Below are 56,889 nucleotides of genomic sequence, written 5' to 3'. Positions count from 1 at the left end.
GATATATGCAGTGAAAGGGTTTAATGTAAACATGAAATGTAGAGCAGAATGCTCGCCATGTTTGTTTCATCTCATCACTCATCACAGTCAAAACCTGCACGTGTCATTTATTGTTTTGGTATGTAAGCTTGTGATATGTCCTGTTTTCCCTGCGCAAATGACATTTACCCCCTTCTGAATAGTGATGTGTAACTTAGTCTTCACATCTACATCAGATACTGACCAAAATTTGCATGTGAGGTAAAATACAGTGGCTTTTTATATAATAAGATTTGAATGTATACCACATTCATTGACTGAGTCTGTTTGCTCTTTTCTTGCACTGCCTCGTTTCCTGTTACTTTGCTCAAGAGCACGCTGAAGGTTTCAGTGTGTTGGAAACAAACTACTCTGTATGATGTGTCCAACCACGTCTAAAGGCAAAAAAATCTTTGTACCTCCTCTGAATGGCCACACTTGAAGGCATGTTTTTAGCCTCCTCTGCGGACCACTCCCCGATCTTTGGAGAACTCTGCATATTTGTGTTTTTGTTGTCTCGAAGCCACGAATCGTTCAAATGGACACAACGGCGCACTCGCTGGCAGTCTCTCCCCAACTGTATTCACTGCGTTCACTCTTCAAGTAGCTGTTTGAAGAATGAAGAAAGCTTGACAGAGAAGGTCAAATCCTTCCTGCCCCATATGTTTAGGGATGGGTAGGCTTAATTCTGTGCAAGTGCCACCCATTTGAAAGCTTGATGAATTAATGCAAAGTATGAATGAAAGAACAAATGAGCTCTGAGGGTGGAAGCAGTCTCATAAAGTCAAACATATGCAGGGAAATTGATTGTTATTAAGGTTGCTAAGCTAACTGAAAAGGCAAAACCACTTTGTATGCCTGACAAAGAGGCCACGCCATGAAGAAATTGAGAAGTGATCTTGAAAGCAGGTCTAGGAGGTGCACCCCAATCTCTAAAACTGATGAGCCATTGCCTCTGAGGGAACCCAAGTGATAGTTACCCCGGTAAGTGATTTTTCAGCTGTAAAAAAGCTCAAACTAGTCATTACTTACCATGCAATTAGTAACTGATAAGTAAAAATATATATGTCTGTGTTTTGCAAACAGAGCCCTTACTGTACAATGTGCCAACTTTAGCTGATCGTTATTTGTGTAGCTTCTGTCCGTTTGCAGTTTTGACCACTGCTAATTCTGAGTTCCTGTTTATGAAACACATTGTTGACAGCTAATGTTGCCGTACTGTGGTGTTTCATGCATATGTCTATTTTCTGCCTTGTTGCAAAATGAAAATTGTGGTATTTGTGTCCACATTCAAATCAGACTCAGTTTAACTGGTCTAAAAAAATGTTGCATATTTTGGAAACTAAAGTAATTGCACAAAATTAACAAGATTGACTTTTTCTGTACTAAAGACGAAGAAAGATCTTGCCACAGATATAAAAAAAGGAAAAAGTTCAAATATATATACGATATATACATTAACTTGTTGATTGTTTCCAGCTATTGGGTCAGATGTGATCATGTTGACACAAAGGTGTTTGTGAACTCTCTAGATGTGTTTTTCCACTCTTTGCTTTGACCTCATGTGGCAGTTAAGTCTAACACACACACACACACACACACACACACACACACACACACACACACACACACACACACACACACACACACACACACACACACACACACACACACACACACACACACACACACACACACACACACAAGCACTGTAGAGACCATCTATTAGAGAAACCATGTCTATTTTTCCATTTCCTCTGTTCACACTGAGCTGTACAAGTACCTCACTAACCACAGTTTTCTTTTCCAATACCCAAATTGACTTTCTACTTGACAAACTCAGAGCTCAATGTATTTCTTTCCCACACCACACATTGTCAGTTTTAAGATGTGCATGTCTACTGTCTGCAGAATGAAAAACTGAATGCTGTTTTAATACACCATCTTTGATATGGAAACTTTACTTTAACATAAACCTAATTATCTAACTGAGATGGATCGTATCATCTTCATCAGCAAAGTTTGTCATGTAGATGTTCTGATATGTTTTTATCACTTCAAAGTTGCTATTTTTAAACAATTTATCAAATTACAATGCGTAGTGTGAGTGTTGCTTGTAGTGAATAATCTATAGAGAATTATCACTTGCTCTGCAGCTCTTTTCAGCTTTATGGAGCATTATAGAGAGTTTCATCTCATTGTTTAGCTGTCCAGCTGCAACTTTACTGCTTGAGTCCACTTTACTGCTCTCATAGGGTTGTGTTCAGCTAAAAAAAAAGCTCTAAAACAGCAAACAAGATACAGTTAGTGACAAGCTGGCGGACTAGTTGCCTTACAAAAATGGAGCATTTAGCAGCTAAAGAGCCAGATATTTCCCTCAGGAGTTGTTAGAAACCAAAAACAGAGCTAAAACATGACTCCAAATGAATGACAGCCCCATTCCCGAGGTGTAAATAAGCAACTCTTGCTAACATGTTTGCCATGTGAATATAAAAACTGATGTTATGTCATTACCTTGCGATACATTTGCATTCACGTGTGGTTCAGACCAGTCAGCGTCACAAATCCGACTGTCTCGCAAGGTAAGAAGGTGATAGACAGAAAAAGACAGATGGCTCATAGAGTCACTTGCCAAGTATGTTTTGAACTTGCCTGCTCTTTTCCAGTTTTCAAGGACGACTTCTCAGATGGTTCTGTGTAACAAACCATCTGGCGCGTCAGGTTAGTTATGTCAGTGTTGCATTCACAACTTGTTTCATTCTTGACTTTGAAGACTACACAATCTCACCATAACATTCCTGTAGTAGCTGTTTTGAAGCTTTTTATCATACAACATGATCTACATCAGCAGATAAAGTTTGATATATAAACATATAGAGCTATTTGAAGAAAAAGAGTAACAGAAAAAATGGAAATATGAACAGTGACAACTGAGCGAAATACATCTGCTGAGGAAGATATGATTGAAAGCTCCAGAACAGATAGTAAGTGGACCTTGTGGTGAGTTTGATTTTTCAACTACTGTATGAAATATAATATAAGTTATAACTAATGTACTTTATAAAATATTTTAAAGCTATTCTATGCTTATACGACAACAGCAGACATGTTCTCCATATCGAAATATATTGTTCAGGTTTGGTTACTTTTTGGCACTTTCAGACTATTTGAACAAAGTTGGCACATTAAGGTAGTTATCTAATTATCTGCACATGTGTGACAAGTAACCAAAAACAAAGCCTACATTTGAAAAAATTAACTGTGGGCTGCAGCAAACATGTTTTATTCAAAATGTCAGTCTGACCTGCTGCTTCGACACATGCATATTCATCAGTGTAGCTAGAAGCCCAGTAGGCACAGATTATTTTAGCATTAATAAGTCAATGTCACATCGGTTTTGAGACATTAATGTTGTGTACCAAAGAGTGCCACTGTTGTAAGTGCCAGTAGGGGTCAGTAAAGCTAGAGAAAGAAATTACTTCAAGAAATCATTTCACTTAAAAAAAAAACCAAACTGGCTTCTTTGATTGCCTGCATTTTTCCACATACATGTAATCAATTTAGCGAAACAGGGAAGCTTAGTATGTTATCTTGCTGTGATAGCAACTGAATAGGCTATTTAGGTGTTTAATGTTTGCCAGGTTATACTGTGTTAAGCTTGTTAGACCCTGTTGAGGTTTATCAGGACCCTAAGAATGGATTTCAGCCCAAATGTGACAACACTACAGTATAGTAGATAATTATCACACATAAGGTGTGAGTGTGTGCACAGTAGTGTGTCTGTCACTGTTGTTTGATCACAGGAAAGTGAGAACAACTGTACTATCAGACTGTTGGAGCTGATCTACAACCAGAGTAAACACACACACACACACACACACACACACACACACACACACACACACACACACACACACACACACACACACACACACACACACACACACACATTCATCCACACTATTTTTTAGTCAGAGCAGTTCATCCCAATTGACAGTACCGCATGGAAATAAGTCAGTGGAGTTTAGGCAGAGTTGTAAGATAAAGACTGAAAGACGAGCGAGATGGGGAGATAGGAAAAAAGATCGAGACAAAGAAAAAGGCAAACATAGAGATTAGTCGGGCTTTTAGATTTCAAATTGTCCCAACGGACATTGTGCCATGCAGTCAAATAAGCCTCACCCATTTCTGAGCAGAGAGCCCATTGCATAAAGTCAGTAAACAAAGCATTGTAGTGAAACAGAAAATTTTGAGGGTATTCAAATTTTTGGCACTGTCATAAAGCAAAGGATTGTAACTGTCAGCTCCTAATCGACTGCTCGAAATCTGCTTTGATCACAACACAACATTGATTTCATATTTTCCAGGTAACACTGCGGAAATTTATTTTATTGCTATGACAAGATATAGAGTATTAAAAGTAATTTAAATTTAACTAAATTAAATCAGTTTTCACCCCAAAACAAACAAATGTTTAAAAAGTTTAAAGACTGGTATTGCAATAAACATATATTTGAATATAAATATAGCCTAGAATGATTCTGTGATTAAACATCAAAAATTAAGAGCCAGTAGCATCTTAACACCTGTAGTATAATAAATGTATGCAGCAGCTAACAAGGTACACACAGGATGACAAGAGAAAGACAGATCTTGTTTCTCAGATGCTGCCCTTGAAGGCAGATAACAACTGTTTGGGCATCAAGCCCAAATTCATCACACCACAGTTGCTTCCTGAGGCCATTATATGCCCTTACAGCACTGCAAACACTCATTAAACTTCACAGCAACAAAACCACGTGTTTGCAAGATGGCTGCCTGGCATATCCTGCGTCCTTTGAAGTGTTGGTTTTGCACGTCGCCAGAAATTAACGCTAGGCGTCCACAAGATGCAATGTGCACATGGCCTGTAGGGGCAGTGTCGGGGCAGTATGAGGAAATGACAGGGTCAAGGGTCAGTGGGCACACCAGCAGCGAGCTAACTTGATGGAGCAAGTCATCAAACATCCCGGCGGACATTTGAAAATACTGGTGGTGTTTCTCATCATCAATTTCTTGTGTTGGAAGCATGAGAGAAATATAGTCACCATTGTCACAACGTGCTACATTTAGGGGCATTACATACTCTATGGTCGTTTCCACTGCAGGAACTTTGGGGTGATTTTAGGGGGGGCCCGATCGTTGGCGCATGTCTCCATAGCAGGAACCACCCCTGAAGGAGAATCTCCTGGAACTTTTACAGGGGCAAAACAAGTCCCTGCTTCGGGGTATATACTGCGTGCAGCCCCGAAAAATTCCTGAGTGGTGCTGATTGGTTATACTCTAAGCGGGCTGCAACGTCAACAGAAAGCGCCAAAATAAGTGCCTATAAAATGTTGCAGAATTATTACGTCGCCTCCAGAGTCCGGTGTGTCCTATGAAGGTCCTACTCGGCAATGGATACACAATGCCTGAGAGGACAGAGTGAGAGGACATTCCTGTAAAGTTCCCACCTCCCAAATTTTTCTCGGAACTTCTTAATGGAAACGAGACTTATGTATGATGGTGCCATCGTGGCTTTTTCTGCTATGATCTCAGAATAGTAATAATAATAATAGCAATAATAGTAACCTTCTTGAGTGTCGCCATGTTTAGTGTTCACATGGTGCAAATTTTTAAGTTCTGTCTATACCCTTAGCTCTCTGTTGTGCCCTCTAGTGGAGTACTCGCATAACACACAAAGTAGAAAGGCAAGTACGTGAAAAATTCGGTCCAGGACACAGATGGTTGTCTACACAGACGTGTGGTTAAAAAACAATTATACTTCCGGCTTTACACATACTGAGAGGCAATTTAAATTCCCCGCCTTAACTAATCTAGCCAAAGACCCCTCAAGAACGTTGCCCTACAACCCAGCTACTTATCCTCAGCTAACCAACATGCAAACAGCACCCACCCCCAGCAATGAGTGCCCTGCTAGGCTGGGTGGTCAGCACCAAGCGCCACGTTCAACTCTCTACCTGTCAGCACGTCCTAGTCCATCCTCCCAGTCCTCCTCAGGCATAGGTGCAGCAATTTATTGTAATTGGTGTCTGCAAGACATTCATAGTGTCCCAAAGTGGGTGCTGTGAAGAAGGACCAGGGATGGTGCGATATTATCTTATCATATCATATCATATCATATCATATCATATTGTGCTCTTGTGTGTTTTTAGTAACATTTTACCACATAAAAAGACTAAAACAATGAATCAATCTAAGCAGCGGTTGATGCTTGATCCATTGCCAGTCAAAAAGTGATTTATTCAATTGGCTACACTTGAAGGCGGAGTGAAAGGTCTGCCATCATACAGAGAGAAAAGTCGTGATAATGGCGCACATTTTCAGGCTGTTTCCCCTGGAGGACATTCATAGTGTCACATAGATCCATTCGTAAATTATGCATGTTAAAATCGACATAAATAGTTGCATAAAGAATGAAAAATAAATGCTAAAGAGATAGAAGTTATCTGGCTCGTTTCTCAACTCTGCAGAGCTGGGTGTCAATATATGATATTCGTTTTTTACCAAAAAAAAAGACCATAAACATTAATGCGCATTTGAAAATCCCTAAGAAATTTCCCCCAGTTTGAGAAGTTCCTGACTTGTTTTTATAGATTTACGTCTTTAGATGGGATAATTGGGCTTGAGGCTGAGAGCCACACACAGTGTAGTATAGGCGGAAAGCATTGAGGGATGAACTAAAGCATTGTTGGTTTCAGTGTCCTTTAAACTGGATCTGTTTTCCACTTCGATTTAAATGTTGAAAATTAAGTGTGTTAAACTTTGCCTTACATTTTTGGCAGCCATTATGCTTAATTAAGACAGAAACACAAAGGAATGAGATGTTGAATATTTTTAAAATGCTGTAGTGCTTTTTGAATTTACTTTTAAAAAAAACCTAAAATATTGTCTTGTCCAGTCTGGGATTTGTGGGACAAAATGTGAGTACAATAAATGTTATCTCATGTATACAAAACAAAAAACAAACACCAACTTTGAATACAACAAATAAAGAATAAATATGCTCTTTCCCCCTTTTGGTGCGCTCTGTTTGTTCAATTTTTAGTAATAATATTGACACACTGATGGGGATTAATACTTCAATGAGTACTTTTGTTTCTTTATTATGCTTTTCTGCATTCAGGCTTGCATGTGATGTCTTGGCTATGGTCTATGGCAGCCTTTCTGAAAGTCCAGCACAAACCAAATAATTGTTCATTTGTTCATAATCAACCTCTTATTGTTAAAACCATGTAAAATGGGAGTAATGGGCGTACATCTCTAATGTGCATGCATGAGATCCAGATCGGGACAAAAAAAAGTCTGAATCACATGTGAAGAAAAATCTTTCACAGTCCAGAAACTATCAGCTGCAGTGTAGAGCCAGGCTGATACAGAAGCAGAAACATCATTGTGTGTGTGTGTGTGTGTGTGTGTGTGTGTGTGTGTGTGTGTGTGTGTGTGTGTGTGTGTGTGTGTGTGTGTGTGTGCATGTGCGACACATAGCTGTGACCTCTCTCAGCATGGTGTTAGGTATTCAGAGTCACAGTGCTATTGTGTCCTGACCTCTCACATTACAACCAGTCAATATTATGATGGACACACACACACACTTGCTCACACACGTATACACACACCCTATTAGTCCAGGTGGCCAGTATTGTATTGTGGTGAGGGGGGGTAGGGGTGTAATTGGGGGTGTCATGGTTCACTGCATGGGAACCGATTGGCTTTCCATTAGCAGTGAATGACCATTTGTCAGTATCTGTTAAACACAAACACACGCACTCACACACTTACTTGCACTTTTAATTCAGTACATATTCATTTACTTAAAAAGAAAAAAATTGTACCTCAGTCCATATTTCTGAGCATATTATTATTGCATGATCTTGATTGGTGACTAAAAATCATATATGTGCACAGCAATTAATTAAGTATTCCCAATAACTGAAACTACTTTTTTGACTAATATTAACTGTATTAGTCATTCGTACATGTGGAAGGCGTCATGAACGAGTTGGTTCACACTGGGTCTCAGTAAGAGACCACCTGACTCACCCGATATGCTCTAATGAAACCTCTCCTCAGGCAACGTAAGCATGCTGATGATAGATTTACATTTACATTTAACAACAGAAAAACAAACCAGAAAGGAGTGAGGGCGTAGCTGTTAATATCTCATGATTCACAATAAAGAACTAATGATTTAGGGGGAGTGTAGTGCAGATTTGTCCATAAAAACTCAGATTTTTTATCGTCAAACTGGAAAATATTTGTCAGTTCCTCCGAATTTATCATCATCATCATCATGACATGACATGACTTAACTTATGGTTGTTTTTTTGTTCACTTTTACACAATTGTTTGCTCTGAATTCAAATTTACAGCTCTGTAAACTCTATTGTGTTTAATGGTGTTTACTGTAGTGAGTAATCTGTAATTACCCTTAAATACCCTCTGGGCTACTGAAAGATGTCATAAAACTCTGTTAGGTTTCAGTGTTGCAGAAATGGAATGATTTGCCCGTTTAAGCAAATTTGCAGAGGAGAACAGAGGCAACCACAAATGTCAATATGAAGGGGGAAACATTTAAATGCACCTGTATGAAATCAACCATGCAGAAATACCCCTCTCTATCTTATCTCACTCTTTCTGTAAACAGAAGTGGTAGTCGATTGAAGTGAAGGTTACATATTAGGAAGTTAGATCTACTGCAGTTAAAACTTTCTGAAGGTAATAGAGATAAAAGGCTTTGACCTTCAATCTGTTAGTGGAGTGTAATACTTGGTGGTTTATTGGTACTTTTTTTTACCATGTCTGTTTACATCTACTTTTTATTAGCATACACAGAGCAGAGTGAATGGAATAATTTGAGAGACGTGCCAAAGACCACAACTTCATGTCATCATTCATATATATCCTGGACCAGAAGTTCATATGCATAACTTAAATTCACTTGATGAGTGTTTTTATGACACATGTGCATGTTTTATTATGTTATGTTTTAATGTTTTTGTCTTTTTGCAGATGCTTTTATCCAAAGTGACTTACAAGCGAGGTTAGACAATTAAGCAGATGACAATGACTCAAAAGAGCCGTGGTACAAATCCTCAGATAGCTGACCAGGTACAGAGAGTGCTTTTTTGTTAATTTAAGTGAGAAATGACTGGAAAAAGTCAATCAATCAATCAATCTTTATTTATATAGCGCCAAATCACAACAAAAGTCTCAAAGCACTTTACACATAGGCCAGGTCTACACCGTAGCCTTTAATTTGATTTAAAGAGACCCAACATTCCCACATGAGCAAGCCAGAGATGGGAGTAAGTAACACATATGCAAGTCTCAAGCAAGTCTCAAGTCTTAACCTTCAAGTCACAAGCAAGTCCCAAGTCATTTTTGTGAGAGTCAAGTCAAGTCAAGTCATAGCTTAGGTCAAGCAAGTCACAAGTCAAGTCATAGAAATATAATAAGCTGGAAGACAACCGTCTTAAAACTTTAAGAGACTGCAGCCTAAGTTTTATGTAGCCCTCCTTTGCACAAAAGGGCTAACAAATAGAGGAAGGGGATATAAGGCTAAAGAATACTTATAAATACTCACTAGGACCAGCAGGATCAGAATTACTAGGAACGACTACAGGGCCAGGTGTACCAATCTGGCAATTTCAGATAGGCTACCGTATTTCAGTCAAATAGTCTGTTATTTGACACGCTGGATCAATGTGAAACTAAGTCAACATGATTAAAACTTGATGTGATGCAAACAGTAAGCTCTTGTCACATTTGACTTATGGAGATGGGATGTTAGCTGCCAGCTAACGTTAGATTAAAAATATCTAGAGACATTACTTACTTTTCTTTGTGTAGTCGGAAATGGCGGATGAAATTTGACGTGGTGCTGGATGTGTCGGATATTTTTGCGCTGCACACCTTGCACACAGCAAATCGTTTCTTTTGTTGAGTTGAATAGTCTTTAAATCCAAATTTAATAATTTTGGGAACACTGGCTGTGTCAGCAGCAGAACTGGTAGCACCTTCCATCTTTCAAACCCTGGCCACTCTACTGTAAAATGGGCGGGCGCATCACGTAGTAGAGAGATTACCGGTTGCCAGGTTCGCCCACATGCAACAGGAAACATCCAATCGAAAATATTTTTTATTATTATTATTCACCAATTAACCAAGACAGCAATGACTTGTCGAGTCATTTCATGCAAGTCTAAGTCAAGTCTCAAGTCATGGGTAGCAAGTCCAAGTCAAGTCAAGTCTTTTCTCACTGATGATCAAGCAAGTCACAAGTTCTCAATCTGGCGACTTAAGTCTGACTCGAGTCAAGTCACTAGACTCGAGTCCCCCATCTCTAGAGCAAGCACTTGGTGACAGCGGAAAGGGAAAACTCCCCTTTAATGGGAAGAAACCTCAAGCTGAACCGGGCCCTAAGTGGGTGACCATCTGCCTTGACCTGTTGCGGTTGAGGGAGAAGGAGAAGGCGGAGAAAGGATAAGTAAAGAGGAGACGGAGAGAGGAGAGAGAGGAACAGTGGCAAACAATCAATCAACATTGAAAATAATGGGAGCAAGACTGGAACCAGTCGACCAGACGTCCACATCCCCGGGCCCCCTGTGAGATGAGAGAGCACAGAGAACTCCAGGGAAGAAGTTTAAGTAAGTGAACTCAGTCAGTAGATTGTTACCCCTTTACATCAGCTGGAACCTAGTGCTGGTGCTGGGCTGGTGCTCACAGTTGGTTCAACTTGCGAATCAGCTAAGAACCAATTTGCTTTTCCACGCCTCAAGGTGGTTAGAGAGCCACTTTATTATGTCACTGTATACGTCATCAAAGCAACAACATTGGCGGACTATGTGTTTGTACAGCTGTTGCTCCTGGCTTTGCAAGGCTTCATTGACATCCAAACATGACTATAGTGTGTTGCTTCATAGCGTCCATAACTCTTCTCTTTGTACGTTTTTTAAGAATGTCAGTTTGCGCGGTCTTGTTGCTTTGATTGGTCACAATAATCCCGCCTCCAGCCTCTGACGTAAGCAGTTCTTTCTCCTAGTCCAGCAAAGACTTGGTACCACTGTTGAACCAGTTTTTCTAGCTGAGAGTCAGTTCTTTGTCTGTCGAAATAGGAAGACTGGTTCCAAATTAAACACCGGCCTGAACCAGTACTGGAACTGCTTTGGTCAAAAAGGGGTATGTATGGAGCTGGGTGGCTCATTCCACAATCACTTAACCGCAGAAGAGAACAGTCTGGACCATGATTTTGTACCAGGCAGTGGTGGTTTTACCAGATGTCCATTTGCAGACCGGAGTGTCCTGATGAGTGACTCAGTATTGAAGGGGGCATTTCCATCGGTCGCCCTGAAGCAGGTGTCAAGGCTCACCACTGTGAGCCCGTCGAGAGTCCTGAGGGGAACATGAATGTCTGTACTATGTTTTCATGGCAAACAATCCAACAGCTGTCATGACATTTCACTAAAAATCAAAAATGTTGATTTGTTTCCATCCGTACAGGAAGTCAATGGATCGCCAAAGTCAATTTGGATGTCCATGAGTATATGTACTGCATTGAGTAGTTGAGATATGTCAGTCTGGACCAACCAGCATTGACATGCCGAGAGCCATGCTGCTAGTAGGGCCAGAAAAGTACAGCATCATTCTCTTAAGTTTGATATAATTACTTTGATTTTTCATTAGTCTGTAATACGATGAGTTCATCGCTATCATCTCAAGAGCAAGTCCCTGCCTCCTACATGGGAATGATGGTTAACAATCGCACCTTCACAAGTCCAACTGATTAAGCTGTGGGACCTTAGTGAGTTCTGCGGGTTATCAGGTGGGCAACCCCTTTCACCTGGGTTTCGCCAATTTTAGCCCATGACACCTCTGGATGGCTTGACGGCACACCCCAGTGTCCTGGGGCAGCCCCCTCGGCCCCTCGGGCTCTACAACCACACTGCTCTTTGCCGTCTCCTCTCTGCTGAATGAGTCACTCCAGCGCTTGTTGCACTTCAGCCACAGCCACGTGGATGCTGCCTCTGCTTGCCCAGTGATGTTACCCACAAGCCTTTTTCTGATGGAACCTTTGATTCCGAGCCTGGACAGGGTGCTCCAAAGTGACTGCTTCATGCCCATTACAGTTTCATGCCCGCCATCCCACTTGTTGGCATTCGTGGATGAGAGCCTGGTACTTTCCGAGCTTCCTCTCATCGGCTTCCTCCATACTCTCTTCCCATGGCACAGTTAGCTCGATGAGCACTGCTTGTTTTGTTCCTTTGGACCATAGCACTATATCTGGTCTGAGATTTGAGGTGGTAATCTCCTCTGGAAACTTAAGTTGTTTCTGGAGGTCAACTCTCATGTCTGAGTCAGCAGCTGTTGACAGAATTCCTGTGCCAGTTGATGTCCTGCTCTCTCCTGCTTTAAAAAATCTGATTAAGCCGGGCCCTTCCGTCCTGATATTTTTACGGTTCTTCCTTCTCTCCTCCTCCAAACCTGCGGCCAGCTCAGCTAGAATCTGGTCATTTCTCCATCTGAACTTGCCGTCAGCAAGGCAGCTAGACACATGCTCTAAGCTTGCTGGTCTTATTCATTCATTATATTCTCCTGCATCAGCCCGTATTGATAAAGCTTTTGGTATTTATGAAAATTACATTGGTGGAGGTGGTTGTTGTTGTTACATGACCCCTTAATAAAGGATTAGAGAAAACTGAGAAGGTCTGGCAGAAGGCTGTGATGATTTTATGGTTTGTCAGGTGAGATTTTTAATTAATTTGTGCTCCTTTTAAAATATTAAGTAGCCAATGATCTGGGTAACCTTACAGTAGTTACACATCTTTGTCAATTGTCATCCTGAATTTCTATTTGCCACATTTACACTCCACAGCAATCCAACACACAGAATCATTCAATCATTTAAAATATTATCTCTATTTTCCCGTGTGTGTCAGCGTGGCCATCTTGTTAACATTTCACACTAAAAACAGAGCTACAAATTGACTATACAGAAAAACTCACACAGAAGCACTAACAGAACAGAGAACATGAGCCAAGGTAGACAATTACAGCCGTTCACACACATTTTCCCACACTCTGAGGAACTGATCTGTATTGATCACATGTAAATGGTATTGATTGTCTCATCCTTTTGTCTGTCTATATTGATTGTGTGTGTGTGTGTGTGTGTGTGTGTGTGTGTGTGTGTGTGTGTGTGTGTGTGTGTGTGTGTGTGTGTGTGTGTTCCCCTGCAGCTGTTGGAGTTGTGTAGATCGAACTCATGCTGCTTCCAGTCACCCGTCACTGTTCTACTCTCCGCCAGACACTTGGAGTTTCAAGGCAATAAGTGGAATATATCTTCATTTACACTCTTCAGCCTTTGAAATAAGTCTTTTTACAAAGTATAGTTAGTTTTGAATAATATTTTTACAGCACAGGTACTACTGAAGAGATGATGTGTTGTTATGGAAAATTAATTTACACCAGGCCTTTTTACAGGATGGGACATTTCTTTAGTGACATGAGTTGGAAATATATGAGCAGAGTTGTGGGAATAAGGCCCGGTTTCCTCTCACACATTGCCAACCGTGCTCTGACTGCTCACAGCTTTGTTAATCGAAGTGTTAGAGCTATTTTATTATGTATTTGTTTTGTAAGAATTTGGCAGCACTGTGAGTACCCATTATTGACAAAAATAGCCACCACATTAAGTTAATATATATAAACAGACAGAAATGAAACAAAAGGATGATTCAGTACGGTGGTATGGCAACTTTGAAAACACACACACAAATAGAGAAAACAAAATCAAATGAAAGAAAACATATTAACCAATTTGACAACACACAACACAAGTGCAGTGTTTAGAAAAATCCTGCAAAGTGACCAGAAAACGGGAAATATAACCAAATAGTACTTTCTGTTTTTGCAGCATGTTTTTGTATTTGGTTGCATTTTCTCACTTTGCAGTGCTTTCTTCTAAATGATTCACACATGTTAATAAATTGGTGAATATGTTTTCTTCTTTTGCTTTTTGTTTTGTCTATTTGTGCATGTTCTAAGTTGCAGTGCGTTGAGCTATCAGGGCTGCCGTACTTTAGGGGGTGACCACAAATATTCATTGTTCATCATGGTGCTAACCACTTGATTTTTTATTCATTACCTTGTAGAGTGAACTTTCTTCATTTATTTTTCCTTTCTCTTCTCAGATAGGCCTTTGACAGGCTCATATTATGATTAGCAACATTTGACAATCAATCAGTATTAAAATGCTATTCATGTGACCATGACAATATGTAATCTCATTGTAAGTCGTTTGTGCTAAAATGATGGCATGGTTAAAAGAGTCCTCTAAATGTACTGTACTGTCTATCGAGAGGCTCTGGAGTGTGTGATGTACTGGAGACTGATGAATTCAGTGTCTGTGTCATCCCCAAACAGGTAAACTCACCAATGGGACAATATGCAAAGATATTTATTCTCATGTGCACAAAATCTCAGTATGGCAAGTGCTGGGTATGAAGCTAAATGCTACGAAATATATAGAAATGAATGTGCACACTGGAATGTAAGTTGAAGTAGGCTTTCGATCAGTGATGTTCATGCTAAATGCACAGATTTCTGATTATCGGATTTAAAAAAAAAGTTGACAGAGAAAGAAATGAAAATAAATGATGACATGCCAGAAATGCAGGATTGATTTGAATACATTTGTCAGTACAAACATCGTGTTCACGAGGTGACGAACACCACAGCGTGAAGTGAAAATAACAGATTCAACCAAATCTGTTGGTTTTTTTTCTATCAGCACAACTCGGGTTCATTTCTCACAGTTGCACCATGGTCTGTTACCGTACCACAGACAAAAACAGATGCTGCTTTTAATTTCTTAATGTTTGTTAGTCAGTTGAACTAATGGATAGTTAACTGCTAATATAGCACAGATTAGTCAGTTACACCAGAACATAATCACACATCAAAAGTGGGCAAATTGACAAAATTTCCTCGTTTTTTTTTTCTCATGCGAGTCTGTCTTCAGAAATATGAATGTGGCATCAGCAGAGCTTTTTGTGTGATTCATAACTGTGATAGTAGCTCTTTCTGGGTTCTACTTTCATGCCAGCAGTCATAGTACAAGTGTAGGCGTCAGTTTCGTTGAAATAGTGAATGTCTCATGTGAGAATGAAACTAATCAAATGCACATTCAGCTTTGTCAGATTGAGCATGAAGGCAAAGACTGGTTAAAAGTTGTATTTTCTTTTAACTGGAAAAGGGAACTTGTTAGATTGACAAAGTTGGCATATTTCATTTCCTGGTTGAGTTTATGTTGTCATTTTGACAAATCTAGCATGTCCCCTTGATAACAAATAGGTGGATTTGAATACTGTGCTGATGTGATGCAGTCGAGAGCCATGGGAAAAGCTGATAAGCAGACCGCATTTTGTCAGACTACTATTACTATGACCAACAATGTAGTTTGATGCTTCATTTATATTCCAAAACAGACATGAAGTCCTAAAAGTGCTCTGGATGAAATCATCATCCATCTCCATGGAAAGTGAGCAAATTGCTGATGAAGACTATGTACTTTGGGTGAAAGCTCTGTCAAAAGCTGTGGGTGAGTAGACTTTTTTGAAATGATGGTGGTGGATGTGCTTTTTTGTATTTTGTATTTTGCTTTCATTTTGATAGTTAAGAGTGTAGAAATAAGTAGGAAAGGTGCATTTATTCTGTATGGTACGTGTGCTAAACATTAGGTTACTACAACATCCTATTAGTAAGTGGACCTTGAGTTGAGTTGAGTTTTATTCTCAAAATAAGAGATTCTTCATATATTAAATGGTACAGTACAACACTTAATTTTGCATTATCTGGCATCAGTTGAACTGTCAGGTATTCACTGTATTGTCTTTGCTCTCAAATCACTGTTCATGCAGCAAAAACTAGTGAAGAGAAACCATACAGCAGGCACTGTCAGTGATATCTTGGTCACAGTTTTATCAGGTTCATTTTGGCACCTTGTTTCTGAGTTTTAAAGATATCTGAGAGTCCTGAGACATCATTTATCCATTTTTGATCAAACTCAGGTGGATTTTGTAATTATTACACTGACTAGCCTGCTGGGGGCGCTATAAAGAAAGGTTATATTTTCAAACTTTTAAACAAGTGCACAGAATGATTTGTAATGGTTGTATTTTAGATGAGGCGCCTCTATTAAGGATCAGTATCTGTGGGTATAATCAGCCTACTCATTTTGTAGTTATATTCAACAACATATTTTATTTTTTTAATAGCTGCATACCTGAATCATCCCACACAGTGTCAAAAAGTCATTATTTAATCCCAGAATGTTCTTCTTTTCAGGTCGAAAAGCCTGCAGAATAGTTTTAAGATAATTAAATAAAGCTAAGACGGAGAATAACAATAATAATGCTGGGAAAAGGCAGGCAGTATGGTAAGGTGTGTATTAATCCACAGCTTAAAATAGTCCCTAATAAAATGTACTATTCACTTCTGCTTGAGAATGACTATAAACAACTACAGAGCACAGCTGTTTTAGGAAGTTACTTCACCTTTTTTGAAAAATTCCATATTATATGTATGTAGAAATATCAGCAAAAATGACCTTAAATATCAAAAGTAAAAAGTACTCTCTATTATGCAGAATGGCTACTTTCAGAGTGTTTTATTACTACATAGCTTTTATTGGATGCATCAACATGTAAACCTCATGTTAACATTGTAGCTGGTTGAAGTGGAGCCAATTTATTTTAACTATCTCAGGTGTTTAGTAGTTAGTCTCCTCTACACGGATGGATCATATCTTATAAGGTGACCATATGTTTTATATGTCAAATCCTAGTTTGCAAAGTAAACAATATCTTTAGCTGTTAGATAAATGTGCAGGACTAACAACTAGATTTTTTTTGTTTTTGATATGTTGTGGAGTAGAAGTATAAAGCAGCAGAACATTATACGTTTCCAGAAAAGTATCAGTACCTCAAAATGTACTGAAGTGCAGTACTTAAGTAAACCTACTTCATTATTTATCACCACTTACACAGAATGATAGACAGAGACACAAAGCTGCGTCCCAGCTGCTCACATTACACCATGCTTTTAGCCTTCACACTGCATAATAATCTTCATACTTTATTGTTTGGGCAGTTGATCTACAAGAAATTACTTTACCTTTTGTTCTAACAGGACACGGGTGAACAGAGATGCATACGTGTGACTTTGGAAAGCTACGAAGAGAAAGCAAAATGTTTTCCCAAAGATTTACTAACCCTTTATTTTTTATTCTGGGGCTACCTCACCCTAGTCCACAGTTATAGGCTATAGCTCCTCTATTTATGTTGTGCACTGCATTATGGGACAATAGTGTCCATCAACAGCTCACTTAAAAATCAAGTTGAATAGTGTGTTTGAGGCATGTTTGTCATGTTTCCAGTGGCAGTACACCTCATACTGAATGTCTGATTAGAATTAGTTGATTGTTATATGCAACTGAGTTAGAGTTAGACACAGAATGAGACAGAGAACAGCATTTTAACAGATTCCTGTAGGTATCATTGCTACTTTAGTTGGCTGTGTCTTTGCACTGCATGAGCCACTGGTGTAACGCCATTAGAGAGACAGGGGGAGATAGAGGAAAAGAGAACAGAGCCAAGAGAGAGAGAGAGAGAAAGAGAGCAAGAGACACCACCCTGGTAGGTGGGTCTTGTGAGGGAGGAGGCGTCCTCTATCAGCCTGAACTCGAACGGCACCTTCTACAGTCTAGTGAACAGAAAGAGACAGAGAGAGAGAGAGAGAGAGAGAGACAGAGAGGGAGAGAGAGACACAGAGACAGAGAGAGAGAGTGAGAGGGGGAGAGAGAAGGAAGGAAACCTCACTGCAGACAAAAGAGCTGTTTGGACGGAGTTTGTTTATCACCCCTTACAGTTTCCACTCGGACGAGACGGAGTATTCAACCATCTCTCCCGCGGAAACTCTTGGATTTATTATTATTTTGTGTACTTTTGGAAGTCTCATTTTTGGTCACGTTGGACCCGAGGACCCTATTTGGACTCACTTTTATAAGATTTATATCATAGCCAATCATCCTGTAATTTTTCGTTACCCGCAGTGATGTCTTGCCACTGACATGCACCGCGAGTCCAGGTGAGTTGTGCCAGAGAGAGCGGTGGTGTATGTATGTAGGTATGTTTGTGTGTGTGCCTGTGTGTGTGTGTGTGTGTGTGTGTGTGTGTGTGTGTGTGTGTGTGTGTGTGTGTGTGGGTGTGTTGTGTTTTTAAAAACTTTACAAATATCAATTTTCCGACTGTGCTCACCGGCTTGTCAGCTGTCACGCTGCAAACACCCTCCGTGATATCTCTTTTGCGCATAATAGCAATGTTTTTAATATAGGAAATTAATAGTAGCTCTGCCTTTACATTGTGTTTTCTCTCATTAAATGACTAAAAAGCGAGCCCAGCCGACTTTACAGCACTTTTTACCCTATAACATTCGTATAATATTCAAGTCAGAGTATAAAGCGACTTTTTCTACTTTATGAATGTTTCTTGTGTTATGCAGAGTGTATGTCAGTGCGTTTTGCAGTGAGCCAGAGTGCGCCGGTGTGTTGAGCACCGGCTTCGGTTCCTTTTATTAAACTCATAACACATTCGTTTCGTGTTAAGGACATTTACTGATGATAAACTCAGCATTGAAGTGAAATGATAATCTCAACAAATTCTCCCGCGGGTCGCTATATCAGCAGTGATGCAGAGGGTAAAACGCATTTCATGTGCTAAATAATGCATGCAGTTTTTATGCGCTGCACGTCTTTTATGCATTGTCAAGACTTTTGTGAGGTGACGTTTTCCTCCTTATAGTTAAACTTTGTTCATATGTGAGGCAGTTTGCTACGTTATGATCGAGGTCACAAAGTGCAAACGCCTTTTAATTTACCATTACATTTCAGGTTATGAATTCACGTGAGATTTTAATTTTAACATTACCGAACTGTAATGGATAAGCAATTGTCTTACTTTACTGCCAGTTTAGGACATTGTGTAGGTATATGTGCTGCCCGGTGGGAGGCGCACATTGCATTGGTTAGAAGAAAGTTGTTTGAAACTGTTGAATCCAAGACGCACACTGCGTATGACAGCTGCTGGATTATTTTAATACTTTTGTCTTAATAGTAAAGTGAAACCTTATCGTGTTATCTGGAATGTCACCTTTTCTAGTGAATCTCGACTGGTTTGTGGTCGCCCACGGAGACACAGAAACTACAGCCTACCACACATTTTAATACTGAGACTGTACAGACGTGCTGCTGAACGGATCCCGTTCACATTTAAGCACCGTGTCACCTGATAAAAATCTTTGTTTACTAGATTTCGGGTATTGGTGTCGTGGATCTCCTTTCTTTCCCTCAGTTTGTTTTTCCGTTTTGGCTTGGTGACCACGGGTACGCTTTGGAGCCGTTTCGCTATACGACGCCTGACACGCTTAACGTTTCTCCTCTTAGCGCTCTGAGCTGTACCGAAACCCGCAGCGAAAGTTTACATTTTCATACGGCTGGAGGACTGTCGCCGGTCCAGTTATAGTGCGGTTGTAGTCGCTGTTCCACCGTGCGTAAAAATGCGTAAAAACCAAAAGGATCAAAGGTGCGTAAAAATGTATTTGTCGGCACATGGAGACTTGATATTGAAACCAGTTGCTTATAATTTTAGGTCATTTTGGCACAGAAGTAGGTCAAGCTGCCGCTGGGAATCGGTGCACCGGGGAAACTGAAGTTAGTCTGGACAAACAGGAAGCGCTGCAGCACAATATCATTTCTTTTATTAGAATTTAACATTGTAAATCTGTCTATGCAGATTGAAACGGAAAATGATACTTCTGTAAGATTTATTGTTCCTGAGGTAAATAAGTGTTTTAAATAATAATCTGCATTTTGTTTTTACCTTGATTCCGTAAATCAACTTTAAATAAATTGATTAATCCAAAAGATTGTCTTAGTTGATTTTGGCTACAGGAACAATTGTATTTCCAGACTGACTGGTCTGCTGAGGTAGACCTCTCTTGCTGTTTGAGTGTGTGACGCAGTTACTCCAGCCGCTTCCTTCATGCCTGATTATTTCCCCCCACAAATCAAACAAAGATGTGCTGCAATCAGCCATTTCTGACAAACAATAGGGACGCGCCGAGCGGCCAGTTTGGACAGGAAACCTCGGCTACAGCCTGAGCAGGAACACAGTCACTGCTAATAAGTTAAACACCCACATCTCACACAACTCCCAAGGCTTCAGCTGCAGCGGGAAGTTGGTCAGAATATGGTAACGTGTCATTCAAGACATACCTAGCAGATTATTAAGGCGGATCCGTTTTTATAAAACAGTCAATTGCGCGTCAGCACGCCAGTCATTGCGAAATGTTCTTGTGAAGTTAATCTGTAAAGCTGTTAAGGAAAACCTCCAATCTGAGGTCCAGTCCTGCGCCGCAACATATCCAGCTGCAGCTCCAGATGCAACAGACTTGAGGCTGTATTGAGCATAATGATGAAAGCCCAGGTTGACGGTGACGCTCTGTTCATCCAACAGACCACCAAACCGGTCCGATGGCTCGACCGCAGTAAGGGCAACAGAGGGGAGCGGAGGAGATCCGCCACCCGTCGGTGCTGCTGGAGCTTCAGCGCAAACCTCTCGTTCAAATCCAGCCACCGATCGCGGCGAGCAGAGCTTTGGCAACCCCGGGTCTACCGGAGGAGGAGAACCGCCATCGCCGTCCTGGTGCAGACAAGGTTTCTCCCCTACCGACAGCCTAGGAGTGTTTCAGAAGAGGTCTATATTCCATCTCCCTCGTCGCCGCTTATCCAGCGGATATAACTCTTTCGAGGGCGACTCGCTGCCGAGCTCCCCGCTCTCCCCGAGGCCAGCGACGGCTGACAGAGCCACGCAGACTCCGAGTCCCACCGGCCAGGTGATGAATCACGCCCTGCAGCGCATGTCTGAGGCTCAGAGCGGAGGACCGCGGACGCACCAGCAGCACGGTGAGAAGCACTTTGCATACTTGACAGATAATTACCCGCCAGTATTAAAACATACACGCAGGTAAAATAGTTTATCGCTACAAAGTCCCGTGACAAGTAATAGAGTGATAAAGAAAACAGCAACTTGTAGCCAATCTAAAAAATAAATCGGAGAAAAAACTGGTATTGAAACACTTTTCATCAATTGTTTTGCTTTTATGAAAGCATGCCTTGTTTGCCTTTTTTCCTGCTGTTATAAGTGATAAAACAAGGCGTCAATGATCAACTAAGTCAACCAACCTCTAATATATAGGCCTTTATGCTTAAAAACACATAATACTTTTAATCACGCCCTGAATTGGCTAGAAAAAATCATCCAGACTATCAGTTTTAAGAGTGAAGTTAAGTGACTGAATATCTGAATACATGAATACACATCAAGATACTATATTAACTATTCCATATCTGGTATGAGTGCAAGTTACTGACTGAATCAGTCAATACAAGCTGATCTGGCTGTATTTACTGTGAAATTTAGCTGCTGCTGTGTGTGGGTGTAAAATATGAAACCAGATATGAGCTAGCTCCCTGAAGCTTCCTTTTTCAAAGATTTGGAGCCTTGGGCGGTGTTGGTGTTGAATGTTAACAATGATAGTAAAAAGATGAACAAAAACATACTCAGGATGTTTTTGTACTCCCCTTTTTCTCCCACTAGGTCTTACTCATGAGAGTTGTTTCAACTATAGTTTTTTTGCTACTTTCTCAAATGAGCAAGTCATCATGTGTTTTTTCTGTATCCTGCTCGAATGACTAACACAGCGCGCACCTCGATCCCCCTGGCCCAAAATCAGGCTGAAACATGCAGATGCAAGACACACCAACATGACTCCTCAGTGCCAAACCCATTTCTTGTGATTCCCATGTTCTCATCCTTTACGTTTTCATGCATTACGCCAATTCCTATTTGAGTAACTTTTACAGCTTTTGAGCATGTGTAACCTTCCTAAACCCATTCAGGATATGTTTAAACTAAGCACATTAGTTTTACCTCATATGAAAGCCATACTACATTATCAAAGCCATTTGTTTCACATAAAAACAAGTGGAACTTACTATTATATCTTACATTCACGTTAGTTTTAATCTTACATCCAAGTCCTAATCTCTACTGTCTTGTTGGATACAAACACACATCCGTAACAGCACTTTGTAATGCTGTTTAAACGCTACCATATATCTTGTTTGGTGCCTTTGCCTTCTGTAAAACCAATTTATAGTAACAAACTGACTTTGTGAATAAGTATGACTCATGCGTCTCAGCAGGCCTTTTTAGACCTGCTGGTTTTGGATGGATGCCTTAGATTCACAGTTCTCATGGAATCCTATTGAATCGGATTTACAGGAAGGAAGGGGGGTCTTGCATCTGGGTAAACCAAAAGGGCCATGCCTAACTGTGTGTGTGTGTGTGTGTGTGTGTGTGTGTGTGTGTGTGTGTGTGTGTGTGTGTGTGTGTGTGTGTGTGTGTGTGTGTGTGTCATCACAGGAAAGTCATGAGGAAGCAACCTCTTGCGAATATTTTAATTAGTTGACATAAAATACCACGTGAAAGTCATCAATCACTATATTAAAAACATAGATGAGTGTGTCCTCACCAACTACGCCATATAAAATTGAATCAGTCCGACTGTATTTGTAACAAAACAAGAAGAACATTTTGTTATACCTACTGCTGGAAACTTGCAGTTGGAAAATATTTAAAATAGTGAAACATCTTTAGCCTTTGGAGCTTCTAAAACAGTGTGTAATCTATGCAAACAAGTTAATGGTTATCATTTGCATGTGACATGTTGCATAAGATTTACAGTTGAAAGATGAAACACTTGAAGTAGAACACAATTTATTATTGCACTTTTATAACATTGTTGGAGTTTGAATATTAAAAAAAAATAAAAATCAATGCAGTGGAGCCAGACAACACTGTCTTTTTTATTCCCTGCATTCACCTCATCAAAACCTGCTGCCTACATTACCCATTATGAAACTCAAATTGTGACTGATCATTTTGGGATTTGGGTGTGTTATGCTAGCAGCATTTGATGTAGCCTCGAGCTATTAGCCTCAAGCAGAGATGAGAAGCGAGCTGCAGATGTCTGTTAACCTCACTTCTTTATCACTCCACATCCCCAAATTTGTATTTGTCTTCATCCCCAACCGAGGCTGCCTTCCCTCAAGTGATTTATCAGGTTTCGTGCTGCTCCATCTGGAGCCACAAACGGCTTTACACAACTTTTTTCCACACGTGTCATGTATAAAATCTACTCATTCCCCCTTTTAAGGAGGTGAAGTGTCAGTTGAAGCACTGAAAGGATTTGAAATATCAGTTGAAGAGCGAGCACCCAATGGAGTTGTTGTCATTTGAGGGAAAAGAGATGAAAGCAGTTCATATGTCAGTTGAGGGTTAATCACTGTGTTGAGCTGGCGTTTCAGCTGAAGTGAAAGTGCTGAAAATGGTTGAACACAGAGCTGAAGTGTAATTACTGAAAGCAGATGAAGTGTCAGTTCAAATGTAGTCATAAAAGACTTTCGACTTTGGGTATTGTGAATAAAATGTATTGCAAATTCTGTCAATTTGCTCATAACATGAGAAAAGTCTTTGCTGGACATTCATCTGTCTGTACTCAGGATTTATGTCTGCTTGTTATTTAGATAAAAAACACAGCACAACACACATGAGTCTGTCACCTCCAGCAACAACAACCTAAAATGGTGCTCCACTGGACTTGTTTATATCAGCACAACTCCTGTTTTTAGACACGATGCCGCCGGCTAAAGTTGCCAATCCTGTTGCTTGGTGACCAAAAAAACTGTGCCATGAGGCTGAGATTAATCATAAAACAAACAACAAAAAGAGAGCATCCCCTTGCAGTGTTAGTGCCGTGGATGACAAATATGTCCGTTATGGTTATTTCTAATTTCTCAAACTCTCAGTCACTTGTGGTTGAGGTGCTTTTCAGCCAGATAAAGATAGAGAGAAGCACATCATTCTTGATGTAAAAATCACATGAATATACTCGTATCTAAATTAATTTAACCACATTCACATGTATCTGTGTTTGTATTTCTCCAGGATAAGAGCACCTTTTAAGAAAAAAGAATCTCCAGAGGCTTTGGAAACCTCAGTATATTGTCTCAACCTCTGTACACATGGCTCTGCTTTTTATAATAGCAGTGATTGGCCAGACTGATTCTGTCTCCTCTGTCCTTTTTCACCACAGCCAGACAGGCAAGATACCAGTCAAAACAGACAGGCAAGCGGATGTGTGCGTGCACGCGTACACATACAAGTGTGTGTGCGTGTCAGTCATTAAGTATGCCAATCAAAATAAGCCTCAGTGTGTATGTGTGTCGCAGTCAAAATAGGCCTGCAGGTCTTTTGTAAGGCACAGACAGAAACCCTTCGCCTCTCATTCATTCTGCTACGTCCATCAGATAGGACAGATAGGAGATAAACCACACACACACTCGTACCATTTGCAAAATATCATACATTGTCCTTAGCAAATAACAAGTCTCAGGTATCAAGAATGCCCATTTTGTGTCAGAGAGCGAGATAGAGCATCGGAGCGTCAGGGGGATCAGTTTATCAACTTGTTGTTACCGTTCTCTGACAGCGTGATTACAGCTCCTATCACAACACTTCCTCCTCCTGAAGGAGCAAGATCACATCTACAGTCACAAACACACTGGAACAGCTGACTCCAATGCAGTTTTTCTTGGGTTGATTTATATTCACATTTATTTATAACACAACCTTAGGGCTGGTTGCACAAAGATAGATTTTGCCTGAGGCTTTGATCTAATAGATAGACTCTAAACTGAAATCTAATCTAAGGCTGTAGTATATACGAATGAACAATTCATTCTCTATTCTGGGTAAATGAAGAATGATTTCAAACCAAAGATCATCATGTTTTGTCTTCGATTACAAGGAGAAAATTCAACGACGACTGCAGCAAAAGTAAATATTCATTTTTATAGCATTTATCTTCTAGATGTTAATTTAACTATTATTTACTTTATCCTTACCATAAACCATAAATTGTGAACCAATACACTGTACCCCCTGCAGCATGGTCGCTGATGCAGATGCTGTGAGTTCAATGAATTAAGATAAGATGAGATCATATTTTATCAGTCCTACAGCGGGGGAATTCGGAGTGTTACAGCAGTAAACAGGATAGCGTGCGAAGAAGAAGTGTCAACAAAAAAGCAAGTTATGATAAATAAATAAACACTAAAAAAATTTATATATAGCAAGTAGACAGACTGAACAGTTGAATTCACATTATTTCACATAGGAAATATTGATATTGCACAGTTTGGTATACATTGATAATTTACATGAGTGAATTGTCAGTTTTGGTGTGTGTGTGTGGTCTACTTGCGTGATTGTAAAGTCTGTTAAGTCTCTTCTTGTCCACAAAATACTTCTGCCAGAAGCAGATCTCTTCATAGAAACTACTAGCATCTGAAACCCTAAAAATATGGTCTCTGCATACCTTCAAAGCACTCTGGGAGTCCAAAAATATAATAAATCCTGTTGTTTGAAAAAATCCTAAACGTTTCAGGCAAATAATTGGTTTTAATTTTGGCAGACCACCCTCAAAACTGTGATGGTTGTTAAATAACTCATTTCATTAAAAACTAAAGCCTACATTTTTCCTACAGCCAACCTCAAAATTACAAAACATCTAACCTCAGAGTCACATGACTCTGCAGCGCTGAAAACACTGATGGATTGATCGACGTGGAGCCTCTTCACTGTGTTGGTCTCTTAAATATTGGAGGATGATGAGATTGGAGGATAAAGTCTCGGTTTCGTGACAGTGTGCATGAGTCATAAGTGAAGATCCGTAAGAGGTCAGAGCCTTTCATAGTCATATTCTAATTCAGACTGAGAATATAACATTAACCACAAACACACAGATGCATTTGCTTTGCCCGGTCAGCTGGTTCAGCGGTTGCTCTTTAAATTTAATATTGTTACTCTTTCCATGAAAACCCATTTCTTAAAATTTCTGGTATCTACTCTTGTATCTAAACTATGAATAAAATAGAAGATGTTTGTCACAGTAGCTTTGTGTGCCTGCTTTGTTGTTGTTTTCATCTGGATGAATAAGCACTCTGATTTACTTTTCTGTGGTTTTTATCACAGCCTGGTGAGTGTGCATCTTTTATAACATCAAATACACTCAACTGGGTCAAAACTAAAAAAGTCTCCTCTGATATTGTGAACCACCCACTCCTGAATCGCTCTCCGCTTGTCTGTCTAATTCCCTCCAAATGTTCCTGCTGATGATCCAGACATGCAATCCTGCAGCAGCTACACTAAAACCATTATGCTACATGTGCTCATGTGTTGGCAGGAAAGCTGGACATCAAAGCTGCAAATCACATGTGAGTGTCTCATAAAAATCACATGTGAAGGTTTAATTGGTTTTAGTAGTGCTGTTTGCTTTTCTATCACATGCCCTCACTGTTTTTCATAAGATTTAAAACAAAGGATGAATCAGTCATGACCCTGAGAGCGGTGCTAGTGTTGGTGTGGTGGTCACAGCCTGAACTGCAGGTCGGACGATGCCAAGCAGACTTTATATGCCACAAACATTGACACTCTATCTGTCACAAAAGAAAGTGCTCAGAACTTTCAATAACAAGTGATCGGCACAAAATAGATTTAAATGTCTAAATGCCTAAATGTTATTTTTGTGTTACTGGTGTGCTTGTAGCAGGCAGGGCAGCCTAGAAAAAAACAATTTCAACATATGATCGTATTTTGTGCCATCATCTTCTGTGAATACATCCACAGAATTAAAACCCTTTCTGTTTAATATTAATGTTGCCAGTTGGTTCAACATGTATGTTCAATAAGAAAGCCTGGGAAGTGACAAAAAGCCATTGATCAGGAAAAACTATAGGTATAGGTATAAACTATATAGTAGTGTTTCTTTTCTTTCTTTTGCAATACAGTGTACAATTTATCGGACAATTTTCACACAAGTATGTTATTTGAAAGTATGCATAAGGTTGTAAGTGATGTTTTGTATACTGTATTATTGGAAGATGTATCTTGTATCGTTTGATGTTTGCAGTGTCTTGCAAGCCAATGGCACATTAAAAATTATTATTATGTATTTTGTGTCGTTGGAGACGCTCTAATTCTGTACTGCAGAACTGTGCTGAATAAAAGCAATAGCTATAGCTGCAGCACCCAGTTGAATGTGTGTAACAAACAATACTTATTATTAATTGCTTTGTATGATCGTATTAGCAAAGTCTGCACGTTTGTTCCTCTCTGTTGCAGGAAGCTTTCCCAGCCCCTCTAGCACGAGGCAACAAAACGCAGCAGGGGACATGCAGGCGGAGGCAATCGGACGAGAACTCCGACTCATTGGAGACAACTACAATCAAGTGCTCATGTTAAGGGTCAGTGATCATAGACACTGTTTGTGTGTGTGTGGGAGAGTGTGGGAGAGTGTGGGAGACGGGATCTGGGTATAGAAAAAAGCCACCACATTTGTGAAGCTCCCGAGCAAAGTGCTGAAGCCCCAACAGCTGCAGTGGAGTTGCTGATTGGCTGACAGAGGAAGACTGTGGTTAGCTTACAGATGTAAATGCCTTATCAATTTGATCAAATCCAACATCATTCTGTCGGAGTCTCTTGTTATGGTGGGGTTAAGTTATCTCATTTAAAGTCCCATTTAGATAGAATTGTGTGAATGAGAGAAATCACTGTTTGTTCAGAGATTATTTTCCCTATCCAGCATGATTCACTAATAACAGTTTGTCCTAACTAGTTTGTTATCGTTTATTAAATTACTGCTGTACAGAAATGAAAACACCCTGAAATCAAGTCACAACAGCGGCTGTATAACTGTGTGAATGTAAAGCAGGATGCTGCTGAAAATGACCTACATGCTCAGCAGGGCAAGTAAATAAAGGGAGGTTAGGACAAAAAAATGCCCCTGAAAAGGCGCCATGGGTGATCTGCGGGAGCCTGTGACCAGCTGGTTGTTTTCACTGCGCTCGGGGTGAGAAAAACGAAATGACTTTTGATCAGAAAATAACCAAGCAGACAGCCTGAAGCTGCAGAATATCCAGATGCCACAGTAACCACTGCAGTTAAAAACACCCAAACACATGTAAACAGCCATATGATTAAAAAAAAACAACAACACAAAACTCAACAGTAGAGAAGCAGAAGATTAACTTGTTGAGCACAGAGAGGGGGAAAGCAGCTCTGTTCTCTTCTGTAAAGCCCTCAGCCACTTCTCAGCAGTGGGAAAGAAAGAAAAACAAAGCTTAGTGGTACAAATTGGGTGTTTTAAATGTGGTAAGACCCGGAGAAGCTCATTGACTGCTCTCATTAGAAAAGTGGAGCTTATTTGCAAGCCTCAGTAACAGCAGTTTAGCTGATTATTTTGTGGCTGATGTAGACTGAGGTGTTTCAGAGGGCTGACTTGTTGTATTTGTACATTTCTCGGCACTTGTAACAGAAAGTTATTTATTTTGGGAGATATTTTATTTTTATTTTTCCATCGCTACACTAGAAATGTTGAATTTGGTTCATCAGGTCTGCACTTAGAACCAAAACACCACAAAAATTGACAGATTTATAAGAATACATGACAACACTATTTTAATAGATTGAGAGGTAATCCAGCTCTAAATATGAAGTAGTCAGTAGTACCGTCACTATTGGCTTACTGCAAAAAATAATCACATTATTGCGGTGGATATAACTCCATCACTTACACTGAGCGTGTTGTAAAGTTGCTTAACTACAGTAAGAGTTGGTTTCCTCTTGGCTTCAGTTTCCTTGGCAACATTTCTTCATGTTGCATCATCATGGTTTTATTTACTCCTCTATCAAAGAGCTGAGTCCAGCTTTAGGAAACAAGACAGGAAAGGGGGGTGGAAATCAGTGCTGGGTTAAATTCACTTTAATCACACCAGAGAAGTGGATTAAAAAAAAACAGAAGTCGTGAAAAGGCACGACAGGACCGTTTCATCTCAGTGAAGAGCTTCAAATGTTCCCTTGGTGCTAAAAGCTTAACAGCGATAAAGCTACAACTCTGCAGCCGAGCAGTCAGGCTTCACCCTCTGTGTTTAATCTTCTGGTTGCTAATGAGCATCAAACAGGAAGGCTGTTAACTCTTTCTGTCCTCTAGCTGCTGCACCCCCCCCCCCCCCCCCCCCCCCCCCCCCCAAACGCACATGCAACCTTTACCAAAAAAAATAAAGGCACGAAACCCCCGTAAGGGTGTTATTTGAGTGCACTTATGTTCACGTGCCTCTAAAACCCATCATTAACAGAGCTTAATTACTCATTCATCTTTCAGGTTTGTCTTTTCCTGCAGCTACTGATGCTCAATCATTGCATTTATTTGCCTTCCCTGTGATCAAATATATGTCTGTGTGCTCCTTGAACATTTCAAGCTAGGCACAGAAGTCTTTGAAATCAGGCTTTTGCTCTCTCTCGTGACATCCGGGAGAGTTTTATTCACTCCTTGTATGACCTGTCCATGGTAAGCAAAGCAAAGTTTGCTTTGGCCCTCGGCTGAGATTCAGGAGCAGAGGAACACAGAGGTGGACTGGAGAAATATGTGAGAACGTGATGATTCAAGGCTGTGACTCAACACTTATTCACACTGACGGGGAGACACAAAGAAAAAGACAAGAGTAGTAGTGTGTTTCTGTTTGTATGATAAGGCCTCTGTGAACCTCTGTGAAGAATCATCCAGAAAGAGTGCGCGTGCGTGTGTGTGTTTGTTCATAAAGTAGAACAATGAGAACGCAGCGAAAAGAGGAACACGGAGGCTTGTTCCCTGTTCTCTGGTTAGGTGTTGTTGCTGTGGACAAGTGTACATGCATTGTTACAAATTATTTCATAACCGCAGTAACATTAGACACTTTTCAGGGTTCTTTTTTTTTAATTGGTATGAGCAGAGAGGAGCTTTTTTGTGGCTGAAACAAACCAATGTTAGAACACTTAGTTCAGCTGAGTTTCTTCCACTAAGAAAGAACAACTAGATGAAAAAATAGCTCTGATATGAGCATGGCAGCACAAATATACAGCTAAAGAAAGAGGAGCAAAACATGTGGAGACTACCTAGAGATACAGATTCAGACCCTAGCATCATTTGAACACAACTGTGTTCACTGGTGGGAAGCCTGTGAGGGATTATGTGCGTTTTTTGGAATTTTTTTACCTTTTAATCGAGAGCTGGAGAGAGACAAAGGGGTATACCATGCAACAAAAGTCTTACACCGTAGTTTGAATAATGTGAATTTCCACATATTTTACATCCTGCTAATACATCCTGAAATTTGATCCGATCCTTGGAAAGCAGACATTGAACCAAACCCGTGCAAGGCATCAGGTCAAGGCACAACCTGGCATACAGACAGGTAGGGGTTTAGTTTGTTGCCTGCTATACCTACTTGCAAATGATGACAACCAAGCATTCAACCTAGGCTATCATCCCAAGACCTGGACTCTGGTGCGAGCCCTAGCGCCCTCATTCCAGGCGACCTCTAACTAATCTGTGGAGTCTTTTTGAACCATCATGTCTGATCCATCACTTGAGCTCAGCTTGAATAAGTGACCCTACCAGCACCCTGGATCAAACAAAGACACACTGGAGGAATAACATCTCCTCGCTCAAATTGGAGAATTGAAAGATCTGAGAGGAATCCCTTTCTCAACAATGTCAAAAACACTTCACATTTCAAACACGGTGAGCAGGAAAGGCGAATCACTGTGAATCATCATGAATCATGCGTTGCTGAACGCTATTGAAAGTGTTTCAGGCATGACGAGTCCTGAGGAAAAACATCTCTGGGGTGGGCTCGTAGACTCAGAGTAGAATTCTAGGAAAATTCTCAACAATGTGTGAACATCCTTTTAAATCATCCAAGAAGCCCAGCTGAACAGGGAAGGAAATATTTAACTAAATGGATGATATTCCTCTTAATAAGTAGAGAAAATTGACTTTGTGATATTGTTATATAGGGGTTCTAACCATTTAACATTAAAGATGCCACTTTATGGGTGAATTTAGGATATTATCAGGGTTCAAAGTCAATTATAGGGATATTTCAGCACACTCTGACAAGTCCTCCCTCCCCACAATCAGCAAGCCTTCATTACAATACTGTTTTATACTGAGCTGCCACTTGAGTTTGTGTCATAGATGACAGAGGATCTTTAATCAGCTTTAATCATTGCACGAAGGCGTCAGCCTGAAGGCAGAGCTGCATCACTTCAGGTTGTGTCGGCTTTTCAAGTGACTCATATCACCTGCACAAACACACCTTATTTAATTGACAGAAAAAATTGAAAAACACTTGATAAAAACACTTACCATACAAACAGTGTTGAGACAATTCATTATTATTTTTAGATAACATGTTCAGTGGTGTTTATTCACTAATATAATGATAAATAATTCCTTTTTTTTTTAGTAATCCTCCTTGCTCTAACTCCTTTGTCCTCATTTAATCCAGCCTCTCTTTCTCAGTTAAACATTTACACAATGTGTGTGTGTTTGTTTTCAAACATCTGTAAGCGTGCTCAGTATGGCGTCCGTATGTGTGGTGTGACAGCCTGGTGTCCGTGACAGTGTAGATTCATTATTGCACAGCCCTGTGGTTAAAGAGCTCTCAGGGAGCAAAGCACAAGGTCTAATTATCCTGCCAAAAGACGCACACACATTACACACACACACACACACACACACACACACACACACACACACACACACACACACACACACACACACACACACACACACACACACACACACACTCACTCACACGCACTCAAACAAACTCCAACACACTCTGTCATCTTTCAGTAGGAGGTAAAACCCTTTGTCCTGAAGACAGAAATAACTCAGAGGAACATTGTGAACCAGTCGGGTGTCACTGGCTGGCTGCTCGTGTGTGCGTGTGTGCGTGCGTGCGTCTGTGAGTGCGTGCGTGCGTGTGTGCGTGTGTGTGTGGAACTGTTGTTTAATCATGAGTAAAGAGGATTGCTCTGTCCATCAGTGCAGAACTTAACAATACAAGTCCATTGTAGTGTCTGTCTGTAGCCTGCTAGCTAAAGAATTGTTATGTTGCATTTGTGTCCCTGGTTCTGAGAGGATTTTAGATTTCCTATGTCACTCTCTGAAGCAAATTAAGATATGATGCCTTCTTTGGAGACACTAGGACAGTTTGTGAAAGAATATATTAGAAATGAAGGACAGTTCGTCCCTTAGACGATCAAAAACATTAATTAGCAAATGGTATAATAATCATTTTATCGTTTTAGTCTTTTCTTTCCTCAAATGTAAGAATTGTATGTGTTTCTTGACAGTTAACTGAATATCTTTGGGTTTTGGACTGTTGGTTAAACACAACAAGATATGTGAAGACATTACTTGGGTTGTGTGGGAGTGTAACATTTTATAGACAAAGCATTTAATCAGTTGATCAAGAGTATAATAGATTCATTGATTATGACAGTAACTGTTAGGAGCAGCCGTAGACTCTTCATCTTAGCATCACTACATTTATTACCTCTGTCAGCTTTTCTGAACAGCCTGAGGACTCCATACAGCACCAACACCAACACTAAGTACCTTTTATGCTTTACATCACTGACAAAATGTGATTGATAGGTGGTCTTGTATTCTGACTTGCAGCCATATTTGCATTTTGAGCTGAATCTTAAAGCTTTTTCAGCGGGGAACACAAAGATAAGAAGATAAGTTGTGAGTCCTGAGGCATAATCTTATAAAACCCTTACACATTACACAATCTAGACCTAGTGAAGATGAGGAATATTGTATATTGCATGAATTGGATCTACTAGTTGGAATGTCAGCTAAACTTTAGTGCTTGGTTCTGGTTAAATGAGGAAAACATTAAGTAAAAGTTAAAATAACTGCCCCAACAAAGAGGTTCTTCTCTTGAACTACACACTTACTTTTCTTGTTTTGATTCAGTGTAAAACGACACCCTGCCGTGCTCATGTTTTTCCTGCAGGTGAGCTGGGATTTCTTTCGTTTTCCATACATAGAGCACATTGTTTGAATTTTATTATGTTGTTAAATGACATAATGTGACATCTAAAGGTGCAGGGATTGAGTGCACATTCGACAGAGAGGCAAGGCAAGGCAGGGCAAGGCATTTTTATTTATATAGCGCATTTCATACACAGTGGCAACTCAATGTGCTTTACATAAAACAAACATTTAACAGAAAAAATTGGGAAAAAAAACATGGAATTTGAGAAATAAAAATAAAACCCAATCTTAGTAAACACATACATACCCCCCCCCCCCCAGACACACACACACACACACACACACACACACACACACACACACACACACACACACACACACACACACACACACACACACACACACACACACACTAATAATAAAAACAAAGTACAGAAACATAGAAAGAGAGAGAAATAAAATACTACAATAGAGCATTAAATATAAGGTTGCAGCATAAAAATGATGATGAGTCTACTGGAGATGAAAGCATGAATCAACTTCTCCTGGTCTGTTTGAGACATAAAACCCTTCACTCTGGATATGTCCTTAAGCTGATAGAAGGCTGTTTTGGTGATTGATTTGATATGACTGCTGAAGGTCAGATCTGAGTCTATCAGCACGCCAAGGTTTCAGACTTGGTCGCTAGTTTTTAGAGAGAGTGACTCGAGATGTTTACTGACAGCAATCCTCTTCTCTTTATTGCCAAAAACAATTACCTCAGTTTTGTCCTGATTTAATTGAAGGAAATTTTGGTTCATCCAATGTGTTACTTGCTCTAAACAGTGACACAATGACTGTATTGGACTGTAGTCATCCGGGGACAGTGCTAGGTATATCTGCGTGTCATCTGCATAACTGTGATAGTCTACATTAGAGTTCTGCAGAATTTGACCCAAAGGCAGAGAGGAGATATAGCCAGTGATAGGATAGAGATACTCACAAAAAAAACAAATGTAGAGCAGATAAATGCTTGATTAAATATGACAAGTTAGCCATGAATGATTGTGGAAGAGGACAAAAGCGATGAGTAAGAATAGGAGTGGTTGGATTAAGAGCTACAACACCACAAATGCAACCTGTGTGTGTGCATATTTTTGTGTGTGAACTTTTGATGCATGCACTGACCTCAATAAACCTCCTGAAAAACATTTTAAAAGTCGAATCATTTGGTCGGGTTTGCATAGTGGCACTACAAAGCTGAGACATAGTGAGAGTAAGAAGGAGAGAGAAATAACATAACAGAGCCAGACTCAGCTTGCATTGTGTGTGTGTGTGTGTGTGTGTGTGTGTGTGTGTGTGTGTGTGTGTGTGTGTGTGTGTGTGTGTGTGTGTGTGTGTGTGTGTGTGTGTGTGTGTGTGTGTGTGTGCTTGTTTGGCGTGTGCGCCTGTAAGTGCAGCCTTGTTGAGAGAGCTATTTTTAAGAGGCAGCATAGTAAGTTGTGGTGACCAAACAAAATCACATGAGCTTTTTGGAACTGGCTGACTCAATGTTTCCACTGTGAATAGAAAGAGAGGAGAAGAGTAAGAAAACAAGATGAGAAAATTGAAATCTTCACTGTCAGAGATCTGTCTTCACCAAACTGTTGGGGCTAAATCTGTGGTTTTCAAACCCAAACAGATGTGGATGATATGTAAAATATAGAAGATGGCGTAAAGGAGAAAACTGCCCTTTGTATCTTATTATCTGTCAGTTTTTTGCATTGATTTTGCAGTTTTTCTGACTAACAAATTCAATACTGAGGAGTCAGGACACTGATGAAAAACCTAGGTTTTTTTTGTGTTTGCGTCTAATCATTTTTGACTCAAGCTTTCCTTAAATTCTAGACTTCGCCCCTTCCAGTCAGATGTTATTTTCTAGTAATTGCAATACACAATCAACTTGCAGACGTTAAGTTAGAACAAAGAACTCCTGCACAATGTCTTCTTCACTTGCAATTAGATTTAATCGGAACGTTTCAAAACACGGACAAGAACCCATCTTAAATAGGTTGGTTGACCCACATCGACCAATCAGGTTGGTTTATAGAAAATGCACATTAAACATAGCTTAAAATACACATTGTCATAATAAAGAAAAGCGACCATACCAAGATAAATAGTTACAATATGTTTAATATCTAATTAGAATCTGGCTGGAGCTTGAGAGGAAACGAGGAATTACAGAGAAAAAAAATTATATATATGCGAAGAAATTAAGACGCAATACTGCAAACAAACAAACATGGAGATACTTGAAGACCTCTCATCAAGGTCATCAATACGACTCGATTCATTAGTGCTCATGGCTGTTGTAACAACAGATGTTACGAGTCATTGGAGTCACCTGAGGCCAAGTGTAAACAGCAGTCGCTGGAGTTGTCACATGAGGCGTAATGTGAAAGGTTGTTAAGTCTCCTGGGAAGGGATGAAAAGACAGTGTTGTACCAAGCAGCATGATGTTCATTGTGATGGATTGATATGCCTGCTGAAAAGCAATTTTCTACTTAAATCAAAGGAAACCATAGAATGCCTAAAAGGTAGGAAAAAAATATTAAACGTAAAAGTGAAATGTGTCAGAAAATGATTTAAAGAAACCCAGCAGACGATCTATATCATCGTGCTTGATTGATCGACTGAACGATTGTGCAGTTGGCGTCACTGGGGCACTAACTTACCAACTTGACAGATGGATTTTCTGGTTGACTGATTTTTTTAAGAAGTTCATTGGCTGACTGCCCATTTGGTTTGTGCACACTTTGTTTTTTTGTAAGTTTATAACTGTTCTTCTATTGCATCACTTTAGCACCAATCTGTGCCTGTGCATGTACTGTACATAATGGTGACTGGATGCCTGCATGTGCACCAGATGAACTACTTGTTAGAAGTCTGCAAGAGTTGCAGGGACGGCGGGAAAATGATTTGTGGCAGCAGGCTTTCTATTCTCAGATAATGGAAGGGGTTATTTGAGGTAAGGGTTCAAATGAAGAAACCATTAGAGGATCACGTATGTGTGTGTGTGTATGTATTTCCTTTTCTGTAATCCTGAGGTAAAGGGTTGAAAATCAAGAGTGTTTGGTGAAACCAGTTTTGGCTTAATGTCAGACTCTCAGCTTGCAGTTAGTCAGCTGAGGGGAACATCTGCTTCTGATTTAGGTTCAAACATCTCATCTTGACTGTGAAATACGACCAATCACCCAAATAACAGAGCAGCCCTATTGTCTACATGCTACTTTTAATCTTAGATATTATTTCTATTCCCTGAACACTTGATTTACTGTAATTCCCAGCTCAAATAATAGCTAATGAAACAGATTGCTAGTCCTTGGGTTTCTAAATAGAGCAACTAAACAAGCTGCTGAGAAGAGGAGAAAAATAACACCACAATCAAGCCTGTGAGGAAAGAGTCAATTAGCTTAGCTTAGCATAAAGACGAGAAGCTGGGAGAAACAGCTATAATAGTTCTCTCCAAAGTAAAAAAAAAAAAAAAAACACAAATTAGCACCCAAATCTGAAGTATAATAATTAACACAAAGTATCTCATTTGTAACCTCCTCTGTCCTTGTGAGATTGCTATGAAGTCAGCAGGGACTCCATGAAATCACTGCACTCGACAAGAGATACTTAGAGCATGTAACACCCCCATAAAACCACAACTGTTGCTTTTATGACAGGATCAAACAAGCAAGATTTAACATGTTAATTGTTGAGTTTTGGGGGTGATGGTAGCTGCATTTTTTTTTTTTCAAACTCGTCATGCTAAGCTAAGCTAATTGTCTCCTGCTCTAGCTTTATACTTAAAATATAGACATGAGAGTAGCGTCAGTCTTCTCATCAAACAATTGACAAGAAAGCAAATATGCACATTTCCCAAAATGTCAATATCATTGAATCATTAAATCCAGTTGTAGTAGGTAGTAGTTTAAAGTAGGACAATAATGTGATTGTACACAATTTGATCTTTACAGTTGGTGGTTTGAGACAGATTGTACACGGATTCTGGTCAGATGTAAATGCGTCAATTGTGTTAAACCACATACATCAGGTGTCAACTCCTCCCAGGTACACCACATCCTCCTGTTGTGTTGTAATTTACTGTTTCTTCTTCACCTTCACGGGCTGTGTGTGCAAAACAATAAAAATTAAAAAAATGTTTAAGTGCGCCTTTAACCTCATACAGAACTGCTTAGTGTCCAGCTTGTGGTTGTACTGGTCACGGTGGTTCTAAAAAACATGCTTTATAATATATACTAGTTTTAAAATGACAAAAACAGTTGCCTAACCCCTTTCCCATTTGCATAGTCAGGTATGTAGACAACAATAGATCAACAAATTGAACATGGAATAATGAAAGAAGCTATCATTAAGTTTCCTTGATGACTTGAGACTCATAAATCTGCCAATGAGGTCTCTTCCCTAATTCTACAAGCTGCAGACCATGCTGACAATCAAATCATGGCAGTGGTTCATGAGGTGAGAAAAGAGCACAGAGACGCTGCCAACTTTAAAACCACAAAGCTTGTCTCTGTCTTCCAAAGTGGCTTAGAAGAGAGACAAGTCTCTAATGTGTAATATCATAAACTCGGCCGCAAGCAAATGAGTATTAATAAAAATAATGTCTGTGTTTCCAAAACAATGAAGTATAATTAAATCTATAAATGCTTCATATAGTGTATCCAGAGAGAGTAAATCCCTGAAGAAAAATGACAACTCTACTACTAAAAATCCACTTTAACTCTCTCCACTTTAACAAAAGCAAAGCTCTAGCTACGATGACAAAGGACACACTTTGGCGCTCATGCGGTGCCGAATGAAAGAGGAAGCTGAATTAATGGGTTCAGAGAGTGTTCACCTGTGCCTCTACACCCACACGAGTGTTGATTTATGATAATCATTGAAATTCGTGTGGTGGAGATGAAACTAAATCCCTAAAAAATCAAAGTTGGAGTGTAGCTCTTTAGTTTGCTGCCAAACACAACAGTCCCTTGATGACACTCAGGGAAATCATGGCTCAGTCTTGGCAGCGCTGAAATTAGTTTTGGTGATTCAACTCTGTTGTCTCAACAAATGTGGATTTTAAGAAAACAAAATCAGGTGATGATACCTCGAACATTAATCTGACACACATACACACACAAAAATAACACATCACGATGTCAGAATACTGTGTTCTTCCAGCCTGCTGTTTTCAGACAATGGTAAAAAAATATTCTCATGATGTTTGTTTAAAAAATGAATTTCATCAAATATAGCTCACTTCCTAGCTAACCAACATGTCTGGGAAAAGACCTGCTAGCTTGTTAAAGTTATATTGTAGAGAATCAGGAGGCCATGACAGTCCCCTTTTCCTCAATTTAGTTACGTCAATTTAGTTGAGTATTGAGTTGGAGTGGGAAACAGCAGTGCTTCTATTTTCAAAGTGAACTAGTTGGTTTTCGCTCCAGCACATCAGGATATTTGAATAAACTTGCTGAACTTGCTATAAAACTTTATTTCCTTTCCCAAGTCTCGCTGCTGGGAGACTTTTGAGTCTTAAGTCACAGTGCCTTAATTCACAGTTAATGGCGTCCTGTCATTTCTTCAGTGTTTGAAACCATATTTGGTTCAAAACTCAATAAGTCTTCTAGATGCATTCTGGTCTTTAGTCACTGTGGATTTAATGAGTCTTTCTGCCTCTTCTACAATGTATTTCTTTCTTTTGAGGTACTATGAATGAGTCTCTACTATATCAGGCTTCAGGCCAAACTGGTTGATAGTAAAACGGGTTCTGGACTTGTTCAACTTTGTATTTTGCCAAGGAAAAAGAGCTGGCCGTGCCAACTCTGTGGTCGTCTCTGACCTGTTTGTTTGACTTGGTCAGAAGCAGAATTAGAAGCAGACTGTGATTCATCACATGGTTAACTAGTCTTCCCTCACCTGTTTCGTCCTCTAGCATTAGGGGTTTCTTTTTTCACATTAAACCACACGGCTGAGATATCCCTCTCTTGCACTCGTTTGTAAAGATCCTGTTTTTCAGAGTACAGTCGTGCCCCGAGGCAAAATACTTTTTCTGTGCCAGTCGATGTCTGGATGGTATTGTACAGTCTATCCGGCCAGGCGGCATTTGAAGGGCTTCATGCCAAAACAGGACATCTATCTGTCAGCACGAAAAAATGTTTCCTACTCTCGTAAAAGCCTTAGTTGTTCTTGTAAATGTTTGTTTATCTGAGCAATAACAGCTGAGGATGGATATTCAACTATATCTGCCTCACATTCATACAACCCTCAAAAACTGCATAGTATAACCAAATCCTTCATATGGCGACTGCCGAGAACTGTTTTGTTACTATTTGTTTAATTTAAAAAGATATCTAAATAAATCAGATTCATTCCTAACATTGGATACAGTAGAGACATGGCCTCAAATTAACAGAGATTTTTTTTTTCTTTTTGCTTAAGTAGCAGAAATATTTGTTAGTGTAGTAAGCCAAGGTCCACTGCTTGAGCACTGGACCTTGGCCAAGGCACAGGAGCTGTCGACTCCATGGACAGAGAGCAGAAAAGAAAAGAAAATACTTATTTCAGTCAACAGGGTGCAGAGTGTGGAGATATCGAGAAGTGTTCAAAATAGCCCGAGACAGTTCCAGCGTGCTCTGTCAAAGTCCTAACCAAAAAGTGCAGCTGAAGTGAAGTGAATTAAATTGTTGGCTGGATCGCAGCAGCGAATCCAGCCAACATACCTAATACCTGTCTGTCACTGATTGGCTGACTCAATGAGTGATGAAGTTACACCATTGGTAGATGTGCTGCATGTTGGAGTCTTTCCATTGGCTGTTGCTGTTTCAAAATCAGTAGGTGTTAACATTTTTTTTATTACACCCTTGGGAAGAGGGGGCATTTATAGTATTTCCAATGAATGCAGCTCATTCCAAATTTATCGCACACTAACAGCGCCCTGCAGACGAGCCAGCAGATGCCCTTCCTCAGTCTGCAAATTGCTGTAGGAGGAGTTTGTGGAGTTGTTGTTGCGACTGATTTGGTGTGTGAGGTCTGCAGCCCCAGTGCCGGTGGGGTGTGTCATGTCACTTCTTGGGATGATGTCAGCAGTTCATCTGATGGTGTGCTTGGAGCTGCTGCAAATGAGAAACCTCTAATGTTGGTGTGCGCAGCTTCGGCTGCATCTGAGCCAGGAAAAACACAATCTCGCACAGTAGGAGAGAAAAAACAGCTCTCCATGCGCCGAGAGGCATGAGGGAGAGCGCACAGTTAACAAACCCTGAACAACAATCACTCTGACAAACCACTCAATACAGATTGAGTCTTAGAAAAATGAGAGACGTCCACAGATAGAAATAGATGAATGAGCAGTGGGAGCTAACAGATTATTAGAATTTAGAAAAAAAAATGCTTCTGGTTATAGCTGTAAACTCAACTTTCATTAACTGTCTTCATTGAGAGGCTGATAATCCTTCAACGTTCAGTTCACAATGAAACGCACTCTGTCATGGCCTGTATGCTTGAGTGTGAATCGGGGTCAGCGTCATTTCTCTTCTTTCTCTGTCGTCTGACCTCATTCAGAGTTCAGTAAGTAGCTTGTGGAGTGGTTTAATTGTATATTTTTAGTAGTGCAAATAGTGCATAATATTCCATCAGTTTCGTAAAAAATGATATGTGCATTCAGACACAGGATGTGAAGAGCTGTACTTAACTGCTTCCAGTGAATGCAAATATACTGTATGTGTGCGTTGTCCCTCTGTAACATCAAAGTGTTAACCTGAACATTTGATGCATGTTAACACAATCAGAACATCAATGCAAATTATTTATGTGGGTGTAATTGACTTCATTGACTGCACATCCTGTTCTCACATGTTTTTTGCAGTAAACGGTCAGTTAAGTTGAGTTAAGGCATATAGTTCAACTTTACAATAAAGTACTTTTTAGCACATTAACTACAAAAAACACTCACTCCTTACACTAACTGAAAATCTAGTGTAGCTTTGTTTTCTCATCGTGTTGTTTTATTGGTAATTATGGGAAGGGAACAGATTTTCAACTTGTCCTTGTTAAAGTTATTGTACTGTATTGTAACAATCTGTTAAAACTGTGTTTTTATGCAGATGACCATCAAATCTCAGCTGCTTGAATTCCCTACAAGCGCCTGAATACATCAGCAGCAAGGAAGATTTTAAAGAAAAGAAAAGGAAGACCTTTCTCTTAAATAAAACAATATTACTCATAAATGAAAACTGGTGGTCTTTCTAAAACCAAAAATACAAGAGCTGACGTGTAAGGAATGATTTAAACAATGCCCCAATCGTAAGCATATTTGGCTAACTAGCTTACAAAAGACATGTGATGGCGATGTGTCTCTGCTGACCACTTGTGTTCGGATCACTGAAACGCATTTTAAAACCAAGTGTAGAGAGCCTTTTTGCATATTTGCAGAATTAAAAGTTTACTATTACTATTTCTTGACGGACATAGAAATAGTAACTAAGTAGGGTTTGGGGCTTATTAAATGGTCAGTTGAAACCAGATCATGGTTAAATTTTAGTAGATTTTTTACCCATCTATCTCCCTTGACTTCACCTTCCTTGGTACTACACTATTTCGCTGTCAAGCTACCTCTTTTTTGTTGTCTCTACTTAATTTTTTTCTGTTTAAGAAATTGATTTTCACTTATTTTGCTGCTACCATGCTGTATATATTTTAACAACATTCTTATTATCCTCTTGCACCTCTTCTTCTATTTGTCCTTTGTATTCCAGGGGATGGCAGTTGGACCTAGGCGAGGTGTGATCATTCCGTACCAGTTACCGCACATCCGCCAGGAGCCCACCGTCCTGCTGTGCGTGGGCATCCTGCTGCTTGTGATTGGACGGATATTCTTGCAAGGCAATATGAATGGCCATCAGGGCCACAATGACGTTTAGCCTCTGGAAAACCCAGCAGACGTAGCATCTTTAATTTTTTATCTGTGTTGTTGGATCTATCACTTTTTTTCTTTTTTTTTGAGGACTTCCCACTTCATTCCCTTTTCCAGATCATTTAAAACCTTAAAAAAAACTCTAAAATGACTGGATTTTTATTTTTGCACCTTTGTTTTTCCTTCATGTTCTCTGAGCCTTTGCAGTCCTACCAAAGAGCCAGGATTTTGCACTTCTTCACAGCGCATGGGGCAGCCGTGTCACCAAAATATGCTGCCCCCTCACCTGGAAGATTACGCCTGTGGAGGTTAAATTGTGCCTTGTGTAGTTCCTTGTACTTTTTTTCTGTTGTTTACTTTTCTGGCTTCTTTTAGGTGTTTTTGTTGTACATAAGTTATGAGTTCCCCCAGGAAGATAAACTCTTCAATTCTGCAGATGTTGGGTTGTTCTTGCACTCCTGTCGCATTAAGATCCAACATGCAACAGACTCATGACCCGTGTGGAAACCAACTGGGCCAAAGTAATCATTTTTTATCACACTTTCTTTTTAAACAAATGTACCATTTAATGGCTTCTTACCATGACTTACACGTTATTATGTCTACATAGTAAATTAGGAAGAGTTGATTGTACATCTGTTTCCAGCCAATGAAATTGACTGTGTCCTTATGATTTGAGTTTTAAACTACACAGCTATTGACTAAAGAGATCATCAGATGCCATGAACTAAAGGCCCATTTGGACAGGATTAATATTACAGGGAAATGTTAGGTAGGTAGATAATGAAATATTTTTTTCTGTAGTCCTCAGAAACTTCAGTCATTTTTCTGGAGAACATTTTAGCCATAAAAAATTACATTTGGTTTGTGAATGACAAAAATATTTTAAGGAAAAAAAGTTTAATCGAACTGTGATGTAAACTGATCAACACATACAGTATTTAAATCACTCAGCCTCTCTTAAAAAGTCTGTCCAAATGAAGTTCAATACTGCAATCCATTAATACTCCATTAATATTCAAATGTCCGTTTATTTGTTGTGTCTTATTTTAATGTCTTGAGACATGTAGATTATTACCCATTTGAAGGTACTTGCAGTTTTTTTCGATAAACGAGAACACATTTTTTTGTTTTTTCACTAGTTTTCTACACACACATCTTATAAAAATTTTTAGGCCTCAAATATTGCAACATTCAATCCTCTCCATCTATTTCAGAGCTACTTTACTGTTTATTAAATAGTCATTTGTACACAATAGCTAGTTCTATCTGTTACTGTGTAAACTCTACCAGCCTCTTTACTTACCGTGTGGCAAGGGCGTAGGTTTGGTTTTAACTTTGGTTGGGACAGTTTTTTCAGACGGCCATAATAATTATATATGTGTACTTGCTATTTAATAGGAACAGATGTGCACACACACACTGTTTAGTGAATATGTCATTTGCCGACTTGCCTAAAACCGGAATTGTGTCATGATTTTTTTTCATTTTTTACAGCTTATTCTATCGATAGACTTTTTAACTATAAATCTGAGATTAAAAATTAACATTTAAAAGTAGACTGTCACAATAAATGTATACACAAAGCTGTAGGTAATGTGCTGCTCTGTAACTTGCTGCTGTGATGTTTTCAAACCACACCTGAGATCCTGTACTTTCATTTGGGCGACACAAGTCAAATGTTTCATACCAGAGCACAGTGATGCTCAAACCTACCTAATTAAATGAAGGCTGAACGTCAAAAACAAATCAGTTGGACAAGCTATGGATAATTTAGTTTATTTATAATGTTCATGTCTTAATGACACATATGCAGTAATAACTCTGCTCTAGAGACAGATAGCATTAAATAGTAAATATTTCTCCCACTAATTTCAAAGATTAATGTTTGGATTGATTACAAAACATTCTTATTAAATAAGTTAATTGTTACACTTTGGTTCTTCTTTAAAAAGGACCAGATGTCTTATATGGCGTTTAGGACGAATTTTCATCACGATTAATAAACAGCATTTTATTAATTTTATAAATTAGCTAATAACAAATAACGCCTGAAATTATAAATAAAATATAATATTAAATGATCCTAGTTTTGTCCAGTGAAGTTGATTTTCAACTCTGCAACGTTCAGAACGTTTAAACTATAAATACTAACCGCTTCAGACTCTCAACCTCACTGACTTCACTACTACTGCTGCTGCCGTGCTGCTGCTAGTCAACAATGCCTACAGCTTTGGTCGTGTGTCCACCTCTTTAGCTCTTTATTGTAATAACACACGTTTCTTCAGAAAACACACATACCTGACAACTCTGCAGAAATCTTACCATTAACATTACATGGAGTTAAAGTGACTAGATTGTTTGAGGTCAGTAGAAATATTGGTACAGACTATCTGAACATCTTAATATTAGTAGGGACATTTCCATACTGTCCATACCCAAATCTACGCCCATGCTGTGTGGTTCAGTTTCATAGAAACAGCCTTTGACCAACTGATAAAGGTAACATGATATAACATAGTACCAACCGCTGTACTGAAAAGCCTGTGTGTTTATGTAACACTACATCCAGTCTGGAGGATGAACATGGCTATGCATTAAAATCTCCACAAAAATTACAACGAGAAAAGCAATCTGTATACATTAATAACGAAGAAGATGATTGTTAAAAAAGGCATTAAAAGATTTAATTCCAATCTGCATTAAAACAAAAGATTTTGCACGTAAATAATCAAAAGCAGGAGCAACAGCAAAGACTACTCCACTCGTTAATAATAGTATTTGAGTACTTGTTACAAAGCTGCCTAATTACTAGAGTGAAACTCAAAAGAGGTGACGAACATCAATAATGAAATAATGTGAATCATTTAAAAGATTAAATAATTTTCCACCTACTTGTTTACTCATTATCAAATTTTACATCCACAGTTTTAATTTTCTAAAATAACTGATCAGACGATACTGTCTTCCACCGTACTTTATTTCAACATGTGGATTTATTAGCAGTCAGACTCAGTGCAGTTGGCAGGTCTTCGTTTGTTGACAAGGTCATGTTATCTATTTATTAGCGCTGTGATTAAGACCCAGCCAAGTCTCTTCACGTCTGCCAGGTCATTAAGCACTCTCAGAAAGACATTTCTGGACAGAAACCAAATGCTGAATAACGCAGAGTCAAAGAGTGTTCTGTGTCTGATGGTTGTCTACCAGTAACAGAAACAGTGGTGATACAGGCCTCAGATTAAGTACATTTATTCTTATCTTTGAACTCTTTCGGCACATTAAAACATATCAGTTCTGTTGTCATGTGAGAAACCACCAAAAGTAGGCCATTTTTTCTACTTTTTTTGCCTTATGATAGCTAGGATGCATGTTACCAGTTACAGCTGATTAAAACCAAACTAGTACACTGAAAAGAGCAGTTAAGAACAGATAAACAGCTGAGTAGCTTTTCAACAAAAAAAAGGGAAGAAAAAAAAAAGCCTGCTCTTTTGTATGTACAAATATTTGGATTTCTTCTCATTTGGAGAATGTAAATACGCCACTTCATTTTGTTAACTATGAAGTATTCGAATATACAGAGAATTATGCAAGAAAAGGAAGCACCTTATGACACCAAGAGTGCATATATGTTCAAAATGAGGGATGCTTCCAGTAGAAAAGCTCAGTGACGCAACTGTGTCCTGCACCTTATTGGAGGTGGGGAAGTTCACCAATGTGCATTTGCCAAAATTCATCTAATCCTTATCTTTGAAACCATCTTTAAAAAAACCAAAGGACGCTGCGTGAAACCAACAAAATGAAAACAAAGCATTAATATCAGCTTTGTGTGATGCTCATTGCTGCACTTGGTGCGTGAAGGAGAAGGGGATAGCAGGACCAACCTTAGTTGCAGTGGTTGTTTTCTGCTTTCTGGCCACTGGAGGCAGTAACGAGCTCATTGCGCTGAAAAAACATGCCACACTCGACAACTAATGCAATAGTGACATTTCTGCTGCTCAGTGTTTTTTTAAACTGTATTTTTCAGTTTAATGAGTGAAACGACTTCAAGGATGATGAATAGTTCGGCAAATGAACGTTTGATTAACTCACCAACCTCTGATAAAAAAACAGTTGCTTCCCTGGGCTTCCCATAACACAGAGTGGGTTTCTGTTGCAGCGATGCAGTGTGAATCTTGACCAAAGAGATTTGTGCTTGTTTTAGGTTGTACAAGTGAAGTGTGCCATATGTTTTGATCGGTACTTGTTAATCCAAATCATCTCAGCTACAGTGACCGTTTGCTTCAGCCTATAATGCAAACTGGAGATCTAATTTGTTTCACTCAAATCTGCAGCGGTTCACTTTAAGGTTGAAATCACACAATGTGAGAGTCCTGTTTCAAATGAGAGTCACAGTTGATGTTAATCTTCTAAAACAAATGAGCTTCATCATTGTCGCTCGCTCACTGTGAATTTTGCTGTAACACAATCAATTGAGCCACACTTGGATGTTTGCACAGTTGTGTCAACATGAATGCATCACAGATTACAAGTGATCCAGGCTTTCATCATCCCTAAACTCTCATTTCATCAGCTCTATCATATGTGTAATCTCATGTTTTAAGGGTGTTGATTTATCTGTTTATCAGCCACAAACTTTCTTTTTTTTTCAAACTTCAGGTGACAGATTAGTATCAGGCTGTGTATTCAGTAAGAGAAGGTTGTTGAAGTGTTGTTGCGCACATGAAGTAAAGGGGAAAAGACACATTATAATTGTGCATGGATCAGACCTGCAAGTAGACAATTAGACCATAACAATAGTTGAAGCCACTTTCATCCGTTTTATACTCATTGGTCCCTGTTCAGAATTGTTTTTAAAAGTCTTGTTTTATCATGTCCATATTCAAGTTTAGTCACACTACTTCCTGTTTCCTGCTGGAGAAATGAATGAAATGAAACATAACATGAAACATTTCAGATTAGTGACATCCTTCTGGAAATGCTGATGTCTCAGTCTCGTCTTCCTGTGCGCCAAAAATTCACTCGCCTTGCTTTTTCCTCCTCCTCTGTGACATTGAGAGCGCTGTGACTGCGTGTTGATTTCTGATATTGTGCCATGTGAAACCTGAAGACCTCATTTCAAAGTACTGTATTACAGCTGGAGTGTGAGAGGAGAGCATGGCAGGGAGGAAACTGAAAGATGAATTACCATCTTGTGAAACTGATATGGAAACCTGGTAATGTGTTGATTTACCCGCCCATCACGTGTAGGTGTTGCAGTACAGAAACGGTTGTGTGACATTTCAGGGTTTTACCGACTCGCATCAACACTGCTGGAGACGCTTTGGCCAATAACGCTGCAGATTTGTGTTTGTTTGTGCTTTTGGGACTCATAGAGCAGACTGCGTAACAGGGGAATCATTCAAAGTCTTCAATCTATTATCTATAGCGAGACAATAAACATTTTATACTCACGTTTGTTTCATTGGAACTGTAAAAAAGATCAATTAAAGTATAGGGGGACGCATTGATAAGGTATGTTTTTGCTTTGCTTGAAATGCTGTACACAAAATGCAAATGTTTAAAGACACAAACTTATTGGAATGACTCCAAAAGACCCAGTACAACTGTAGCAAAGGTGTCTTACTTTTTTTTTTGTGTTTATACTCAATGTACATTGAAAATATTGTAATAATACTGTTTCGAATTGCTTTGTAATGCTTAAAATAGCTGTAAATAAAGCCTTTTCAACTTTTTACATAAAATGCATGAGTGGTTTATTAATTTGCTTGTTGATCAAGGGAAATATATTGAGGGGTGGAAAGTACATGCATTTACATACAAGCACTGTGCTTAAGTGTTGTTTTTTTCTGTACTTGTACTTTAGCTGTCATTTTATACCACTTCTACTCCATTACATACTAGAGGTAAATATTGTACTTTTTATTACACTACAGATATGTAACAACTGTATTTACTGAGCAAATTAACATTTATAAAACAAAACCCATGATCCATTTATATAGTATGATGCATTGTTATTAAACTACCTTAAAGTGTAAAAAAAAAAGTAGATCAGAAACTACATTTTTTATTCGTTAATTTGAAATAATAATAATAAATTCCTGAAAGGGACAATCTGCATAATTAGTACTTTTATTTGATACTTTTTATGATAATACATTCAAATTGTGAGCCTAGAGGCCTATTTTACATAGAAAATACATAAATAAACATAAAACTTTATACCAATGTACACAACTGTATGTCCTTGCATGACTCATCACACAGACATGAATTAACATACCTCATTAAAGGAATTATATAATATGTAAATCTCTTGTTAAGCAATAGCCGCTTAGGTGAAATGAGGACAGATTTGATTTGAGGAGACGCTCTGCCTTTTCTCTTTGTTATATCTGTTTTTTTCCTCCTCTTGCCCTCTATGCATCTGTGTGTGTGTGTGTGTGTGTGTGTGTGTGTGTGTGTGTGTGTGTGGGTGTGTGTGTGTGTGTGCATGCGCTCATCTGCAGGACATGGAAAGTACGGTGCCTTCCACAGCTTGGCGCAAACACATGCTCAGATAATTATATGTCTTCTTCTTACAAACACACACACGCACCTCATTAACACACATACACATGGTCCCGCGCAAAAATGTCTCCTGTGCACATGCACGCACGCACGCACGCACACACACACACACAAACACACACACACACACACACACACGTGTATGTGAGTCAGTCCAGCAGGGTGGATTCCTCCATCTACAGAGAAAGAGAGAAGTAACTGTTTTAACTCTTTGTGGTTTCAAGGTTGGAGGACAAAAGGCTAAATTTACTTCCATATAGCAGGTTTTCTTCCTTTGTAAGATGTTACTTTTGTTTGAATTTAGATTAAAAAAATTTAAAAAACATTCTTTTTGTGGGTGTTTTTTTATTGTTATTTTTATACTATGTCTATGATAAACATGGTCAAAGATTTAAAATTTGAGTTGAATGTAGGTAAAAAAAATGCGTCCTGAAAGTCAAAATCCATGAGTTCAGCCTGCTCTGAATGCTCTGTTTGCAAAGTTTCCTCTTCTTCTTTTTCAAGATGATGTCAGATTGTTTGTGCATGCTCACAAACAGCTGCCCATCGGTAGCCTTTGAAGCTAACATTTTTAACATTGTTTAGGTTGCTCATGTTGTCTACTCATATATTTCAGATCAGATTCTAACTCAAACATATACAGACGTATGTTTCCATTTTGAGTAACGAAAGAGAAAAAAAAAGTTAAATCCTACCGCTATTGTTTGTTCATGTAGGGTTAGGGCCAGGGGCAACTTTCGGGAGCTAACCAATCAGAACAGAGTGGGTTCATTGGGAGGAGGGCCTTAAAGGTATAGGAGCTCAAACTGTTTCATATAGAAACTAAACTGAGGGGCTGCATAAAAGGTCAGTAAAAGATAAATAAAGAAGTTTTTTTTAACTGCAAATCACTTCAAAGATATTCCAGTAGAGCCCCAGAATGAAAAATATAGACCTGGAAATGTGCATGATGTGTACCCTTTACCAGAGTTATCACTTCATGATTGCTGCTGTGGCTTTCAGGATAGATAACAACAGTACCTTCCATCACCAGTGAGTGAAGTTTTACTGCTAAAATGCACAGTTCAGTGACTATGATGATTTAGTCTCAGTTCAGTTTGTTTGCATGATTTTCTCACTGAACTTTATTAAAATATTGTTAATGTTTTTTGAATTTTTTCCACAGGGTACGTTCAGTCGTCAAAGCACCAAATTGGTCATCAGTGGATATGTCTCACAGTGAGATCCAAGAGCGCTGTTTTGGATTAATGACCGAAGATTTCACCAAGTTTCAACTTTAGTCTCGAACAGCTGAAAATTGCACAGTTAAGAGGCCTTAGTGGGGCATATTCCCATATTCCCAAATTGAATGACCACAAACCAATTGTTACTAATCATTGTCCGGGAAACCAGCTCCTAATAGAGGCTATGTGTGTGTTACTGGTTAAAGTCACTTTAAAAAAACAATGTAGAAAAACACGAAAGAAAAAACCCTGTTTTCCAGATGCACCCATCCATAAGCACGACCTACCACAGTTTATGATTTTAAAATTTTAGAAACAGGTGTGCCTTATGACATATTGTGATGATGAATGATGAATAGTTTAGGGATGCGTGCTGTGAAATTGTTCTGTGTGTTAGAGCAATGGAAAACTAGTGACAGGAAGACCTTTGGGTGAACTGTGTGTCTGTCCATCTGGGGTGCAGGACAACAAATGTTTTTCTCTGATTTCGAGGTGTGCTTACTCCAAGTGGAAAGACGAAGCTCACAATGACAAAAGACATTGTTATACAGATCCAATGCTGCTGAGAAAGGTTATCTTATCTATACATGCACTTAACTTGTTTGTCACACTGTATGAAAGAAAGTGTTAAGATCCTCTTTCCAGAGAGACTTTACCACTGCATGATTAAGATTTGTATTCACAGGCATCTGGATCAATACATCAGTCCAGGTTAATGAGGGTCACATTATTTCCTGTCAACTATAGAGGGGGAGATCCAAAATGTCTGCCTCTGTGACCACTTTTGTCTGCTGCTGGGAAATCTTTTTCACTTCACACAACTTTTCATTGGACTTATCAGCTTATAGCAGTCTATCATCTGAGACGGTAAAGGAGCTAAAAGCGCTTAAATGCTTAAAAGACGATGATCTGAATTTAATAGTGTGAGTTTGACACATTGAAAATGTTTTTAAAAATGCATACAGAAAAAAAATACACATGCTGCTAAATTTAAGATATTTTGGTACAAATGTGAGTATACATTTTTTCATATTAGCTCTCAGGGGACCTCTTGTCCTAAAACAATGTGTGTTTAATCTAATTACCAAACAGCAAATCTGAGGCCATGTACATTAATATTTCAAATCCTTCAGCCTCTGTTAACTTGCTGAGAAGCTCTAACAGGATCATTCAACCATGTATTGTCAAACACTGAGCGTGACAGCAAACAGTGATACACTAACAAATACACTGCAGCTGTTTGATACAATATTGTATTATGTAACATTTTGTTGTGTAACTTTTCTTACAATGTAAAACTCAGCAGGAACCAGGTGTGTGGTTCCTTCCTGTTACCTGTCCCCCTATGTCACTCTGGGCCTCTCACACATGCAGTGAAACACATCAGTCTGCTTTGTTTTCGGTGTTGAGGCCAACAGGAGACGTATTCAGGATGCTGTGGTCAGAGACCTCCAGTCTATTCTCTTCCTTTATTGACTGCTGTATGCTTGTGTGTGTGATGTGTGCCGCTGCCACTGTAGTACTTTACTGTAGTACTTTAACCCTCACATACTGTTTAGATCAAATCTGACCAATTTTGACATTTGAAAGCAATTAAAAGCAATTAAAATTTTATGACTTTTCCTATAGTGGCTCAGAATGTGCAAAAATGGAAATATTTTTAAAACTATGTGCAGCTAGTGTTAAAGGTTATTGTTAAACCTACCATTCAAATGTTGCATCCTTCACTTTCAGTAAATAACAATAATATATTATTATTATTATTATTATTATTATTATTATTATTATTATTATTATTATTATTACTATTATTATTATTATTATTATTATTATTATTATTATTATTATTATTATTATTATTCAACATAAGATCATAATTTAGTGTGATTGTGAATGTATTTTCACTGTTATAGTGTCAAATCTAAAGAAAATATGAATGCAAAATATATCTGTGGTATACAGGAATATGTATGTAGGGTTTTGGGGTTTTTTTGTACAAAAGTCTCTTCATTACAAGTAAAAGTCCTGCATTAATCACTGTAGTACAAACACCATTGTGAAAAAGCACAAAGTATTCATTGTGAAGATCTATTGTATTAATTGTTGCGTCTCACACAACACTGACATATTAACATGATTTATTGTGGAGTGTTTCTGGCCAACTGAATTCACTTTCCTTACAGCTGTTTTTGTGTCCACCCACTCCAGAGAGAAAATATCCGGCTCTTTATTGGCTAAATGCTCCATTATGTTCTACAGCTAGTTGCTAACTTTATCTCTCAGCTGTTTATTGTGGGTCAAGTAGTGTACTGAGGGGTTATCACAGTTTTTTCCACTGGTAAACAGGGCTTGCAGTAAAACTGTGGACCAATTTAAAACCAAAGAAATGAGATGAAAGATATTAAACTGTTCCGTGAAGCTGAGAACAGCACAGTTGGATAATAATTGTGCATGTTGTTGTATGTTGTTGTTGTTGTTGTTATTGTTGTTGTTGTTGTTGTACATTTTGGACAACAACAGAGGTCTATGGCACAGAGAAATAAGATCTATCATATTTTGGATACACATATAATACTTATAAGTAGGTGAATTCATTGCTGGTTTGGCTCTGCACATGAGATTTGTTGACAATAAGAAAAATACAAAAAATTGTCAGCCATAGCCTCTTCTTTTTTTTGCCAGCTAGCTAGATACTGTGTGTAGCCCACTAGTCAGATAGTGTAGTGACCTTTTGCTACTATTTTCTCTTTCTATTTTATTTACACAATGATTTTTTTTAAAATAATCTCCAAAAGTATCAAAAAATGTTAAAATATACACATTTTATAAACAGATAAGTGACAAATTAAAGGAAAAATGAGCCTCCAGAACTCCAATGAATGTCATCATCTAAACTATGCAAACAATACAGAATTTGTGGACCACATAGGCACACATTATAGGCTGTAATGTACATATCTTTGACATCATTTTTTCTTATTTCAAGTTTTAAATATTAAAATGTAATTTTAATTTTATTTATTAGTTATTATTTATCATTCAAATCCAGTCAATTCTACTATTTAATATTATATGTATTGTCGCTATAGTTATTTTCTAGTGTTAATTGACACTAACTCTAACTTGTCACGTCTGACCCTGTCTTGGTCATGTTTTTTTCCCATTATTAAGTTCAGCATTTCCTGTTTTACTTTAGTGTCTTACTCTCCTCTCGTGTCAGATCCACTTCCTGCCCTGTTCCCCTCTCCTGTCATCGCCATTATCCCCCTAATGTCATCCATCTGTGTCTAAGTATCCACCCTTTCCTTTTGTATTTAGCCTGTGTGGTCCCTGCTCCCTGCTCCAGTTAATCTTGGCACTCAGTTGCACATGTTCCAGCCTTTGTATTCTTAGCAAAAGCCTCCTTGTGTTTTTTTTTACTCTGGATCTGATTTTTAACTTCACCTCTGCTTTGGCTTTCATGTTTTGTTTGCCCGTGTACCGAAACTGTCCAATAAGGAAAGACTCTTTACTTTACTCAGCAGACTTTTTGGAAACCCTGAATTGTCTATGAGTCATGTATTTGGGTCTATTCCTGGTCATTACTCTAATAAATAAATGAGGGGTCAGTACCAAAATACGTAATGTTCATTATGTCAAGTTTTTGATTTAAAAAAAAAAGAGGCTAATACAGAGCTATCTTTTCTTTTTAACTCTGAAATATCATTGTATATTTTTGACTCAAAGTCCCATATGGGACTTTGAGCCCTTCAAAAATATAGTCCCATATGGGTCAGATTTAAGTGGTGAGTTGTTTTTTTTTTTTTAAATACAGTGAGTAATGATATAAAAAAGCTAACCTCAGGCTTATTTATGTACAAGAAAGAGCCAAACAAAATTAAAAGGACAAAACAGTCACAGATATATTCATCATGGGAACTGATGTTTACTCAATGTAGCAGGAAAAACTGTATCGAAACTGCCTCAGCGCAAAAGCGTGTGTGTGTGTGTATAGTGTTAAATCTACTTTTAATTTGTTTAGTAGTTCTGCTTTTTAGATGGTGTTTGTGGTGCCGAGTGAGGAATGTGACAGTCTGACAGATGACACAGAGAAGGTCACAACACAAACTTCTGCATTATACATCTCTCCATCATTCTACGTAACAAATTAGTTTGACTTTTAAAGGGGAGCGAGTCTATGTTCCCACAGCCCTATGTTCCCTCAGCCCTATATTCCCACAGCCCCATGTTCCCACAGCCCTATGTTCCCTCAGCCCTATATTCCTACAGCCCCATGTTCCCTAAACCCTATGTTTCCACAGCCCCATGATCCCTCAGTCCCATGTTCCCACAGCCCTATGTTCCCACAGCCCTATGTTCCCTCAGCCCTATATTCCCACAGCCCCATGTTCCCTCAGCCCTATATTCCCACAGCCCCATGTTCCCACAGCCCTATGTTCCCTCAGCCCTATATTCCTACAGCCCCATGTTCCCTAAACCCTATGTTTCCACAGCCCCATGATCCCTCAGTCCCATGTTCCCACAGCCCTATGTTCCCACAGCCCTATGTTCCCTCAGCCCTATATTCCCACAGCCCCATGTTCCCTCAGCCCTATGTTCCCACAGCCCTATGTTCCCACAGCCCCATGTTCCCTCAGCCCCATGTTCCCACAGCCCTATGTTCCCATAGCCCTATGTTCCCTCAGCCCTATATTCCCACAGCCCCATGTTCCCTCAGCCCTATGTTCCCACAGCCCTATGTTCCCACAGCCCCATGATCCCTCAGCCCCATGTTCCCACAGCCCTATATTCCCACAGCCCTATGTTCCCTCAGCCCTATGTTCCCACAGCCCTATGTTCCCACAGCCCCATGTTCCCTCAGCCCCATGTTCACACAGCCCTATGTTCCCTCAGCCCTATGTTCCCACAGCCCTATGTTCCCACAGCCCCATGATCCCTCAGCCCCATGTTCCCACAGCCCTATGTTCCCACAGCCCTATGTTCCCACAGCCCTATGTTCCCACAGCCCCATGTTCCCTCAGCCCCATGTTCCCACAGCCCTATGTTCCCATAGCCCTATGTTCCCTCAGCCCTATATTCCCACTGCCCCATGTTCCCTCAGCCCTATGTTCCCACAGCCCTATGTTCCCACAGCCCCATGATCCCTCAGCCCCATGTTCCCACAGCCCTATGTTCCCACAGCCCTATGTTCCCACAGCCCTATGTTCCCTCAGCCCTATGTTCCCACAGCCCTATGTTCCCACAGCCCCATGTTCCCTCAGCCCCATGTTCCCACAGCCCTATGTTCCCATAGCCCTATGTTCCCTCAGCCCTATATTCCCACAGCCCCATGTTCCCTCAGCCCTATGTTCCCACAGCCCTATGTTCCCACAGCCCCATGATCCCTCAGCCCCATGTTCCCACAGCCCTATATTCCCACAGCCCTATGTTCCCTCAGCCCTATGTTCCCACAGCCCTATGTTCCCACAGCCCCATGTTCCCTCAGCCCCATGTTCCCACAGCCCTATGTTCCCTCAGCCCTATGTTCCCACAGCCCTATGTTCCCACAGCCCCATGATCCCTCAGCCCCATGTTCCCACAGCCCTATGTTCCCACAGCCCTATGTTCCCACAGCCCCATGTTCCCTCAGCCCCATGTTCCCACAGCCCTATGTTCCCATAGCCCTATGTTCCCTCAGCCCTATATTCCCACTGCCCCATGTTCCCTCAGCCCTATGTTCCCACAGCCCTATGTTCCCACAGCCCCATGATCCCTCAGCCCCATGTTCCCACAGCCCTATGTTCCCACAGCCCTATGTTCCCACAGCCCTATGTTCCCTCAGCCCTATGTTCCCACAGCCCTATGTTCCCACAGCCCCATGTTCCCTCAGCCCCATGTTCCCACGGCCCTATGTTCCCACAGCCCTATGTTCCCTCAGCCCTATATTCCCACAGCCCCATGTTCCCTCAGCCCTATGTTCCCACAGCCCCATGTTCCCACAGCCCCATGTTCCCATAGCCCTATGTTCCCATAGCCCTATGTTCCCTCAGCCCTATATTCCCACTGCCCCATGTTCCCTCAGCCCTATGTTCCCACAGCCCTATGTTCCCACAGCCCCATGATCCCTCAGCCCCATGTTCCCACAGCCCTATGTTCCCACAGCCCTATGTTCCCACAGCCCTATGTTCCCTCAGCCCTATGTTCCCACAGCCCTATGTTCCCACAGCCCCATGTTACCTCAGCCCCATGTTCCCACGGCCCTATGTTCCCACAGCCCTATGTTCCCTCAGCCCTATATTCCCACAGCCCCATGTTCCCTCAGCCCTATGTTCCCACAGCCCTATGTTCCCACAGCCCCATGTTCCCATAGCCCTATGTTCCCACAGCCCTATGTTCCCTCAGTTTAATAATAAAGTAAAGAATTTTACCTGTATTTCAATCATTTTCATAGATGAAAAACAACAACACGTTATGTGCATTAGGAAATGGCCATACCTGTGCTGTGGGAATGTAGGACTGAAAAAACGTAGGGCCTAATTTTGATGGGAGGAACATTTGTTAGAAATGGGGGAACATATGGCTGTGGAAACATAGGGCTGACCTCCTTTTAAAGATGCAATGGACATTTAAAAACACTCTTATTCTTTGTCACTGAGTGAATTATAATGCAGCTTTAAGTTAAATATATGTAACAATGCACATTTAGGTATTTATATAGCAGATTACTCTCTTCTCTTGCTGAATATGTTAAACTATTTATGATGACACATCATGCACTTGGAAGCCAGCTTAGACCTCCATATAAAACCACTCTTGATGGTCAGTTTGAATAGTTTGCACCAGCTTAATGCGCAATATAAATTGGAAGTGTTTCTTTGGATATCAGAAAGAGCAGCCCCCTCTATCATTTAAATAAGACCACCACATTGACACCGCTGCAATGCAACATCACCCAGCAAGGCAAATATGTCCTGTGGGCTATTTTCTTGCTATTTAGTTGCAACAAAAGATACAAATAATTGTCACTTTAATAACTTTCCTTGTAAAATCCAATCAAAG

General features: G+C 39.6%; 1 protein-coding gene across 3 annotated transcripts; it reads left to right on the top strand.

The window, feature by feature from the left end:
* The first annotated feature begins 17,894 nt into the window (after positions 1-17,894).
* LOC133991631 (uncharacterized) lies at positions 17,895-47,790 on the top strand. Of its 3 annotated transcripts, none has more exons than XM_062430111.1 (4): positions 17,895-18,204; positions 20,631-21,079; positions 27,423-27,544; positions 41,901-47,790. In XM_062430111.1, the coding sequence occupies exons 1-4, from the start codon at positions 18,188-18,190 to the stop codon at positions 42,063-42,065; spliced, it is 753 nt and encodes a 250-aa protein (XP_062286095.1). In that variant the 5' UTR covers positions 17,895-18,187; the 3' UTR covers positions 42,066-47,790. The 3 variants fall into 3 exon arrangements, with proteins under 3 accessions (XP_062286095.1, XP_062286096.1, XP_062286094.1); XM_062430112.1 differs by lacking the exon at positions 17,895-18,204 and adding an exon at positions 19,241-19,697 and having other exon boundaries at positions 41,250-42,033; XM_062430110.1 differs by lacking the exon at positions 17,895-18,204 and adding an exon at positions 19,275-19,697.
* The last annotated feature ends 9,099 nt before the right edge of the window (positions 47,791-56,889 follow it).

The sequence above is a fragment of the Scomber scombrus genome, chromosome 12 (genome assembly GCF_963691925.1).
Source record: "Scomber scombrus chromosome 12, fScoSco1.1, whole genome shotgun sequence".
NCBI lineage: Eukaryota > Metazoa > Chordata > Actinopteri > Scombriformes > Scombridae > Scomber > Scomber scombrus.
This window is presented reverse-complemented; position numbering and strand designations above follow the sequence as displayed.

What these genes read in the sequence shown, in the direction of transcription:
- LOC133991631 (XM_062430110.1), top strand. Translation starts at nt 19,672, where the DNA reads ATGCGTAAAAACCAAAAGGATCAAAG. An exon ending in AAAAACCAAAAGGATCAAAG is followed by an intron (nt 19,698 to 20,630) that starts GTGCGTAAAAAT and finishes TTCATCCAACAG; the next exon opens with ACCACCAAACCGGTCCGATG. An exon ending in GCGGACGCACCAGCAGCACG is followed by an intron (nt 21,080 to 27,422) that starts GTGAGAAGCACT and finishes TCTCTGTTGCAG; the next exon opens with GAAGCTTTCCCAGCCCCTCT.